At 56.3% G+C, this 69,881-nt stretch overlaps 1 protein-coding gene across 1 annotated transcript; it reads right to left on the bottom strand.

Annotated features, from left to right (window-relative positions):
* Positions 1–2,492: 2,492 nt before the first annotated feature.
* TMEM132E (transmembrane protein 132E) lies at positions 2,493–57,685 on the bottom strand. The gene is made up of 9 exons (XM_049114224.1): positions 56,943–57,685; positions 14,475–15,411; positions 12,704–12,850; positions 12,230–12,422; positions 11,167–11,310; positions 8,710–8,915; positions 6,723–7,011; positions 5,599–5,790; positions 2,493–4,640 (listed from the first exon to the last, which is right to left on the bottom strand). Exons 1-9 carry the CDS (start codon positions 57,007–57,009, stop codon positions 3,585–3,587), a joined length of 3,231 nt encoding a protein of 1,076 aa, XP_048970181.1. The 5' UTR covers positions 57,010–57,685; the 3' UTR covers positions 2,493–3,584.
* Between the last annotated feature and the right edge of the window lie 12,196 nt (positions 57,686–69,881).

The raw sequence follows: 69,881 nt of genomic DNA on the forward strand, positions 1-69,881 counted from the left end.
CAGACTCCAGGAGTCCTTACCAACCCGTCTTAGGAAGTATCATCGCTTCAAGTGAGAATTTCTTTCCTCTGGCCCATTTGTTGTATTTTCAGGATTCTCAGTTTGGCTCCAAAACCTCTCCTTCTCCCAAAGCCTTTCCTTAAAGGGAGCATCGTGTCTGGCACTTAGTAGGCACCTGTCAAGATTGTTGAAGACAGGCAAGGAGGCGCAGGCAGGGCTGGTGTGGGTGGAGCAGGGGGTGGGCAGGGAGCTGAGCACCAGGGCTGGGACAGGTTCGACGTGGTTTCCCTGTCCCTCCAGCTCTGCCTTTGCCAGGCCTGGCTGTCTAAGAAATCTCATTTTGCTAGCAAGCTGATTCATGGGCCTGGTGTCCCGCTGCTCCCTGAGCAGCTCTATGTCAATAACTATTCTTTACAAGGTCCCTCGATTCATTTTCGGGGTTGAAGACAAATTTTTAAAGAGAAGTTCAGTGCCAGGGCCATTCCAGAGGGGCTGTTAACTTAATGTCCTGCCTCGTTCCCTCCAAGCCTGCTCCCTCTTGAACTGCACAAGGGTCAGGACTTGCCATTTCTAGCAATTGCTTCTGAGTTCTCGCATTTAGACAGGGGGTGAGGAATGAAGAGAAAGGGGCACTGTTACAGGACAGGGTGGCAGGCACAGCAGAGTTTGCCATGTAACTTTGGGCCAACTGTCCCCTTCTCCCGGTCCTCGTTTCCCTGTGTGTGAAAGCATGGATGCTGACAGACACCATGTTGATAGCTTCCACTTTGTTTCCTGGAATGGCCTGGTCTCTGAGGTTCATTTGGGAAGGAGGTCTCGGTGTCGAGCAGTGGCTGGTGTCCTCTCCCCGCCCTCCATCCCCATGCGGGACAAGGTCATTGGCAATTCCACACCTGAATGCCACTGTGTCCACTCAGCTCTGTTCCCCTTGGCCCTGGTCCCCCTGCTGCAGCATCCTCCTAACTGGGTCCCTGGCCTCCCCAAATCTTCCTTTCATCACCTGGTCAGAGGGAAACAATCTGAACCTCAAGTCTGAGCCTGATCCCCCAGTCCATGCTGAGCCCACTACACTGCCTCTGACCTTTGCAACTTTGCATGTGTGTTTTGGGTCTCCCTTACCACTGGGAACTCATATTCCAGAAATATGTGCATAGAGAAACAGAAAGAACATGTGCAGAGACATGTCAGCAAAAGAAACTGGGGTTTCTTTCCATGGGGTATGCAGTATGCAGCCTCTAGGCCTTTACATGCACTGGCTTCCCTTCTTTGAATAACTCTAGGCCCTGTCCTCAGCACACACAGTTTGAGAATGTCTCCTCCCTCCTCCTCTGTGTTCCACCAACCCATGGTAAAGCTATCATATATGCCATCAATCATTATAGACAACCATGGACAGCTGGCATGTCCATCTTCCCAGCAGGGCTGGGGCTCCTAGAGGACAGGTCCCTGGTTTTGCCTCCATGCTGCCCAGGAGGTCCCAGTGCCCAGTAGGAGCTTAATGTGTTAAATAAACAAATGGATCCTGAACATTAAGGCCTGAGATACTTCATTTTCTGAGAACCTCCACGAGCGGGGTCTGTGCTAGGAGCTTTGGTCCTCATGACCACCCTATGGCTACCACAATCCATTAAGCAGATGATTACGGAGGCTGGCTTCCTTCCGTGGTGGGTGACAGCATGTTGAGGTGGGCGCCACTGCAGCCCTAGTCCTGTCCTTGGTTCCTTGTGGGACAGATGCTGGGGGCTGTAGTCACCTGTCTGGGGCACTGGAGGAGGCAGCCTTGGCTGGGCTCTTGCTCTGGCCAGGCCTCCTGTCTCTGCTACCCCCACTCCTACCCCCACCAGGGCTGTTGCCCATCCTGGGGAGTGGTGACCCAGGGCCATGGGAAGCCATGGGCATACACACAGGTCAGATGTGCCCTCACAGCCTATGGGTGAGCCCTTGGCCTGTTGAGAGAGAGAGAGGCCCACTCAATGGCCTTTGCTCTCTCCTGCCTGGCTCTCGGACAGAGAGACCCCCAGGCTTTCCTCTATGGAGAAGGGAGGCCTCCTTGAGACCTGGTGACAGTGACAGTGACGGGGAGTAACCTGCTCTGGGAGGTGGAGTGAAGGTGGAGAAGGAATCCAGGGTGAGCTCAGGTATGCACAGCAACGCTTTTTCACCCCTTTCTTTATCCTTCGGTGCCCTCTCACCCCCTGCAAGCCTTTTCTCTGGAGGCCCTGAGGCTTGGCCCACCCTCCCGAGCCAATCATGGCAACTCCTAGAAGAGGTAGATCTTTGTGAGGTCACATTTCCGGGTCAGCGAATCCGTCCTCTCCTGATGCGGGTGGCCCCTCAGCACCAGAGGGTCCAAAGGGATGTGGATGTTAGAGGAGCAGCAGGCCTGCAGCCTGGTTCAGCCGTGTTGTGATCTCATGTCATTTAGTGTGCCCACAGTGTGCATGAGCGTGCGCGTGCACGCACAAGGACGAGACACAGAGCCAGGCACCATGTACTTTCTGTTCTCTGGGGGCGGCTGCTCCGGCCCCATCTGGTCACCCCCATTTATTTAAGAAAATCTGACACAGTGGTGGGTAGAACCCAAGAGAGAAGTGGGCTGTGGGCTGGGAGCGGTAGGGGAGATGCCCGGCTCCCTGCTGTCTTTGCCCATCCCCAGGTCCTCCACAGCATCCCCTGGTGCCCTCTCCCCCCTCCCACCAGATTCTGCTCCCTGGGGGGGATGGGTGGCTGCCCCTGCAGAGAGGAAGGAGTGGTCAGCAGAGCAGGAGGGGCCTCTAAGGCGCGTAGTGTTGTCCTCACTGTGGGCTCAGCAGGGGGATGGGGTCTCCCTGGGCCGCCCAGACCACAGTGTTGGGGCTTGGCTTGCTAGGGGCCAGCCCAGGGCTCCTCCCCATTTAGGCCCTTGCCCACAGCCCATGGGGACAGAGGAGGGAGTCCTGAGATCTCAGGAAGGTGCCTGCCTAGGCCCAAACAAGACCTCTCTGTAGGGCCAGCTCCCAGGTCCTGGGACGGGACTGGGGGGCACCTGGAAGCCAGCAGATGCTACAAGTGTCTCCTCATCCCCCAATATTTTGTCCACAGCAAGATCCTCAGCAGGGTAGGCAGCCGCCGCCTCCCCACCCTGAAGGACAGAAATCCCTGAATAGTGGTTTGAGAAAAGTCTTTGTGCAGCTTGTGACACAAGACCCCCCCAGAAGCTCCCCCACACAGGGGGAAGACAGGGGACATGGGGGGCAGGGGCACAGTGTGGGCCCCCCTCACCCCAAGCTTGGCCTCCACGCCTCACTTTTGGGGCCGGGGGTCATCTAAGATTGGAGGAGGTTCAGAAAGGGTAGAACAAGGCCTGGGATCGCTTTCGTCCTAGCAAGCTCCTGAGGAAGGAGCCGTCCGCCTTCGGGGGCAGCATCGGGTACGGGGTGAGGTGGCAGGAAGGACCGCGTGGGGTAGGCGGCCACGGCCACCCAGCACAGAGCGAAGCTGCAGGGGCAGGGAGTACAAAATCCACTTCAGCCGGCCTGCATCAGTGTGAGCGGGGGTCCCAGCTGTGTCCCACACACAGCCCACCCCCCGGGGGGACGGCGCCTCTATGCCATCTCTTTGATTCTGCGCATATAATTGTGCAGGTCCGGGGGCGCAGTGGGCCGCGTGCTGCCTGCCACATCTGGGCAGCCCCAACCCAGGTCCTCTTCGTCCTCCTCATCGTCTTCCCCGGCAGGCACCGAGTCATAGGCCAGCTCCTCCGTGGGCAGCGTGGTGAAGGTGGTAAACTTGACCCGCTTGCGCTTGGAGGTGGGTGAGCTGGCAGGGTCCTCGGCCTGGTCCCGGGCCGAGCCGCCCGAGGAGCCGTCGCCCCGCCCGTGCACCTGGCTCTGCACGCTGGTCTGTGAGCTGCCGCTGCTGTGGTGGTCGCCGTGGCAGCAGGCGGGCACCGTCTCCAGCGGGTTGCCAGCGGGCGGCGACAGCTCCCCCTGCACCCGCAGCGGCTGCCCGTTGCCCAGGAACACCCAGTGGTGAGAGTGGTCCATGCTGGTCTGGCCCTCGGGCGGGATGCGCTTGTGCCGGTAGCGCAGCACGAAAACGATGCAGTTGATGAGGAAGACGAGGATAGCGAGGCAGAAGACGCCCAGCAGCGCGTACATGCCGATCTCCAGGTCCGTCAGCCCGCGGGGCATCTGCAGGAAGCCGGTGGGCAGCGGCAGGAAGTCTTCCGTGGGCGGCACCGCGGGGCTGGCGGTGCCCGGGCCTGGGGCCTCGGCTGCAGGCACCCCAGTGCCGGGTGGGCCGGCGCCCCGGGCCTCGTCCTCGCCCCCGCCGGGGCCCGGCTGGCTGGGCCCCGGGTAGTCATAAGTGGGGTCCTCCTCATCCCGCCCAAAGTGCACCCGCAGGCCCACGGGCGTCGTGGCCAGCACGCTCTTGCGCTTGGTTTTCTGGCAGGTCTCGGCGATGGTGAGCTCTGCGCGAAGCAGTTCCCCGGCCCCCTCGGCCTCCGCCACCACCAGCGGAAAGGCCCGGTCCTGGGTCACCGTGGCCACCCGCTCGTCCAGGCTGCTCACCAGCAGCCCGTAGTCCCGGGGGCTGTAGAGGGAGAGTGGGGCTGTGGTGCCATCGCTGTAGGAGAGCCAGAGGCTCAGGAGGGCTTCCTGGAGGAGGAGGAGGAGAAGGGGACAGGGGTTAGAGAGCTACTCCTGGCTGGCTTCACTGCTACATGCTGCGCAGATGCCAAGCTCTGTGAGGACAGACGCTGCGATAATCTGGCCCCCTGCTGAATTCCTAGCACTGGAACCTTGCCCAGCAGGTGGCAGGTGCTTAGAGACAGCTGTGGGAGCAGGAAGTCCTCCTCTGGAGGCTGGGGCAGGGTAAGGGGCACATTATGGCCTCATACTGCACCTTGCAGGTCCCTGTCTCCCCTTGATGAGCTGAAACGTATATCCTGCCTTACGGCCTACCTCGAGTCCGTTTTGCTGCAGGAGTAACCCCATTATCTCCATGCCTGACCTGGGGATCATCCTCATTAAACATGTGGAGGTTGAGGAGAACCCATACCCCATCCAAGCCTTCTCCTCCGTTAAAACATTCTGAGAATTGCCCTCCCTGCAGATGAGGAAGCAGGGCCCCGAGAGGAGGGACTGGCCTGGGATCATGGAGCAAGTTAGGGGCAGGGGATTCTTGGGTCAGTGCTCGACACCTGCCTTCTTGCTCCCTGTGCTCCTGCCCGTCACCTCTCCACCGCTGTCCTGTAGCCTGTGTCCCGTTGTGTCGGGGGTGGGGGGAAGGCTGTAGTTGGGGCTCCAGAGATGGGTGAGGGTAATTCCTGGGCGGGGGGGTGGGCAGAGATGGTGATGGGCTTTCTGAGAATCCAGAAGGGGGAACCCTCAGCAGGAACATCTCGGGGTGGCAGATGCAAGGAGCGAGACCTTGGCCAGCCTCCCTGTGCAGATGGCAGGGGAATGGGGTGGGCCAGGTGTGAAGGGCACCACGGTAGATGGATCTCCCATTAAAGCCCTAATCTAGGGGCCTCATGGCAGAGGGACAAGCTCGAGTCCCCTTCTTCCTTCCACACCCCAAGCCCCCAGGTTGGCAAGCTGGGCATCTGGTTACCTGCTTGAGGAAGCTGAGGGTCTGTTGGGCAGCTGTGGTGGCCAGGATGGTGTGGCTGCTCCCTGGGCTGGGCCGCAGGGAGAGGGCCAGGCTGGCTACCACCTGGGCCTGCAGCTGTGTGATGCTGACTTTCTCCTCCGTCACCGTTAGCAGCGTTTCCCCGAGCACAGACTCCGTCAGTGGAGACACCACCTGAGGCAGAGTGGGACAGAGGTGGGCAAAGGCCAGGAGGGCAGCACTGCCAGGATTCCCAGCCAAGGAGGAGTCCGAGTGCTGCTGGAAAAGACACCTGGAACCGGGGGGAAGTGGGGGCAGGCTGGGAGGCAGGACTCTCGGGCTCTGCCTTAGGGCTGTACCTGGAAACCAGGATCCAGAGGCCAGGTGAGTTTCAGGGGCTCACGAGAGCCAGGCAGGAACACGGATGAGAGAGGTGGGCAGATTTTAAGGTACACAGTAGCCCCACATAGTGATAAATAGCAACGGATGTTTGGCCTCAACGTCAGAGACACAAAAGGGAGTGGTGGGGTCGTGGCAGAGGAGAACTCGTCCTCATGCAGGGAGGGCACCAGTATTGACTCCAGCCAATGATTGCCGCGTGGGACTGTGGGCCCAGTGTTGCCAGATGCATGTTTTGCAAAACGAGAAATCTAGATTTTTTTTTAAAACTGAGACAGCTCCCCATGTTTCAATGTCGGATCAGTTGCTTTACAGATAAACACATCTGCAGGTAGATCCTAGCCAACCGTCACACAATTGACAATCTCTTAGGGGATGATTTCAACCCAGTTGTAGAGAAGGAGGGTCAGAGTTGAGTTCCTAGGTGCCCGGATTCCCTCTCCTGCCCCCTCTCCTCACCCACGCGTGCTCTCAGGGACGCGCCCTGAGCCATACAGAGGTGGTAAAGGTTGACAGGGTTTGCCTGTTCACCAAGGGGAAGTGGAAGGTGATCACCTCTGATGTCGGGATTTCAGGAAGGGAGAGGGTGGGGGAGGAGGAAGAGTGTGTTGTTTTGGGGGCCTGCTGGGGTTGACCCAGGAGGCTGAGGCCCTAGGAATCCTGTCCCAGGAACGTTCCTGTTCTCTGCCCACAGGTAACCAAGGCTACTGGCAGGGTCCCGTGCCTACCTTGAAGGGGGTGGTGCCGGGCTCCAGGCCCGCCAGCGTGCTGCTGTCCACCATGCGTGCCACTCGGGGGTCACCCACCCGCATAAAGTCGCTGACCAGGTCGGTGACCTCCACCAGCCAGTCCGGGCCCAGCATGGTGACCACCTGGTCGGTGCCCTCGGACGATGTCGTGTGGAACTGGGTGAAGACCTGTAGGGTGGCATGCTGGTACTGCAGGGTGCAGCCGCGGCTCATGCTCTGGCGTCGCTCCTCTTCCTCCTCATCCTCATCCTCGCTCTCCCGGGCCGACCTGGGGTGGGAGGTGGAGTGGAGTGGGGGAGGCGGGGGTGGTCAGGACTCCTCACCTGCCTCTGAACTGCACAAGTCACTGTCTGCCCCGTGCCCCGCTGGCTCCTTCCCTGCTCCCTGAGAGCCTCCCCCCTGCCCCACTCCTTCTGTCTCTGCCAAGCTTGGAGCCAGGAGGCCCCAGTCCTCACTTTCCTAGGAAGGTATTTTCTGGACCCTCCCTCTCGGCCTCTGCGGGACTCCACCCAGGCCTGGGAATAGGTGGTGCTGAAGGCTGGCAGGGGCTCTTTTTCAGTGCTAAGCCTGCGCGCGGCCTTGTTTTGGGCTCTAAACTGGAGCAAAGGCGCTCCCTGTTACGGAGGGCCAGAACGCTTGGTGGCCTGGGTTCCTCCTGCTTATCGCAAAACCTCAGTGGAGAGAGGTAAACTGAGGCAAGCACTGGTAAGCGCAGGGGAGCCAGGACTTGATGACTTGGGAAATTTGGCCTATCCAGACTGCCAAAGATGCTAAAACTAGGAGATCCACAGTCAGGAAAGCATGCTCTAGAGAGAGAGTGTGTCAAGGACGTGGCTAGTGCTTTGCTCCTGCTTGTAGAAGGATGGAGCACCCAGAACATCCCTTCACAGAGGGCTCGCAGGTGATGTGTTACCGCATCCTCACAACCACGCTGAGGTAAGTATTAACGTGCCCACTTTGCAGTTGAAGGAACAGGGGCACAGAGAGGCTGTGTAGGTCGTCTAAGGTTGCCCAGCTAGTAAACAGCAGTCAAGATTGAAACCCAGGATGTCTGGCTTCAGAGGTCACTGCGCCCTTGTTACTCAAAGCTGGTCCTCCCCGAGCTAGTCCCAGTGCAGAATCACAGGCCCCCTCCCAGACCCACTGGATCAGAATCTGCACTTTAACAGGCTCCTCAGATGATTCTTATGCACTTTCAAGTCTGAGAGGCTCTGATCTACATGGCCTGGCTGTTCCTAAACTCTATAGAATGGACTGCGCCCAGCTCTCCCTTGGCCGCCTGCTTCTCCTCCGGCCCAGCCCCTCCTCTCTTAGTTGCCCACCTCTCTTCCTCTCTCTGACTTTTCTCTCCAGCAGCAATGAGGGGTGTGTGAAGTACATGCCCCAGAGATGCACAGTCAGGGGTGTAAGGTGCCCCCCAGCCAGGGAGGCTTGTGTGAGTCGCTGTACGCCTGGGCTGATGGGCTCACGAGTGTACCCCTGCTATGCACAGGCCGAGTACATGTGTCTGGGTGTGTGTGCTCCTGCACTGCTGTGTCTGCTCCATCTTGTCTGTGGCCTGGCTACTCTCTCACTCTGTCTCCCCAGCCAATTCCTTTCTACCCATTCTTGAAGACTTGGTCAGGAGTCACCACTTCCAGGAAGCCTGTCTTGGCTTGTCTTGGAGGGGAGGTGGTTCTCTCCTATGTGCCACTTGATCTCCTGCACACACGTGTCCACCATGTCCTGTGGCATGTACAGGACAGTTTCTGCTGGATCCAGAGCTTGGCTGGGTCAGGCACCAGCTACCACACCCACCCATGTCTCAAGCACCCATCAGTGTCTGGCACACAGTAGTTGCTCAATAAAAGTGTGCTGACTGCATAACCGACCTGCAGGTGTATACCTAGGGCCTTATACACATATGCGGACCAGACTATGTGCCAGGGCTGTGTCCACCTGTGAGTATCCTGAGGAAGGGCTGTACCTCCGGTCGGGCAGGATAGGTACCCTCCAGCCCTTCACTTGGCTGAGGCGTGCATCCGAGAGTTCGATGTGCAGGGGCAGCTTGGGGACCCAGACTGTCATTTCCAGAGGGGCATTGAGGATGTCATAGCGGAAGGTGACCCTGGCGTTCATGGACCCACGAGACTCCTTTCCACTCACAAACACGTAGTCGCAGCTGCTGGATACCTGGGGATGGGAAGGGAGGTTGGTTGGCATGTCTTGCCTACAGGGCATCCTGTGGGCTGACAAGGAGGAACAAGGTGGGGGAAGGCACCAAATTTACTTCCTCTGGGAGGTGTCCACTTCGGGTGTCTCTGTTCCCATTATTTCTTCACAGATCATCTCCCAGTGGCTATGAGGGGACGTTTTGCTCCCTGGCAGGGAGCCAGCATGCACCTGCTCTTACCCGAGGCTGCTTCTGGTGTGCCAGACCACATCCCCCAGGCTGGCTCCCCTTCCCAGCGTGACTGCCTATGCTCTGGCATAGGTGTCTTTCGGTAGGGTCCTCTGTAGTACAGAGGGGCACGTCCTGAACCCATGACTCTTCCGTGGCCCATCTGGCCCTGTGGCCCCAGGAAAATAAGCAGCTGCTTCATTTCAGGTGAGGGGACCCTTCTGGCCAGGGGGTGGAGGTGGGGGATGGGGAGAGGAAAAACCAGGACAGACTGGTGGATGGTGGCCACCAGTGGGTGCAGCTTTTATAAATGCCCACTGAGACACCAACTTATGTTCCTAAAGTTTCCTGGGATGGGCACGTGCTTGCTGAACACATCTTGGTGGATACCTGGGCCAGTACTCAGGACAGATGTAAGTGGGTGTATCCGTCAAGTATGTCCAGTATGGACCTGGCACACTCAGGACTGAATCTCGTGTGCAGTGCATTTAGGTGTTCCTGTTGGTACATGCCCATGGGTGCACACCCTCGCATTGGGAGGGTCTAATCACGCAGCTGGCGGGCTTCTGACATTCTGCAGGCTCTGGTAGGGAGCAGGGAGGGTGCCCGGGCTGTGGCTCATCTCTGTTGATCCCCTAGCTGTTCCCAAACTCCTGCTAGTCCCCTTAATCTTCTCAGATGGGGATGGTAGGACGTGGGGCAGCAGCCCTGCCAGAAATGCTCATTTCCCACTTCAGAAGGCAGAGAATTCTATCTGAAGGCTGGCAAATTCCATTCAGAGTGTTGGCAAACTCCATAAAGAACCTGAGTGCATTTCATTGAGAATGGAAACAAATTCTAGTTAGGATCTTTGCAAATTCCCTTTGGTATCTAAGCAGTCGAGACTTTGTTCTGGTCCACTCTGTGGCCGGGATGGGGGGAGCCTGGGGGGCAGAGGCCGGTGCTGGATGAGGGTGTTTGAGAGCAGGTCCATTTTTTTTCCTGTCCCAGCCTGCCAGCCCTGGAAAGCCCCAGGGGCCGATGGGGGTGTGGTACCAAGCCATCTGCTCTGGCTCACGTGGGGGGCATTCTTCCTGGGTGGGGGGTGGATGAGGCGAGGCTCCAGCTCCCAGGACCTGGAGGGATCTGGGGCAGAGTGTGGAGAGAGAGAGAGCGTGCACACTCCAGGCTAGCCCCAGCTAGAGGGAGAAGGACACCCACGGCCCATTCCTCCTGCTCTCCTTCAGGCTGAGCTATTTACAGGCATAGGGAACAGATTCCCTTGTCTGATCATCTGATTTTGGCACCTGCTGGAGGCCGGCCTGATAAACAGCTCACCCACCACACCGACACCAGGGCTGCCACACTCCTGCATCACCACCCACCCCACTACCCAAAGGGGCAATTCTGGAGGCCCTCCTGGGGTGGGGGCAAACTGGGTCATTTGAGTCACACTGATGTCCTGTTTGTTGGGCCATGAGGACCTGGGGCCCAGAGGGGGTCTCTGGGGAGGAGATCTAGGAGGGACCTTCAGGAGTTGGTGGATTTGGGGTGTGTGTGCCCTGAGCAGGTCCTTCCTTATACGATCTTCATGACTGGCCCAATCACATGCTTCTGGGGTTTCCTCTCTGAGTGGAATCTCCTCCATTTGGGCACCAGCAGCTAGGGTCAGAGCATGTCCTTGAGGGGCCCCCTCTCCACCCATGTTGCCTTGCCTGGTGTCTTTCCAGGCAGGGGCTCAATAATCACTTGCTGCATTGGATTGAGCTCAGGCTGTCAACACTGCCTTCTCCCCAGTGCCTGCCTAAGGGTCTCATGTTCCTGCAGGAAGCCCTCCAGGACCAGCAGTACCTGGGGCTTCTCCTCACGCCACCTAGGCTAGCTGCAGGATGCCTGAAGCTTATTCTATCCACCGCCCCCCCCCCACACACACACACAATTTGTTCTCTTCCTGCTTACCACAGGGAGCTGCCTGGGATGCGAATTCCCCTCTGGCTTGGGGTTCCCCCCACCCCTGAAGGTCTGAGGCCTTCTTCCCAGGGTCCCTGTCTCCAGGAAGCCCACCTTGATGATGTCCTCATTGTCAGATTCGCATTCCACCAAGGCAGAGACATCTAGGACGAGGCCAGTCACCTCGATGGCGATGACCTTGACAGGGATGGCCACCGTCCTGCCAGTCAGGATAGCAGTGTTGATAATCTCCGTGTCCTGCAGGGAGGGTGGGGCCCTGCTGAGCTGGGGTGCTGGTGGTCCTCCGCTCTCCCCGGACACAGCAGCCGAGGCCTGGGCTCCTGGCTGCCCTACCCCTCAGGTGAACGGCCTTCCCCCCGGGGACACCTGCACTCATGTGCAGACAGGTGCATCCGCCCAGTTTCACTCATCTCAGATGCTGTGCTTGCTCGGCCTCCTGTAGGCTTCTGCCTCTACCTCAGTCGGCTGCGAGGAAACAGCCCTGCCCCAGTGCCCCATCATCTTCTCTCGACACCTCGCAGGCCCCTCAGCACTCACAGAGTCACATACAGCACATCTGCCTGGCCATTCCAGGTGCCCCTGGCCTGGCCCAAAGTCCCTCTGGCCATGTGAGGTGCCCTGGGATGGTCTCATGTTTGCCTGACATTCCAGGCACCCTGGGGCTGTTCACAGAAGATCATTCCAGCCTTACCACCCCCTGCCCCTAGGCACTCTTCCTAAATCCAGTGCACCTTAGACCAAACTACTCACATTGCCATCGCCACAGCTTTGCCCATGTGATCCCCTGCCTAGAGCACCCTCCTCACCTTCTCTGATTCTATGAGCCCTTCCTTCCAAGCGCATCCTTCAGGATTCAACTGCATGGTCACCTCCTCCAAGAAACTCCTCTGAGTGGCCTTTCCATGGGTGACTTCTCCCATCTCTGTCCTCCTGAGCATCTGCTGTCCTACTCCAGCCCAGGCACAGAGTACCGCCTGCCTCCACACACTCACGCACACACACCTATACCCAAAGGCACACCTGGGTGCAGGAGGCACTCATGCACTTGGGCGCATGCACTGATCCATACACATGCACAGCTGGGCACATGCCTGTCACACACATGCACCTACGACAGACATATGCACCCACTGACCCAGTCGCCTCTCCTGCTCACCATGGCTAGGGGCAGGATGGCTTGTACATCCCGCTGGATGACGGTCAGCTCTGTGACCGCCCGCTCCAGGTCAGGCAGGGCGCTGTGGCCGCGGTAGTCAATGTGCCACATGATCCTCCGCTTGACCGACTGGCTGGTAAAGTTCTCCATCTCAAAGTCCAGCTGCAGGATCTCCAGGGGCCCCTGGCCTTCCCTGCAGGGTCGGGGCAGGACGCAGAGCCCAGGAGGAAGGGCAGGGAGTATCTCAGGAGCCCTGAAATCCCTGGTGGGGACCCCAGCCCTCCTTGGCAGCCTGCCTACTGGGGCCTTTTGAGGCTTCTCCAGCCACCCGAGGTGCCCCAACCTGGACCTCAGAGTCCCCACAATCTGAGCCCCAGCCCTTCTGCCAGCCTGGCCTCCTCCATCATGAAACCCCCCCACCCCTTCTAGTTGCTGTCCTGCAACAAGGTGGACAGAGGTGCCACCTCGGCTTACCAGGGGGGCAGGGGAGTGCCCTGGGCCCAGGCCACATCCACGGTGGCTGTCGAATGCTTTGCCCCGGTCAGCAGCTCCGAGGTCACGTGCCACTGGCCACTCCGTGACTTGGTGCCCAGAAGGGTCACACCCTTCTTGGCCTTCACCCTGGGACAAAATGGGAGGAAGAGGAGGGAGAAGGTCAGCCTAGGGCCCAGTGGTTGCCCGCCTGGCCACCCCCCTGGGCTGAGGCTAAGAGTAGGGGGAACGGGTGAGTGAATCACCCCAAGTTTTAGACCTAGTGCTTGAGATGAACCTGGGGAATCTGGTATCATGTAGCTGAAATCTCTGACCCTTAGTGGAGGCTACACTTGCTTCTACCATATCTCTCTGCCAAGTTTTATCAAAGCTCTACTTGCGTACCTCAATGACAGGGGACTCACTACTGCATACATCCCATTCTATTCTCAGAAAGCCCCTAAGGACCAGAAGCCCCTTTCCTTTTTTTTTTTTTTTCCAGAAGCCCCATTCCTATATTTAGCTGAAATGTCATGGGTTCTGCTGGGGAAGGAGAGAACAGCTGTCCTTCATCTCAATTGTAAGAGTTCTTCAGACAGTAGGAAGGGAGCAGGTGTTCCCTGAGTCCTCTCTTTGTACAGGCCTAAAATCTCTAGTTTCTCCAGTTGTTACTTTTTGCCACAGTTTCAGGTCAGCCCTTGCAACTAGGGTTCAACCCTTGCAAGTAAGACTAGTCCCTCTCCTCTGGACACTGAACACACAGGCACTGCAGCCTATACAACACTTCAGCTGTGCTCTCATCCTGACTAAAGCAGAACGGTGACCACTTCCTTAAGTTTACATGCTCTTCTCCTATTAATGTAGCCCAAGATCTGTGATGACTGATTTAAGTCATATTCACATTCAGATATCAATCATTGAGTCAGGTCTTATCTCTTCCAGGAATATCTGAACTTTAAGGTGGTACACTCAGGAGAGAGGGCAATACTTAACTCAAAGAAATTGGAGGCTAATGGTGATGTTTTGGGTCCTCTGCATAATGCCGGGGGTAAGGGGAATGTTTTGGTGGGGCCTTTGAGACGACTTAAGGCATTTCTGAATTTGTGAACTGTATCCTGTTCAGGGTGTAGACAAGGCTGGGACACCTGAGAATTTTTTTCCTCCCAACTCCAGGATGGGGCAAACGTCCTGACACATGGACAGACTCCTGCTCATCTTTTGGCTCCTAGCCAATGGGCTGCTCTCTGATCTCCATATCTTCTCTTTGATCTGGGTTTCCTCATCTGTGAAATGGGAGAGTTGTGCCAGCTAACGTCTAGGGCCCTTCCATCCCCATTCTGTCATTCTTGATACCTATGCTCATGAAAACTGACCCTTCTCCTTGGCCATTTCTTTTTCTTTTTTTCTCTTTTTAAGATTATTTATTTATTTATTTATTAGAGAGAGAGAGAGAGAGAGAGAGAAACAGGCAGAGGGAGAAGCAGGCCCCATGCAGGGAGCCGGAGGCGGGTCTCCATCCCGGGTCCCCAGGATCAAGCCCTGGGTGGAAGGCGGCGCTAAACCGCTGCGCCAGCCCCCGGGGCTTCCTTGGCCATCTCTGTGAGCTACAGAGGTCGGGCAGAACCTAGTGAGTACGGTGTCTTCCTGAGGTTGCTCAAGTGATGATTAGGAGGCTGGCCAGGCAGGTGTGGGGACACCCCTAGCGGGGCCGTGCTATGCATTTGACCTTGGACAGAAAGGCAGCGCCCTCGACCTCGACCCACAAGCCCCCCACCTGAGTGTGAAATGCTCCACGCTGGGGCCGGGGCCGGAGGGAGAGGAGGAGTTGGGGGCCAGGTAGAGGAGGATGCTGAGCACTTCCCCAGGCTTGAGGGGCCGATCAGGCAAGCGGATCATGAGGTTGCTGTCCAGCCGGTGCTCCTGCAGAGTCCTCCTGGGGGGCGGGCGGAACAGGCTGATGCTCCCGATGCGCAGCAGGGGGTGCTGGGTGGGGCTCTCGGCGCGGGCGCCCGCCCCCGGCCCGGCCCCCCGCCGGCCGCCCCCGCAGCCGCCCGAGGCGTCGGGGGCGTGGAGGGTGTAGTAGAGCTCCGCCTGCTGACTCTCCCCCGCCGCCTCGGGCTCCAGCGCGTCCGGAGGCTTGCGGCGGGCGGCGGGCGGCGCGGCGGGGGCCGGGGGCCCGAACCAGGCCAGGGGCAGCTCGGCCCGCACCAGGCAGGTGGCCAGGCCCCCGGCCAGGCGGCAGGAGCTCTTGACCTCGCGGGCGTCCCGGAAGGCGTGCAGGCGGACACAGGGCAGCCGCTCGGTGACGCCGAAGTCGTCCCAGTCGCGGCCGGCCACGTAGAAGAGCACCTGGGCCACGGGCTGCGAGGCGGGCACGCGGGCGCGGACGATGAAGGCGCGCACCTTCCAGTTGACGGTCAGGCGCTCGGGGATGTCCAGCGTGCTGGACGGCTGCAGCAGCTCCCGGCCCACCACCTGGCTGGTGCTGAACGGCCCCAGGGACACGTTGAGGACGGGCAGCTCCTTGGTCTGGAACACCACGAAGGGCTCGGAGCGCTGCAGGGAGCCGTTGGCGGCGGCGGGCGGCGGGGGCCGCGCGTCCCGCAGGAAGAAGGCCAGCCGGGTGCGCGACAGGCGGTAGCTGACCGGCAGCACCGGGCTGGCCTGCGGCCCCGGGGGGCTGGGGCTGGCCGGGTGCGAGCGGCCCGAGGCTGGGGACAGACAGAGCGAGAGCCCGGCGGGGTCAGCAGGGGCTGTGCTGGAACGGCAGGGCACCCCAGCCCCCGCCCCGCAGAGGGCAACCGCCCCAAGCTCTGCCCCGCGCCCACCGGTGCTGGGGTGCCAACTGCCCTCACCATTGCCTCTTTTGGGTTAGGGTTAGGGTTAGGGTTAGGCGCCCACCGGTGCTGGGGTGGGGGGCAGAGCTGATACCAACGCAAAGCACTGAGGCTCTAAGGAGTCTTACCCCCCCTCCCACCACCACCGCCCTGCACCCTCATCTGTAAAATGAGGATAAAGTGGGGTTTCTGCCTCCAAGTGCGGTCATGAAGATTTACCAAGTAGTGTGCGGAAAGGGCTCAGAGTACACAGACTCGTGCCATTACAGCTTGCTCCGCGAGCATTAGCTTGTTTGATCCTCAGATGGATCCTCCCAGCTAGGCCGGCTGCCATCGCCATGGATTCAATCCATTTTCTATCAATTTCTCTTTTTTTGAGAGCCGATTCCTTACATCTTACAGGTAAAGGCGCAGAGTGCTTAAGCAATTTACCCAAGTCATGTGAGTGACGGGCGGCCAGCAATGAGATTCGAACCCCGGGGCCACCTGACCCTCAAAGCCAAGCCAGTTCCTTCTCCGGCTGCCTCAGATGGTGCAGAGATCTGTACCTATCCCATCCCCCCCCCACACAGCGCTCTGCTCCCTCCCCTCCCTGCACTATGCATACAAAGAATCCCCCCCCCCCAGCGCCCTGCTCCCTCCCCCCTTGCACTATGCATGCAAGGAATTTGACCCACCCCACAGTCTCACAAACCCTTCTTGGGACTGACATCTCTGGTCCCCAGCCCACATCCTTGCAGGACCCTGCCAAATTCTTGCAATTCCACCTCTTGACTCTGTGCTGTGTCCCCAGAACCCTGCCCCAGTTCTGGCCTGGATCCCGTTGCTATGACAACGTCACAGGGCATGACTGGGTCTCCCCTCTCCCCTGAACCACTTCCTTGGCATCCCCTCCCCTCCACAGCAGCAGAGTGATTTGTTTGTCCTGGACGCGAATGGGCCCCTCACCGCCAGCTCACTCCTGTTGGACACTGTCAAGGAGTAGGAGGGACCACGATGTGGGGGTTCAAGGTTTGAGAAACAGTTCTGGATCTTCCTATGGACCCCCCTGTCGCTTCCCTCACCTTGAAAATCAGGATCATAATAATAGTGCTGCTCTGAAAAGGATGTTGCGCTGTCATTGTTCTGTTTTCGAGATTCAAATAAGAAAGCAGACCATAAATTGTGTGACACACTGCCAATGTCTGTTAAGTATTATGAGAGACTCTCCCCCTTCTGCTTACAAAACAAAATTCAAACTCAACCTTGAGCCTGAGTCCTCAGGGTCCTCTAAAATGCGGTTCAGGTTCCCCTTTCCCTAGGACTCCTCCTCCCAAGTCCCTGCTGCCAGCATAACTGGACAACTTCTGGCTTTAGCATTTGCCAACACTACCTTATCTCCCCTCCTTTGCTCATGCTGTGCCCTCTGAGTCAAAGTCTCTCCTAACTACAGGCATCCACATAGGAACCTGCCCCTGAGGTCCAGCTCCAATGCCACCTCCTCTAGGAAGCCCTCTAAGATATGACTCCCCAATTCCCGGGACTTTCCTTCTCTGAGGGGACCTCTCATCCTGTCTTGTCTGGAAGTTAGTTATCTGTGAGGCGGTGCACTGAGCAAGACTTTGACAAATCATGGTTGATTTACACTAGGTGATTTGTGGAGACCTGTGTCCCCAGGAGGAGACTCCTAATAACGCTATGGTGGTTACTTGCAGCTTATGCATATTTATCATTTTATCACCTGATGGTGATGAAACCTTGACAGTTCTACAAACCTTTGCAGCCAATTCCTCTTAAAAGGAATGAACTAAAAATCCCCAGCTCTGGAGACTCCAGGGCTCTGGTGTCTCCATCGTATTTTTAGAAAAATCTGTAGTTAAATTTCCTCATCCAAAAAGAGGCATTTGGCCTGGGGCAGGGCATAGGCCCTTGGGGTCAGTTGTTCTAGAAGGAGTGGCACCTGGTCTTAGGCATCTACTTGGGGGCTCTCTCTGAGTGGCCCTTAGGACCAGCTGGGGAAACTGGCCATGGGGGTGCTGCCCATGCTTTAACCACCAGATGGCTTCTTCCAATTCTCAGGAGAACTCTGTTCCTGGGTCACCTTCCTCACTAGATACTCTGTGTCCTGCAGGGTACGCTGGCTCCCAGTGGTGGGGGACAGATGGACAGCCAAGTCCAAGACGAGGACAGGAAGATATCCAGAGAGATGGGGAGAGCCTTCCTGGCTGGAACTGCTACCTTACAGTTCCCCCTGGAGTCCCTGAGGTTCCCTTGCCATCAGGGAGGAGGAGATGGTGGGGATGCTGGCCCAAGTCATACCATGTTGGAGTCCAGGGTAACAGCTTGAGCCAGAGCAACCCACTGCTTTGGAAGCAGCGGGAAGCAGGCAAACAAAGATTTCAAGATTCTTCTCCCTGTGACACTTGCTTGGCAAGTCACTTCCCACTTTGGATCTTGGTTCCCACATCTAAAATTGAGATGGTGGGGAGCCCCAGTGGCGCATTGGTTTGGCGCCTGCCTTCAGCCCAAGGCATGATCCTGGGGTCCCGGGATCGAGTCCCACGTCGGGCTTCCTGCATGGAGCCTGCTTCTTTCTCTGCCTCTCTCTCTCTCTCTCTCTTTCTCTCTCTCTGAATAAATAAATAAATCTTAAAAAAAATAAAATAAATAAAATTGAGATGGTGACGTTGGCCCCCTCATGGCGATGTCCAGAGCAGTTAAGAGGTCAAGGGGGTGGCAAGTGGGGCGGCGGGTGGCTCTGCATGCTGGTATGTCCAGGGTTTGCGGGCACCAGGCCGACATGGGGAGGGGCCACCATGCTTGTCTCACTGGGGTTACAGAAGGGCAGCTGTTGGAGCTGGAAGTGCTCACTGTCCAGGCCGGGGTGGACAGGGTGGGGCCGCAGAAACCATCACCCCTGGGTCTGCCTTGCTTACCTTCCCCAGGAGATTCCAGAGGCTGCTAAGTGGCACTTAGCTCCCTTTGGCCCTCTCACTGTCCCAACCTCATGGAGGGCCATCTGGACCCCTGGGAGGAGGCACAGCAGGGGCAGGAGCCAGCAGATGGGCAGTAGCCCCAGGGGGGCAGGGAGGACAGGACTGGAGACTGTGTTTGCACGTGCCCCTCTGCCCTCAGTAGATTTTGAATGAATGAGTGGAATTCTGGGAATGAGCTGCCCACCGCTGGCAGGGGTGCCATGTGGGGTATGAGTGCCTCTCCTGCAGTATCCAAGGGGAGACCAAGAGGCTGCTAAGGGGCAGGGTTCCTGGCGCTGAGCAGCAGCCTTGCAGGCAAGGAGTCTGAGTTCCTGAAAGGGGGAGTGACTTATGTTAAGGGAACAGCTTGCTTTCAGAAAGGGAAGCCAAAAGAGACAGTATTAGGGTGCTACAATTTTTATATTTATGTCATCGTGACACACGACACCCCCTCCAGTCACCACCATGAGTCATTTTATCCTCTGGGGCCCCGAGGCCTCCTCTGTGAGGGAGGCAAGTGTTTCTGAGCTTCCGGCACTAACCTCTGTTCTTCTGCTCACTTACTCCGGAGCCTAAAGGAAGTTGCTTGATTTCTCTGGGCCTCAGTTTCTCCCGGGATGTGGGAGAGGCCCTGGAAGTGTTCTGTGGAGGTGGGAGCTGGAGGGGAGGAAGCTGAGACCTGTGGAGTTGTGGGCTGACAGGTCAGGTTTTTAGGGACGCTCTGGGGGAAGGCGTGTGCACACTGTGCATGTGCTAACGTGTATGCTGGCCTGCATCTGGGGATGGAGCAGGACCCGCCCGGCCCTGGGAAGGAGGAGCTGCTGGAAGGTTTCCTGAAGGAGCTCCAGGAAAGAGCTCCTTTCCTGGGTGGATGGGGGAGGGGAAGAACTACACAGATCTGAGGTTAGGCAGGTCCAGGGGTGGAGGAAAGGTGCTGGGTGTCACTGGGGTGGACATGACAGCCAGGACCCCCAACACAGGGGGAGCTGCTCCCCTGGGCTGGTGCATACCTGCCCACCGGGCCCAACACCAGATAGCCCACTGCAGCTCTGCAGATGTGGCTCTGAACCCCAGCCATGCTTCGCCCCTCAACCCGCTCCCCTTGTTTCCACAGAGCACTTGCCCTGCAGGCCCCCCTTCCTGCTCCTGTGTTCTGGCCCAACTCACCCTACAGACCAGGCTTTGCACTGTCTTCCCCTCAGTGGCCTTGGCTCCCCCACCCCCAGCAGAGGCTGGGCTCCCCACCACATACCCAGCCTTGGGCCTCCTGAGGCATTTGGGCCCAGCCCTGCTGCCACCTTCTCATAGGAAGGGCTTCTCCACAGCCTCTCGGGTGCATGATGGGTGTTATGAGTTGAATTGTGACCCCCACCCCGATTCATATGTGAAAAACCTGACCTCAGAATGTGGCTGTGTTTGGAGAGAAAGAGTCTGCAAAGAGGTGATGAGGGTAAGATGAGGTAATTAGGGTGGACCCCAATCCAATACGACTGGTGGCCTTATACTTTTTTTTTTTTTTTAAGATTTTTATTTATTCATGAGAGACACAGAAAGAAAGGCAGAGACACGGGCAGAGGGAGAAGCAGGCTCCATGCAGGGAGCCTGATGCGGGACTAAATCCTGGGACTCTGGGATCATAACCTGAGCCAAAGGCAGACGCTCAACCCCTGAGCCACCAGGTGGCCCTGGTGTCCTTACGCGCAGAGGGGATGAAGACACGGACACACAGAGGGAAGGCCACGGGAAGCCTCAGGGAGAAGGCAACCATCTGTAAGGCAAGGAGAGAGACCGCAGCAGACAGGAGAAACCCACCCTGCCGACACTCTCGCCTTGGACTTCTAGCCTTCAGAACTGAGAAGCAAGTGTCTGTTGCTTCAGCCCTCCAGCCTGTGGTGCTTTGTGAGGGTAGCCCAAGCAGACTAACGTGGGGGATTGGCTATTTGTGCTGCTCACGGCCTCAGTTTCCCCAATCAAGAGTGGAGACACGGTACCAGGGGAAGGAGGTGGACTGAGATGGTGTGGGTTTTGTGTACAGGGATGATGATGGCGGCTGAGGCCCTCCCAGCCCCTTCCTGATGCTACACCCAGCATGTGACCCTTCCCGGCTGAGCTGAGCCAGCTCCTTCCCACAACCCCAGAAGGCACACCCCGCTCTTTACAGTGTGGTAACTAAGAATGGGGTGTCTGTGGATGCTCCAGCCTGCACTCCCAGCATCCTGGAATCCTCCCACCCCAGCCTCCCTGGGCACTGAATCTGCCCAGCTCCTCGGGGAGCATCGACCCGGGCCACTTCGGGGTTATGCTCAGCTGAGAGGTGGTGGCCCTTCATCCTTCCTTTCTTGTTCCAGAAAGAGACCGTGACATGAACAAAGGCTTCACTGGCTCTGGACCCACTAGCACCCAAGAAAAGACTTGCACAAGGCATGGGTGTGGGGTCCACTCATCCTTCCATGCCCAGCCCTGGCACTGCCTCCTCCTGAAGCACTGACCTCATGCCTCTCACCACAGCCACCTGGGTGGTGCTTTGCTGCTTCTTTGCTCCATCCAGCTTTGGATCTGACGGATCTGGAGCTTGGCCCTGGTGTCAGCATGACATGCAAATTGCTATTGAACTGTTTCATTAGTCACTTCTGTGAATGCCCCCCACAGGCAGGATGCTGACCCCCGTGCCCCTTCATCTGTGCGGAGATCTCTCAGGCCACTCCCAACACCAGCAGGCACATACTGGTTTCTGCTTTTGCCTTTCCATCTGGGCTGGGATATGGGCAGACGCTGGGTTTGGTCAGTCAGCTTTGCACACGTAAGGGGTGGCACACAGGAGGTGCTTCATGAATCTCAATTCTACCATCTTCTAAGGCTTGGGCACCTGCATGGGGACAGTGGCTGGACAGAGGCCCTCCCGTTTCATCTCAGGCTGGCTGTTCGGGTCTGGGAGCACAGTGGGGACCTCTCTGGCCACCCCCACAAAACCTTCCACTTTCTCTCCAGGCACACAGGCCAGCCCCGGCCCCCTCCCCGGCAAACCTATTGAAAATATAAATTAATCTCCATGGAGGCTACAGCCAGGCAGGCTGGGGATGGGGGTGCCTCTGGCCATCTCCCTGCTTCTAATCAAGATCAGATGCCTCCTGCTTCTACCTCTAATTGTCCCAAAATTAAAACTAATCGCTGGCAAATCAGAAAAAAAAGATTGTCATTAGCTTTGGTGAGTTTGAGACTGAGGGACACAGCAGAGTGTGCCAGCAGGGCCCGAGGGTGCTGGGCCGTGCTGGGAGCGGGCTTGGTTACTCACCTGTTTGTGTGTGTATGTGTGTGTGTGTGTGTGTGTGTGTGCAAGTGCCACACCAGATGTCAGCGTTCGGGGATCCTTTAGCATTTGCTCCTGAGCCTGCCAGAATGTAAGAATCAGGAGGAGCAAACAAGAGTAAAGAGACTCTAAGGGTGGACCCAGGCTTAACACAATCGAAATTTCCAGGGGAGAGACCTGATGATCTGTATGTTTATAGAGCATCCCCGACACTGTTATCACAGTTTGGAAAACACAGTGCTAAAGCACGAAAAGTTGGGAGACACTGAAGGTTGTGACTGGTGTGATATAGTTTGGCAATGCTGACAGTGGATGATGACACACCCAGAGTCTAGAATAGTGCCTGGCACATACAAGTGCCAAATTGGTGAATGGATGAAGGAATGAATGAGAGGCAGCAATAGACATGGTTGCTGCAGGTGGCAAGTGTCCTATGGTCTGCATGTCCACTATCAAGAGGCCAGGGAGGGGCTTTGCACAGTGACCCCCACCCCACCCCCAGGTCAAACCTCTAGGCCCATAGCAGAGGTGGGCCTTTGGGGAAAACATCTCTGGCCCAGGAGAGCTCTAGGACAGGAAGAGGGCTCTGGTCAGGAGGAGGGGTGCCCGGATTTCAGTCCTGCTCTTCCTTGGCTAATGGGTAGATCTTACTGGGGCAAGCATGCCATGTCTCAGGCCCCATTTCCCCATCAGCAAAACCGGGAATCATCAACCAATATACCAGATACCATGGAGCGGGGTGCCAAAGTGGGAAAAACTTGTCTTAAGGAGGGTTTTTTTGTTTTTGTGTTTCATTATTTTTTTAAAAGATGCTATTTTTTTTTTATTCATGAGAGACACAGAGAGAGGCAGAGACACAGGTAGAGGGAGAAGCAGGCTTCCTGCAGGGAGCCTGAAGCAGGACTCGATTCCAGGACCCTGGGATCATGCCCTGAGCCAAAGGCAGACACTCAACCACCGAGCCAGTCAGGTGCCCCTGTTTTTGTGTTTTAAATTAATGATATCAGTATTAGCAAGGGTTTTAAGAAATGGGGCATCTGCATACTCACTGTCAGAGGGTACATTAGACAATTTTCTAGAAAGCACATGAACTTGCCACTGTTCATGCTCCTTGCCCCAGGATCTCCCTTTTAGAAATCTCATGCATACACATCAGCTCAAAGATTTATGTAAGAAGATATTCACTGTGATGTTATGTTTATTAGCAAAAAATTAGAAACACCTAAATGTACAAAAGCAGGGTATGGTTAAATAAAAGCAAATGCATAAGAAGGGATGTGTGTAACCATTACAGATCTAGTTTTCAAAAAAAAATTTACTCAGATGGGAAAATGCTCACAAGATAGTTTGAATTAAACAAAGAAGGATATAAAACTCGCTGTATGGTATGATACCAATTTTACATAAAGAGATGTAGACACTGGGAGGAAAGACATCAAAATGCTAATGGTAGTTATATCTGGGGGGTGGGGATTATGGGTGATTGTTATTTCTTACTTTATGCTTTGATGTATTTTCCAGTTGTCTGCAATGAACATGTATTGCTTGTAAAATTAGAAAGAAAACAATAAATGTCATTAAAAACGAAGGAAAGTATTTGAAACTATTCCAAGATTTTTTAAAGGAAATTGGGGGAAAAAAGAAAAAGAAAAGGAAGAAAGAACCTTTTGTGTGGTTGGGGAGCCACACAGACTCATGCTCAAATCTCAGCTTTGACACTTCCTAGCTGTGTGACCTTCGGCAAGTTACTTAACCTCTCTGGGCCTCCATTTCCACACCTGTTAAATGAGGGTAATAGAGCCTATTTCATAATGTTGTCATGACTAAATAAGCAAATTGCTCATGCAGAGTCAGTGCTCAGTGTTCATTCATTTATTCATTTAACACTTATTGGTTATTTTATTCTGAGGAGAGAAGTGCTGACCTGCTTTTCTTTAGCCCTTGATGCATTGTTTAGCTCACAGCAGGTCCTCTGTCAGGCCCTGTTAAGTTAAAAAGGACAAGTACAGAGATGATAGGTGCACGGAGCAGTGTCCCAGGAAGCTCAAAAGTGGCACGAGGCTAGCAGGAGTACCAGTTTGGGGGGGCTCTGGAAGCCAGCCGAGGCAGATCTGCCAGTGGCCTGCTGTGTGACCTCGGGCAGTTTCCTCCCTTCTCTGGGGCTCATCAGGCAGAAGCCCATAGCCCCTGCCCTGCCTGCCACATGGCTGACCTAGGGGTGGGCAGGAGCCATGTGCGCAGGGAGTCTGGTGGGTTCTGGACCAGGTAAGGGTCAGCTGGGTAAAGGGGAGGTGACAGCTGGGCCTGGTGGGCCCCAAACACTGCCCTCCCCTATCTGCTAGGACAGGGCCTCCTCGTACCAGCAAAGATGCTGGGCCCAGGGAGCCCGCAGGGGATTAAACCCAGTCCCCAGGCCCACCCGGCTCTGCTCATCAAGCCCAGCGCCTAGTGCAGAAATGCTGCTGTCTTTCTCCGAGTTCACCAGGATGCCACATAGGCTGGTCCATAGAGCTGTGTCCCCACCCAGGGCAGGGCTGCGGTAAATCACCCCTTGGAGGAGGAGCCCAGTGGACGAAGGGGTGCCTCCCTGAGGTCTGGGGCCTGAGATGTCCGCCCCCACCCTGAGCCGCACTGCCTCTCCTTCTCCCCTTTCTAAGCCCCTTCAAGGCAGCTCTGTCAGGGAGGGGCTGTCTCCCTATCAGCCTGGCTCCTGTGTCCCCCACACTGAGGACCCCCGAGTGGCTGTAGCCCTGGCTGCGCCCTGAGAAGCAGGAGCTCCAGGGCGAGGACCTACGGCCGGTGAATACAGAAGAACTAACTGCTCGGCATGGGCAGGGGTGGGGGGAGGCAATCAAAGCCTCCAGCAGCGCCTAGCCCCCAGGTGGCTCCTGCTCACCTCCTTGGGGGCTGTAATCCTGGGGGGCAGCTTCCCTGTACTGTCACACCCCCTGCCACATCTGGCTGGAACACGCTGGGGGGAGGGGTCAGCGGGAGAGACACCCATCCCCCACTCTGCCTCAATATCCCCCCTGTCTGCTCACTGCCGTCGGCCAGGTCGCTTCCTGCGTCTACCCAGGAACTCCCCGATCTTAGCTGCAGGGATGGCAGAGTCCATCCCCCAAAACTGAGGGTCAGGAAGGCTCCCTTCAGATGGGCTCTGTCTGCCATTTTGTGTGAGCTTGGGCAAGCAGCTTAGCATACCTCTACCTCAGTTTCCCAGACTGTCCCAGGGGGTGAGAGCAGCCCCTCTTTCACCGTGTCACTCTGAAAAGGAAATGCACGTGTTGTAAGATGATCTATAAAGCCCTCAACCATGCCTGGCACACAGTCAGCCTCTTTAAATGTCAGCTTTTGTTTGATGGTTACAGTCCTTATCACAGAAGGGAACCCACACAGCCTCCTGAGTCAGGGCCCTGGATCCCCTGAACCCCAGCCACCGGCTGCCCTCCTCACTGTGTACGGACCTTCCGTTGCTTTGACTGCTGGTGACTTGCCTGCTATATCCCTGGTACACAGCACAAAGCCATGAACAAATGAATGACTGGGGACTGAGGGTCCTGGGCAGTCAGGCCTGCTGATGCATGCGTGTGCACACATGCATACACACATATGCACACATACACACATATGCACACACACAGGCTCTGTACCAGTCCTCCCCCTGCAGGCACCCTGCTCTACCCCTATCCTCAGACAACTATCCCAACTCCTTTTGCTCCCTCAGCCTAAAATCCTTCCCTCCACCGGCTGTGACCCCTTATCTTCAAGAATAAGAGAGGAAATCAGAGCAATGCAGGTGGAGGGATGGAGGGGAGGAGGAACTATGGATGAATGAGGGAAAGGACCAAGCTCAGCTATGTAGGGGGCTTGGAGTGCTTCCCCAGGGGGCTTAGAGAAGGGTCAGCACACCTGAACTCCCAAGGAGCTACCACCAGGACGGCCCTGCATGCTGGTCCCTGAAGCCCAGGAAGAGAAGATCGGCTCAGGACACAGCAAGGCAGGTGGGAGACCCACTGGAACCGGAGCTCTTGTTTCCCGGCTCCCTGCTGGTCCCAGGGGTGCCTTCCTGCCAGTCCCGGAGCCTGGAAGCCAGAGGGAAGTGACTCCAGGGAGGGTTTCCTGGTCCTAAGACTGGTTGGGCCAGGATGGTTTCCTTCCCCTCTGGCCTCTGCTCTCTCTGTGGGATGCTGTAAATCACATGGCCCCCTTTGCCCACCCCCCTGCAGAGCCTCAGTGCCCATGGAGAGAGGGAGGGGGAGAAGGGATAGCTCTGGAGGGGGTGAGATAGACCTCCTGGGGGCAAAAGCTCCGAGAGGTGCAAGAGTCAGGATGGTGACCCGGGGCTGGAGAAGCCCGAGCACAGAGGTGGGCTTTCTGGGCTGGGGGAGTCCGGGAGAGGAGGGGTTATTGGCTTCAGGGACAGAAGCCCCGTCCCTTCCAGAATGCACACTGACCCTGGCCCCCCTCCCAGCGCCTGCTCTGTGAGCCTGCCCTCATGAGCTGTGAGTATGTGTCTGTTCGTCCGCCTGTATCTATGAACTCAGGACAGGGACCAGAGGCTCAGACAGGCTGGTGAGGACAAGGAGGCCTTGTGTGTTCAGGCAAGCATCCCTCACCCCTGGGGAACAGCTCTTTTATTGATTTCTGAAAATCTGGAGGGGACCCCAGCCTCACCTCTGCCCCCTGCCACAACTGTCAGGGCGAGGGCAAACTCGGTCTGCCCAGCTGTAATGGGCCTGATGTGAGGTCCCCTTTGTGGTAGAAAGGGTGAGGACAGGGCCTCCAGGGTGGAGGAGGAGGCGTGGGGGGGTCATATGTGGCCAGGTCTGCAGTCTGCCAGTGGCTGTGGAGTTCAGAACAAAAGGAAACTGCTGGAATAGCCACTGTTCCCGGCTGCCCCTACCCACCTGGGGCCACATGAGGCAGAGGGCTCCTTTCTCCGCCAGCCCAAGGGGGGCCCCGACCATCACCCCCCAGAACCCCAAGCCCACAATCCTCCAAACACCCCCGTTTCTGGGATTTCAGGAAGACCCAAGTGCGCAGGGGGTGTGGGGAATAGGGCAATGGAGTCCCAGTGCTGTGCTCATGGGAGGGGGCTTCTGGAGACCCGGCCTGGGGCAGGGAAGAGGGGAAGGCTGCTACGAACAGGCGCCCCCAGGAAAGCAGGCCTGGGGGAGGTGGGCCCCCCATGAGGTCTACACTAGAACTGCCCCTGCCCAGGACCTGGAAACCCAGGCTGGCCTACCTGCCTAGGGCTCTGGTTCCAGGTCCCAGGAGGGCTGGGAAGGGAGAGGGCGGAAATGAGGCCTGGAGGAGGGTGCTGGGGTGGGGGCATGGTGGTTGGGAAAAGGAGAGAGAAAGCTAGAGTCAGGAGGAAAGAGGGGAGGTACAGAAAGGAGCCGGAGAGAAGGAAACCAGGAGATAGAGGGAGGGAGAGGGGGGCAAGGGAGGAACCCCTCAGCCTGTAGGGTGCCAGGTGGGATGGAGGAAGGGGGTCAGGAGGTGGGCAGAGGGCAGGGGTGGGGCACACGGTGCGCCTGGCCTGGGAGCTGCAGCAGGAACCGTGGGGGAGGGGCTGCTCTCCGAGTTACACTAAATGACTAATGTGCATTATCCTAATTATAGCGGAGCAAGCTGAGCCTTCCCACTGGCACAGCCGCCTGCATCTCCTAATAAACAATTAGCCGCAAACAACAGAAAAAGAAAGAGAGAGAGAGAATTTGTGTGTGTGTGTGTGTGTGTGTGTGTGTGTGTGTGTCTCCAGCATGCATCTGCCTGTGGTGGGTGGAGTGGGTTTGGAGCTGGGCCGTGGGAGGGGAAGCTCAGGGGGACAGCTGGGGAACCCCAGCACCCTTGCAGCCCCCTCCATCCCAGGCTGGGAGTCCGGGCTGCAGCGCACAGAAGGGCTGCAAAGGGCAGGGCATGGCCATGGGGGTCCCGGTTCATATTGAGAGGCTGCTTATGGAGTGTGGCCACTAGGCTGAGTGTGTCACTCCTGTCCCAAGAAATCCAGGAAATAACATCCCTACTTCTGACAATGAAGAAAGCACAAGGTGGAGAGGCTAAGAGGCTTGCCCAGGGCCCCATAGCTGGGGTTGGGCCCCATCAGGCCTCTCTGCCCTGGGAGCTCTCTGCCTCTCATCAGGGCTCACCTCCTGGAAGCAGTGGAATCTGGAATTTGAGAACCTGTATTGACAGATCGAGCTGCGTTCCCAGAGCTGCTCTGGTGCTGGGCGCCCTTTTGAACCCAGGACTTTGCAGCTCGTCCGCGGTGCAGTTGTTTCGTGAACTGTCTCCCACGTTCTGACAGCAGTTCTGAGAGGTGGGCCTTCCTCCAATCCTGTTTTAACTGAGGCCTAGGGACTGGAAGGTATTTGTTCATGGTCCCAGAGGTTTCATGGCAGAGCAGGGTTTGGAAGTTGGACTCCTGATCCCTGGGATGGATCGGCGGGGTAGGAGGTCTGTGGGGGCTGCACAGCTGGGCAATGGGAGCCAAAGCCCCATCCAGGGAGTTTCCAGTTGGGGAGGAGAGAGCCACCCACTGAGGTGCAGAGCACATTCCAAGCCGGTCTGGGCATGTGGACCTGCAGGAGGAGCCCAAGATGGTCCTAAGGTTTTGAGCCTTGGCTTGTGTTTCCCTGACTCAGGTCTAAGCTGTCTGGTGCCCTTGCTAGAATGCTAGAGAGTCCTCTGTGGCCACCGGCTTGGGGCCTCAGAACTGAGTGGTTAGGGAGGGAGGCCCCTTCCTGAGCTGGCCCCTGGGCTGGAATATGTATGTGCACTGGAGTCGGGGCACACTTGGGGACCAGGGCATTTGCCTACCTGCTACCAGTAGCTTGGGCCTCAATTCACCACCTGCAGGATGAGTAGCGTGACCAAACTGTCTTGGTGTGCCTGGGACTGCCAGGGGTTTCACGCTGACAGCCCCTCGGTCCTGGGGAAACTGACACAGCTGACCACCTTAAGAAGGAGGCTAACCATCCCTCCTCTCTCTGCCCCACAGGGTTGTGACAGAAAGAAGAGAAGAGCTACCAAGTGTGTGCAGGGTGACTGCGGGGCCTGGACCAGTTTCCTGGGGGTGGGGCGGGATGGAGTGGAGAGTGGGATCCCTGGATGATGGGATCTGCCTACCAGCAGGGGACAGATCAAGCCACTTAATCCTTGGGCCTCAACTCCCTCACTCATGAAATGGGGCCAATCAAACCCACCTATATCTGGGTGTTGGAAGAGTAGATATGGGAATCCATCCTCAGTGCTCTCACAGACCCTGCGCCCCACAGGCCCCTGTGGAGCCCTCCTGATTTGCTCTGGCCCACCTTAACTGTCCCTTGAAGCCTAGGCCCTCTTGTACCTGGTTCTCTTGGCACCACACTGGCTGACTGATGGGTAGTGGTCTAGCTGACGCTCCATGGGCATTTCTAATCCAGGACTGGTCAGGGGTCTTCCAGACCCTCTGATTGAAACTACCCATTTTACCGGTAAGAAGGTTGAGGTTCAGAGAGACAAAAACCCTGCCCAAGGTCTCACAGCTCCCGCCTCCCCCACGTACCACGCTGTCTCACTGCAGCCCAATCCTCTTCCCCGTGGGATGCTTTCTTTCCTGCTCCCCGGCCAACATCCCCAGGAGTGTTTCATTCCCACAGTGCCCAGCGTTGTGTGTCCCTACCTGCTCTTGAGTCATCTCCCACTCCCCACCTCACACACTCGGGTCTGGAAGACTCCAGACATGCTCTCTGTCTCTGTGGCTTTGCAATGCTGTTCCCCCTGCCTACAGTGCTGTTCCCTGCGTACTCTGTTCGGTAGGTGTTGCTTGTCCTTTGACTTCTCCCAAGTGTCACCCCTTCTTCTTCTTTTTTTTTTTTTTTTTTTTTTTTTTTTTTAGTGTTACCTCTTCTATGATGCCCTCCTTGACCACCCCAAGGCTGTGTTAGGCACTTCTGAACTGCTTGCATCCATTGTTCTGCATTCTTCTCTGTACAGCGACTGTTGTCTTACAGGTTTTGCTTTCTCTTAGACTGAAGCCTTGCTGAGGACAGGGACTGGGCCTTATACTTTGCAGCAAGGCTGCCCATACAACAGTACTCAATAAAGATATTCAGCACATAAATATTTACCCAGTCCCTCTCTGCTCAAGACCCTGTTGGGAATTGCCAGGGAGACAGAGATAAAGAAGACAGTTTCTGCCCGTAAGGAATTTGCTAGCTAACAGGGAGACCAGACAGGTACATAAATAACTATGCTAAAAGGTAGGAAGTGCTGCAAGGCTCAGGAGGAGCCAGATGCCCTGGGAGAAGGAGGAGGGATGAGTGGCAGAGCATCGAAGAACGGAGTGTGATAGGACCTGGGAGTGGGAGGGCTTCCAGGCGGAGTGAGCAGGGTGGCAAATGGGGCCAGGGATTAAGGCAGCTCTGGGCTGAGTGACATGTAATAGGGAGCCACTGGGGTGGCAGTGGTGGGGGGTGGCGAAGGGCTTCAGGTACCAGATGGAGGAGTCTGGGGACTTTATCTCAGGGTTTCTGGTTTTTCTTTTTCTTTTTTAAAGACTTTATTTATTTATTCATGAGAGACACAGAGAGAGGCAGAGACATAGGCAGAGGGAGAAAGAGGCTTCCTGCAGGAAGCCTGATGTGGGACTTGATCCCAGGACCCTGGGATCATGACCTGAGCCAAAGGCAGACACTCAACCGCCGAGCCACCCAGGCGCCCTCCCAGGGGTTTTCTAACTGTGTTCCCTGGAGCCCTGAGGCTCTGCATACAGGTCCCAGCCCTACAAGGCCCAGGGCAGCACATGGTGGGTGATGCTATAGGAGTCCTCAGCAACTTTTGTAGTCAAGGATTGTCACATAGGCTTTCACATGAATAGCAGTCTTATTTACAAGTTTGCTCATCATGCTGCCAGGGATGGGAAGCCACTAGGGTTCTGGAGCAGGGCAGTGAGGCCATGAGATGGTGTCTGGCCTTATCTCCCGGCCCCTTCCCATATACCCTGCTCCCAACATACACTCAAGACAGCAGGATCAAAGCAGGGGACCTGGATGAAGCCACTGCTCTGAGGGGCTGATACGGGGCATGAGAAGCAAGTGTTATCATTGCCAAGAGTTCCCTGAGCTGATGTTATTGCAACAGCCTGGGCTCTGGACATCCTGAGGTGAAGGAGCCAGACCCCCGCAGGCCCCTGCCCTAGACCCCAGCTCACCCGACGGCCCCCTCTGCTCACAAGTGCATTCTTCCTCCTTCTCTCCCGTTGGGTCCCTGTCTCTGGTCCACTGGACGCCAGCCTGGTCTGCTCTGTCTCACGGGCACCTGCTGGGAGGGCAAGAGGACCGAGCACCAGGCCCTCCCCGGACATCCCCACACTGCACACCTGGAATGTGCTCTCCCCCCGCCTCCTTTAGAAAGCCTGCATGGACTGCTGTAGGGCAAGACTGGTCAAGGAGTTCCTATCTCTGGTGCCAAGGAGCCTGAGTTGAGAGTGGCTGTGACTCTGAGTCCACACTCAGGGAAAGAAGAGAGCCCTAAGTGCTGAGTAATGTCTGCTGTGAGGGCCGGATGGGGACACAGTAGCTCCTGACACCATCTTTAGTGTCCTTACCCTCCTGACCCCAAACTCCGAGATGGGGGGTTATTCAACTAGACATGTTTGCAGTTCTCTACAGCCCTCAGATTCCAGAAGAGGGCACACAGGAGCAGATGACATCTCTTCAATGTGAAGGCCACCTGCTTCCCTATCTCTGTTCCACCTTTTCTTTGGTCCTAATGCCCCCAGGTGGTTCTTGGGGCGCAATGACTCCAGTCCTCATTTCTGAGAGGAAGCGACAAGAAGGCAGATAACAGACTCACATTCTCTATGGTCCTTTGCTCACTCTAGCTTGGGGGCGACTATAAAGTCCTGCTCTGAAGGTCATAGTTTTAACTTGCTAAGTGCAGATGTGCTAACTGCTGACTCCATCTTGGGGCACGCGATTAACGACAATGATGATGACAGTGCCATTCACGGAGCCCCTCTATGTGCCAAGTGCATTATGCACCCTTCCTTCCGTTCTCCCAAAAGAGCATGTATCCATTATCCCAGGGTTATGCAGAAGGACGCTACAGCCCAGCCATGCCCAAGGTCTAATAGATGATGATAGATGATGACAGCTAATAGATGATGACTCCAGAATTCAAACCCAGGTCTGTCTAGCACCAAAGCATCTCAAGATGTCCTGGGAAAAATGATCCATCTGTTGCTCCAGGAAGATTAGGACACCTCCCAAGGAAAACCGTGATTCCCCCACTTGAACACTTGTCACCATGTCCCCTCATCTTCAGTCCTCTGTGGTCTGCGGCCCCTTAGGCATGAGGACAGACTCTCATCTCATCTCTGTATCCTCAGGCCTCAGCCGACATGTAAGTTTTCCCCTAAACATTGCACTAAGATCCATGAATAGAATTTGGAGGAAGACAGACTTGGAACTAAAAATGAGTTGGTAATTCCTTGGGGTCAGAGCTGTCCAGCAATGGAAGGGACTGCCTTGTGGGAGTAGGGAGTGAGCTCCCCATCTCTAGAAGGATCCCAGCCACTTGAGGCTGACGATTTCCATCAGTGATACTGCACAGGGGCTTCTGCGCTGGCAGAGCATTGGCCTGGAGGACTTTCCAACCAGGAGATTCTGTGAGGCTACCCTTCTTAAGAACTGCTGTCTATTGTGTAAAGTGGAGGAAGAAAAGAAGGAGGAAGGGAAAGGAGGAGAGAGGGAAGTAGGAGACGCAGAGTGGGGAGAGGGGCCCCTGTGCTGTCCTTCGGGCAGGGTAGGGGCAGCCAGGGAGGGCAGGTGGGATTGTAGATGGAGAAGCTCAAGCAGCCATGTCTCTGCTCATTAGGGGAGGTCGTGGTATTGGGGTGGCACACTGCCCCCAACCCCAGATGGTTCAGTTGCTCCCTCTCTCCAGGGAGCACAAGCACAAGCTTGTGAGGCGGGATGAGGCTGGGTCCCAGGACTCTCTGGGTACATCCTATCCCGTCCCTGGGGTTTGCTAGCTAAGAGTTTCTAGGCCTGTGATCTCTGGCACCCTTTCTGGCCCTGAGTCCAGCTCACTTTCTCCTTGGGTGGGAGACAGAATTATGGGTCTCAGTTCTTCACTGCTCTGCAGCCAAGACACATAGCTGCACCCCACCATGGCTTGTGTGTGTGGGGTATACTTCCCCACCTCCTGATTTGGAGCTTGGCCACGGGACTTGTAATGAGATTCTAGTGAATGAAACACACAGAGGCTTGAAATGTGCTTGCACAATTGGGCCTTTTCACCAGGAGAAGAATAAGCCTCAAGTAGCACCTGGTCCAAAGAGGATGTAAGAAACATGGACCAACCAGGGCCCAAACTGCAGCTTGGGGTCCAGCCAGCCAAGCCCAGTGTTGAACAGCCTGGCAGATGCACGAGAAAGACATACCTTGATGCAGATGGGGGTAGTCTGTTACACGGCATTATGGTGGTAGCTGACTAATACGTGGAATCTTGGTGCTGATGAGGGGCTTTGAAAAGTCATCTCAGCCTTAGTCTGCCAGTTGACAATCCCACAGCTTATTGGAGGCACAGTTCCCTGCCTGTCTGCAGCCCAGGTGGGACAGTAGGACAGGGTCAGGCTGCTCTGATGCTGGGGTGTATTTGGAGCAGGCTGGCACCTCATCCAGCCTGGCTCTGGATGACAAGGGAAGGGCCTCCATAGGGGCCTGCCTAAAGGGGCAGCCCCTCCTGTCCCATGTAGCCACGGAGATGGGGGTGCCAAGCACACCTGACCTCCTTATTCCAAAAAGAGATACCTTTGCTGGGCCCAGGTATGAAGAGCCACGTGGTTCTGGAGCTGGGCTGAGCCTCACTCATCATATGGTTCATGCTCTGAGGGCCCCAATTGCCCGTGTGACAGGCAGGGACAAGGGACCTGAGTCTGCTCACTTAGGACTTCATGGCTGATTACATACGGAAATGCAAGCAGCTCTTTAGGCAGCAGAGGATGGGCACATCCCTCTCAGCGCTGCCCACACATGAATGGCCCCTCCAAGCTTGCCCCATTATTCTGGGCAGTTCTGGGCAGCAAGGTTGCAGGCAGTGGGGGTCTGCTCAAGGTTGGACTCAGAGAAACCTGGCTAGGAATCCCAGCCCCGCTTCTCTTCAGCTGTGTGACCTTGAGCGAGCGCTCAACCTCACTGAGCCTCAGCCACCTGTCCATTAAAGTGCTGACAACAGTAATTGATGCTTCATGGGGCTGCCATGAGGATGGGAGGATACGATACAAGCTCTGTGTGGTGCCCAGTGCCCGGCACAGATACATGCTCAGTAATAAATGCTTGCAATTGCTATTAATAATAAATCACTCTCATTAGACTTAGGACTTTATCTTCCCGAAAATGCATTTGTTCCTTTATTCAGCCCTTCAAAGGTTTTCTACATGCCAGGTGCAGCAGAGAGAGGTCACAGTTGGACTCGAGGGGGACAGACCCACAGGTAGCTAATTCAGCTGCTGAGGGCGTACAGGGCAGGGAATAATGGAGTCCACCTGGGAGACTCAGGAGGACCCCTTGACTGGGGAGCAGGATCTTGCCAGGAAGAGCCAGGGCCGGGTGGGTCAGCATGGCAACATGAGACATTAGGGGCATGGTGAGTTCATGCCATCTGGGTGGGGAACCCTCTGAGAGTATGTGTTCAGGGAGAGAGGGCACAGAGGTGGGTGATGGCACAGCAGAATGGGCAAGGCCACATCAGGGCCTCGGATGCCACTGTGAGAAGTTTGGGGGGATTCCATCCCATACACTGACAACGGGCAAGGGAAGCTAGTAAAGGCAAGGGAGCAGTGGTGACATGGTTAGATTTTCATTTTAAAAACAGCCCCAAATGAATGAGACCAATATAAAATTAGTGAAAGGGAATAAAGGGAAAGGAGAGAAAATGAGTGAAAATATCAGTGAGGGTGACAAACCATGAGAGACACCTAACTCTGGGAAACGAATAAGGGGTAGTGGAAGGGGAGGTGGGTGGGGGGTTGGGGTGACTGGGTGACGGGCACTGAGGGGGGCACTTGGCGGGATGAGCACTGGGCGTTATGCTATATGTTGGCAAATTGAACTCCAATAAAAACATAATAATAAAATATATAAATAAAATAAAATAAATAAAAACAGCTCCCCTCCCCCCCGGGGCACCTGAGTGGCTCAGAGTTGAGCCTCTGCCTGTGGCTCAGGTTGTGATCCCAGGGTTCTGGGATTGAGTCCTGCATCAGCTCCTGTCGGGAGCCTGCTTCTCCCTCTGCCTATGTCTCTGTCACTCTCTGTGTGTCTCTCATAAATAAATAAAATCTTTAAAAAAATAAAAATAAAAACAGCCCCCCTGGACACAAGATGCAGTTGCAGTGGTCTGGGGGACAGATGCAGGGCCCGAGTGGGGTGATGACAGAGAGGAAGCAAAGGACCCTGCCTGAGAAGCCACTGTGAAGCCCAGTGACCACAAGGGCCCATCTGTCTGAGCCTGGTCCCACCTCCACACCCTGCTTGCTGTGTGGCCTTGGGCAAATTACCACCCTCTCTGGGTCTGCTTCCTTGTCTGCAAAGCAGAGACAGTACTGGTACCCACCAGGGTTATTGGGAGGACTCAGTGAGTTAATATGTGCAAACCTCTTAGAAAAATGCCAGGTAATGGGTACGTACCAACAGGTATGAATGCTGCTGCTGTCACTTTAAAGCAGTACTGTCAACCAGACCTGAGGCAGAGTGGGGGAGGGAGGGGGCAGGAGAGGGAAAGGTCTAGATGGTGGGCAGTTTGCCACTTTGGCCCCTGGGTGGAGGGAGGGCCGCTCCACTGTGTGAGGCAGGGCTCAGGTGGGTGATGGGGCTGGGTGGGTGACCTCGGTGAGGAAGCTGTGCGCTATCCAGAGCAGACGTGGATGCGTGGCTGGGTCTGGCACCCAGAGCTCCGAGCATGATGGAGACGGCCGAGGGAGACGGCTGCCCACTGGGGCACACGGCTGAGAGTGATGGGCATCGAGAGGAGCTGCAAGGAGGCTGAGAAGGCAGGTGGCAGTGGTGGTGGTATGGGGACACCCCAGGGAAAGAGCTGGCTAGAGGGGTACAGGACCACAGATCACACCCAGGGAAGGAATGGCCCCTGAGGGCTCCCTCTAAGGTCCAGGCCAAAGTCCTCTCAGTAGCACCACCGATCCTGTCCTGTGTGTCCCCCGTCGAATGGATGCCTGGGCAGGAGCAGGCACAGCCCACACCCTCCCTTCCCATGGTACCTGGCACGACCAGGAAAGCAACACTTGGCTAAGCCTGGGAGTCATCGGCTGGCTTCCATGGGGCACATCTGCATAGTGCGCTGGCCAGTGAGCCGTCTCCTCCTTTGTGACCTCTCCGGGCCTCAGTCTCTCTACAGTAATGATAGGAAGGGGCTAAGCTGGCCCCTCCATGGGCCCCTTCCAGCCCCGACAGCCTCTGCCCCAAGGCTCCAGGTGGTCTGTGCGTCTGCCACTTTAGGCTCCTGCCGGAAGATCCCTGATACCGCAATACAGACTGAGGAATCTGAGGTTGCTCACATCTGAGACAGGACACTGGCTTATCCTCAAAGAGAATGAGCCAGGAGAGGATGCCTGGGAGGTGAGGGTCCCCTGCATCTGTCACTATTCTGCACCCTGACCCTCACCCATCCACTTCCTGCCAGCCAAGATGCAGCCACAGAGATGACTTGATATAAGAGCTTAGCACCAAGATACTACCTCTGGGCCTCGCACAGGCCAGCTGGTCTACCTCCATCCCATGTAAGCCAGGCCTAGGCCAGGGGACAGGTCTCACGGGAAGACGTCCTCCAAGGCCATGCCACCTGGCGGCCATGCCACATGGCAACCCTGCACAGCTGGCTCTGGTGTTTTGCACTGCACTTCTGGAAAGCTCTTCTCTGCTCTCTGCAGATGGTTCGCTGACTTCGGCCCACTTGGACCTGCTTCCCCATCCTCTGCCCTTGGTGTCAGTGATTCTGGTCACAAGACAGGTAAAGAAACCCATCTAGCAGGGTCTCCAAGGGAAGCTCAACTGATTCCATGGTGGACACTGCCTCTGTTTGCTGCCTACCTCCAGGTTCTCTTCCCCTGCCCACCTCCTCTGGAAACCACTGCCCTGGGCAATGCCCTTCCTCTGCCCTGAGTGTTAGGTCCAGACTGAGTCCATAGGGAGGAAATCTGAGCTGTAGTTGTTTTCAGGGGACACTGTGAAGCTCTGGATCTTCTTCCCTGCCAGCCCACCAGTGTGGCCAAGTGTCCCACCTGCTCTCACCTCTACAGAATGGAGGCAGAGAGGGAGGGCTCCATTTTCCAGGCATGGAAGAGAGAAGGGCCCCTTCCCCTCCACCCCTTCTAGGGTGACCTGTCAAATGTGAGAGCTGTAGGGCCCTAGCCCAACTTCATCTTCAGGTCCAGCAATGCTGGAGTTGGGTAAACTAAGACCCAGAGGACCAAAGGGGCTTGTCTCAGCTCATTCAACTCAGGGTAGAGGGAGCTGCATGCGGGAGCAGCTGGGGACCTGGCCTCTGACCCTGTGCTCACCTAAAATGCTGCTGCTCCCACCTGTCTTTTGAGTGATGCCAGGTCCAGATACTCACTGGGCCCAGCTTCCAGAAGATGGCCGTTGTCTCCTTGGCTGGGCGGCCAAGCAGAGGCAGCTGGCTTTTCTTTGGAGACACTGATTTTTGTCCCTGCCTCCCTTCTTGGTGGAAGCTGGAGCCTGATAGAGTCGGGAAGTAGTTTCCAAACTGGGTTCCTTGAAACCTCTCAGGGGGCCATGGCAGCAGGGCTCCCGGGGGCCTCAAGAGCACAGACTGAGCACCTTCAGGAGACCACAGAGCCCGAATGGTGTGCGGAGAGGAGCACCAGACCAGGCTCCGAATGCCAGGCGCAGGTCCTTCTATTCTGCTGACTCGGAGCCATCTCTTCCCTGGAGGACCCCTAATTGCCCATCTGTGGAGCAGGGATGAACCCTGCCTGACCTGCCTCAAGGGGCAATTGCAGGGGTGACAGCTGCGGAAGCCCTCGGGAAGTGCGATGGGAGGGGTCACAAGGTTCAGGAATGTCCCTGAGCCAGGGGGCTCTGGGAGGGGGGTGGGGGAGAGGCCACAGAGGCCAAAGCACTGCCTCCTCCTTGCCTCCACACTCTTTCCTCTCTTGGGAGCCCCAGAGAGACCGCGGCCATTACAGAGAAGGGACTTCAAGTCGACAAAGACAAATTGGCTTAATTGACCCAAATTAGCAGCAGGGAGGGCCCCGATAGCCCAGCTGCTGGTACATTTAATCACTGTCACCCTGTGTGGTCAGAGACAGCCCCCCACCCCCAAGGCCATCGGGTCACCTCCCCTGTGAATGGTCGCCTCTCTGGAGTGCCCTGCCAGCAGGAAGGAGGGCTGGGACCGTGGGGACAAAGGAGCCTTCGGCCAGAGGCCAGAGCACCCTGCAGGGCCAAGCCCGGCTTCAGGACAGCCAGCCTGGTCTGGGGTTGGGGGCGGCCTCGGGAGCTGGGGGTCTCTCAAGCCCTCCATTCTGAGATCTGTGGCTGCCCTTTGGAGAGAGAGGGATACCCCGGGGCTGACTGGCCAGCAGGTAGACAACGGTCATTCGCCCCCGGAGATATTGCCTGACCCTGTGGTTTAGAAGCTCAGGGGAGGGAGGGCGCTGGCCAGGCCTCGGGACCAGCCTCTGCTTCTCTGGCAGCTTTCCACTGCATTCCTTAAGGATGCCAGCGTGATGGTCAAGTCGGGGTCTCCTGCAAACCTCTAGCAGCCTGTCAGCCAGAGCCCTCCTTGGTCTCTGGTGACCCTCTTCCCAGGACTCTGGTCAGCTGTTCCTGCCCAAGTCCTGTGTCATGAGGAGGCAGTAAGGACACTCCTCCTCACCCCAGCCCCCTCTGCTTTCTGCCTGCTTCCTGGTGGGGACCGTCCCTTCTCTCTCCTACAGCAAACACTGCACTCCGAGCTGGGCCTGGGCTGGAGCTCCAGGTCATGGGGTCCTGTGACCTCATGGCTTCCCTCTTGCAGCTCCCTGTGTCCAGCTGCACCTTTTTTCCTGCTTGGAATCTTTGATCTGCTTGAGCTGTCCTTGCACACCCTGCGGAGGCCGTGTGTGCAAAGGCCCCGAACATCTGTATCCTTCACAGTTGCATCGCAGGCCCCAGCTTTGCCCTGGCCTCTCTAACCCTTGCCCCTCTGCCTGCCCTGGACGCCTCAGACCCTTCTCTGGCTTTTCTTCTCAACCACCTCTCGGGCCCTCCTCCCTCTGACTCCTCTCGGCCAGCTCCATAAATGCACCACTGAGTTCAATCTGGGGAACTCGTATCACATCTCAGTACAGGTCCCAAGGTTGGGGTCCACGCTAGGTTCACTGGGAGCAGAACATTCTCTTTCTCTCTCTCTCTCCCTGTGTCTCTCCCTCTCCCCCTCCCCCCCCACAGAGTCCAATTTATACATGGGCTACTTAACAAAAGTCCACTGGAAATTGGGTATCAGAACCTGGAAATGCATTTCAATGCCTTCCTCCATAGAGCCAGTGTCATCAATAGCAGTTACATTCCCAGGCTAGTCCACCAAATGGATTTCGCTGATAATGTGTTCAATAAATATTTATTGGGCACCTCCTGTGTGTATCATGAAACTGAACAGCAGTTCTAAGAGCGGCCCCTTGAGCTCTGGGCCCTGGAACAGAGAAAATGAGAAGACAAAAAAACCAAGACAAAGTTTCTCCTCAAATCACTTAAAAATGGGATAGGCCCATGGTTAACACCTTCTCTACCCTCTTCCTCCATCCCAGGGCCTCCAAATCCCTGTCCCCACGGGCCCCACCATGGTGGCATCTCCCCTGGGCTCATCCTGGTTCTAGGAAGCTTTATAAGATGCAGGTTTCTAGGCCTCTCCCCAGCCACCCAGGTCAGCAGGTCCCGGCGGGTCCTAGGAGGAGACGCCTGCCCTACTGCCAGCCCTCCGCCCTCGTTCTACTAGTGACTCAAGATTCACCCGGGAACCCATGCCACACCCCAGGGTAGCGGCTTCAGAATCATTAGGGCTGGGACCCAAGGCATGAGCAATTTTTAAAAAAACTCCCGAGTGTGTAGCCGAGATTTAGAACTGCTGCCTGAGTTGTTCTACTTCTCAGCCCCCCTTTCCCCACACCTGAATCCACAGACACCGTAACTCACACCTGCTCCCTCTTGCTTCTCACTCCCGTTTCTTCTCAGAACCCAAGTCCCTGCCTTGACGGTGACACTTACTTCCATACACCTGGGGTCAGACCAAGCAAGTGTCTGTGGGACCTGGGACGAGGAGTCCACATACTGGGTCGATCACGTTTGGCTGAATGGAATACCAGAGACTGGGGGCCGGAGGTTGTGCTTGGGTAGAGGGGGGCCGGACTGGATTACCCTGAATCTCTCCAGGCTGGGGGAGGGGGGTCAAGAATCCTGTGAGTCACCCTTCTGCAGCCCCTGGAAACCCTGCACCATGGGGCTGGTCCCACAGGCTCAGGCCGAGTGCCGGTTCAGCTCACATCCCCAAGTTGGTGGAAGGTGATTTCACATTTGTAACAATTACTCACTTAATTGGATTCCAATTAAATTGGAGAGGAAGCGGAGGGCTGTGTCTGTGTTTATTCTCCTCCTTCCTCCTTCTGCGCCTCAAAGAGAGTGCAGGGAGGGTGACAAACGGGCTTTATCCCATCTGGAACAATCCGCCTCCTGTCAGGGGCGGGCAGGGCTGCCCTGGGGCTGGCCCCACCTGCCCCCTTCTGAGCAGCTCTCATGCCTGCATTTCTAATCAGAGGCTGGACTCATTTAAGGTCCTAGGGGGTGCTGGGTGCCCAGGCAGGAGTCAAGTTTTCTCATGGGTTTCACCTCCTTTGGCGAGGGGTGGGGGGTGCGGTGGCTGGGTGTGGACTCAGGGTAGCGGGGATAGAGAGGTGGAGGGACTGCCTCCAATGAAGCAGCACTATCCAGGCAGAGTGGATGGGGCCTCAGAGATGGATTAAGTGCACCCAGGGCTTGCCAGCTGGGCTCACTGGGTGTCTCCAGGGCTGCCCCAGGGTGACAGGGGATGAGGGGAGGGCAGGTGAGCCCTCAGGGAGATACCTCTACTCTCCATTTAACCAGTAGCTCTGCTTTGACTTGGAGCATATATTAACTGTATTACCTACAATGTTGCATATGCAATTTATGTCCTATATACAATATATGATGTGTTTCCCTGGCCAGAAAAAAATTACTAGTTGAGTGCAGTTCTGTCACATATTAGAAACTGAGGCCCAGAAGGGGGAAGAGTCTTGTTCAAGTCCATGCCACCATCTTAGGGCCTCATTTATTAGGATCAAGGTCTCATGGCCCTGATCTCAGCCTCCTGTAGCCAGGAGATGGTGTGGGGTGGGGGCCTCGGGGAGAGGTTATGGAGGGAAGGATGGGCCAGGCTCAGGTCTCTGTGGAAGCACCTCCCTCCGGCGTCTGCTCCCCAAGAGAGGCCCTTCTCTGGTCCACCACACTGCAGAGGCCAGGCGGTCATGATGGTGACCAGGGGCTGAGGCTGGGCTCGTGTCCACGAGGGACACTAGCCCAGCTGGCCCTCTGACTGGACACCCTACTCTCCAGACCCCGATCACAGGAGCACCTCAAAGGGGCAAAATCTGCACAAAGATACCTATCTAGTCAGTGTCTGGTGCACAGGAGGTATTTAGGAAAGCTTTGTACAATGAATGAATGAATGGATGAATGTGTGCTTGATTGAGTCATGGAAATGGAGCCCACTCTAGGAATCAGGGCCCAAGTTTCTAATGTTGGGTGAAGGAAACGAGGCTCTAGAAAGAACCGGTTGCCAAAACAAGGAAGGTTAGCCCTGGCCAAAGAGAAACCCGGGCTTGATGGGGCAGGCACAGTCTCTCCTGGGAAAGCTGCTCATCCGATGAGAGAGGCACTGACTTCTCTGGGGAGCTCTAGACTGATGAGGGAGGCACAGTGCCTCCCGCCCCCGCCCCGGGAGAGTCCCCAGCCTGGTGGGGGTGGGGGTAGAGGTGAGAGAAGGAAGAATGTCCTGTCCTGGGGAGCTCCCTGTCTGATGGGGGATGCACCTAACGTGGGCAGCTTCCTGCCTGAGGGAGGAGGTGAGGCTGGGCCTATGAGGCAGTGCCCCCCACTTCTTGGGTTAAGGAGCCAAGGCCCTGTGTGTGGGTGCAGCGGGGGAAGGAGCTGGGAGCTGCAACCAGGCAGGATGAGAGCCATCCACATTCTGGTCAGGCAGCCACTCGCTGAGTTATTATTATTTCTTTTTTTTGAGCTACTTAGAGCAATTTACAGAAATCATTTAGGGGCCGTTTAGGGAGAAGAGAAAAGATGAAGACTTTTAAAGGCAGGGCCCAGGGATGGTTTTATGCAGATCAGCTTCGCAGGGCTGCCAAGGAGAATCTGGATTCGGAGGGGTGTGGGGAAGGAGAAGGGGCTTACAGGGTTCTGCTCTGACGTATCTCCCGGGGGGTCCCAAGGCAGCAGCCAGGGACCCAGGAAAAGGATGGGTGGGGAGCATATGTTGGGCAGAGGGCAGAGGCACATGAGGAAGGAAGCCAGCTCCAGGGGATGAGCCAGTCACTCTGTGCCTTGGTTTCCCCTTTTATAACTGGGGCATCTGCATGGGTGAGTTGCCCTCTCTGGGACCAAGCTGAATGAGCATGACACTTCCTCTATGATACTGGGGTGAGAGGAGGGGCCTTTGGACCTGGAGCCAAGACTCAGGAGATAGGGCTCAGTGGGGAGTGGCAGACAGAGGCAGACTTCTCTTTCTGTGACCTGGGCCAGTCTCTTATCTCTGATCCCCTCCTCATCCATATGATGGGGATCTGGATCGCCAATGTCACAGGCTGGGCTTACCTGTGACAAGGTGATAAAGTGTGTGCGGCAAACTTCAGGGGTGACCTTTGAATACCCGCTTCTCCTATCTACCCCCCAGGCAGAAGAAATTGCTCTTTGAGCTCTTCAAGGGCTTGAACAGGGACTAAATGACCTATGCCGGGCCGGGATCAGAGGCCTGAACCGGATGCCTGGGGAATGCAGGGCACGTGTGCGTGTATCCATGTGTGGGCATGTGATGTGGCAGGGGGAGAAGGAGGTGGAGGGAGTGGAGGGACAAATAAGAAAACGGGTCACACGTTTAGCAGAGCCTTTCCCACAGTTCACATTTCATGCTGTTTGTGATGTGATTATTGGAGATGGAATCTGGTTACTCTGTGTAAACACCACGCCTGCTGAGACATATCCCCCAGATGCAGCTGCTGGGGAAGCCGGAGGTGGCAGGGGTACCCTGCATAACACCCTTGCACAAAACCTCTAAAGACACGGTGACAAGGCCATGGCGCTGGGCATCAGGAACGGGGTCTGAGGGGTGGCCTCGGCGTGCCTGATAGCTGTGTGAGCTAGGCTAAGATCGGTCCCCTTCTGGACCTTGGGGCTCCTATCTTTCAAATAGAGATGGTTCAAGGATGAGAGGGGCCTGAACTCCCATCTAGCTCCCCTGACCCAAGGTTCTCTGACTTTACTGTCTCACTTCACTGAGCGGCTTCTCTGTACCACAGTGCAGACAGGATTTTAGAGGGCACCAGCTTTCAGCAGATTCTACAAGCTCTGACGGAGTGCCAGCTGCGGGTAGGGCCCTTTGCAAGGAGATTCACGCTGCCTGCCTTCCCTCCAGCCAGTCTTTCAATAGTGAGGGCAATAATGTCTGTCTGCTCGGCATCCCGACCAGTGCCTTCATGCAACACTAGCTCGTAGAGCCCTCGGGATCTCAGACGTAGGTAGTGTTTGTAAGGAGGCTCCCTCCCCTATCTGCTGTGCTCCCTGCAGGAGCTGGGTGGGCATGGCTCTGGACAGGATGGCCACCCTTGTGGCTACTGGGGCTCAACTCACCAGTTCTCATAGATTTTGGCAGTGATTGTTGCAAAATGACAGGAAGCCACAGCTGTGCCCCCCCAAGTCCAGGTGAGGCCAGTTACTTGCCCCTCTTCCCCCTGCCCTCCTGCACTCAGCCACCCCTGGCACCAATTCCACAGCAAGGAAAGCATTTGCCTCCTTGTCCCACATCAGCCGGGGAATGCATCTTCACTGCTGCATGACCACCATTTGTCACGGCCCTTGTCACTGGCCTACTCCGCAGAGTAGGTATTCAAAGCCCTGTGCTGAACAAAAGTATAGTTACCGTTTCCTGAGCACTTGCCACAAGCCAGGTGCTGCCTGCTTAAAGCACATTGTGTGCATTAATTTGTTTATTCATTACAACAACCTATGAGACAGGTACTTATTCCCATTTCATAGATGTGGAGACTGAGCCACAGAGCAGTGAAATAATTTTCCCAAGACCACAAAGTTAGAATATGGCAGATGAGTGTGAGAAGGAAAGATGGAAGGAAGGAAAAAGGAAGGAAGGAAGGAAGAAGGAAGGAAGGAAGGAAGGAAGGAAGGAAGGAAGGGAGGGAGGAAGGGAGGAAGAAATTTTTCTTTGGTCTCTGTGCCTCATTTAACTCCCAAATCTCTGGTCCCAGTGGCTCCCGAGGGAGTAAGGTGAGAGGAGGGACAAGGAACCACCTTTTTATTCTTTCATTCACACATGTGTACTGAGCATCCCCTGTGTGCTGGGCACGGATCCAGGTGCTGGGAATATGGCAGTGAACAAGACAGCTGGGGCCCGGCTCTCAGGAGCTTCCATCCTAAGGTGGGGGTGTGGGGGGAGGTGTCAGTCTCTGAACCAGAAGACACATAACTACACAACATGGCAGGTGAAGGGAGACAGTGAGCGGCAGAGTGAAGTGTGGGCAGGGCTAGTCTGGCTAGGGGATGGGCCAGGGCGGGTCACTCTGTGACATCCATTTGAGTGGAGGCCTGAAGGGGGTGGGGGCACACGTTGTGCTTATTTGAGGGAAGAGGCCAGGTGGGGGCAGCAGGGGCTGAGTTGCTGAGGCTCGGTGTCTGGCATGTGTGAGGGCAGCAGGGAAATAGGGTGGCGGGGGCCAGGCAGCTGAGAAGGAAGATTTGGTCAGGAAGAGGGACAGATCCGTGCCCGCCATATAAGCCACTGTAAGGACTCTGGCTTTCACTCTCAGTAGAGTGGAGGGTTCTGAGCAAAAGAATGACTTGATCTGATGTGTGGTTTACAGGATCTCAGGAAGGAAGGAAAGTGGCCTCTGGGAGGCGGCTGGGAGCCCCAGTATGGATGGGTTATCTTGGCCAGCATGCATCACGCCAGCATGCTGGGGAGGAGCTAAGGAGGCTCCAAGTGGGCAGGGAATCTCCAAGGACCGCATTTGAGAGGCCAGTGGCCTAGCACACCAGTCCCAGGGCCCCAAAGGAACCTCCCGGGGGAGAATTTGGTAGCACCCTTGGGGAGCATCTAGCCCTTCACTGTCCAAGATAGCAGCCAGTCTCTAGGCTTCACTACTGAGCAACTGAAATGGGGCTAGCTGGAACATGCAATGAGCTTCTCTAAGAGTTAAACACAGGGGATTTTGCAGATTTAATACAGAATTTAAAAAACAAAACAAAACAAAACAATGTAAAATAGTTCCTTACTAATTTTTATGCTGGTTACATGTTGAAACGATAACCTTTTATATATATATTGGTTAAAATATATTAAAATGCATTTTCACCTGTTTCTTTTTCCTTTTCTCGCGCAATAACTAGGAAAATTAACTTACATAGGTGGCTCCGCAGCCTATCTCCATCGGGCAGCCCTGATCTGGTACAGCGGCCCTGACTTTAGAGACCCAGATACAGACCTCCAGTGGGAGGAAGGCTGTGTCTGAGGCAGGTAGCTGGCTGAGAGAGCCCAGAGGCCGAGGAAGGGCTTGCTGGGAGGCTGGGGAGACAAGGGCCCTGTGGGCGGGGCGGGTCATCTGAGGTGACCCCTAGGGGCTCACGATAAATAAGAAATGGTTATACTGACCTGAACAGAGTTCCCACCGTTCATGCTAGCATGACCTCAGGTACCCTGCCCCCAACTCCCCTACAGGACAGGTTTGCCTTTCTTCCTACTGTCTGCAGATGAAGACTCCGAGACCCAAAAGAGGGAGAGGAGGCAGCTCTGGCACCAGGGTCTGCGTGTGCTTTGGGCTGTAGGATGCACCAGAGCAAGTGTTTCAGGAACACCCTGGGTTCTATAACCCCAGACCTGATTTTTGGCAGTGGTTTTTGCATTGCAGAAGTGCCCTTCTACAATGCAAATATCCACAAGCCATGGCCTCACCAGCCTGATATGACCCAGGACCCAGGAATGCCTCCCCTGCCCCAGGGTGGGGGAGAGGCGCTGCGAATGGGGGCCAGCCGAAGCCTGCGGCTGCTTCCCTGGTTAGGGAAGGGATGAAGAATGGAGGGAGGGCGAGGGGCTGGCTGCTGGCCACTGCTGTGTTTAAAACAGCAGCACGTTGCTAGGAGGCATTGAGGGTAAGAAAAATAAGACCCCAAACAAAACAAAACAAAAAAACCCCCAACCTCCAGAAAACAGATCTCCGGGAAGTCTTTGGCACAGTCTTAACCGCCCTTCCCAGCAATGAGGCCTGGCTCTAGGCAAGAGAGGAAGGAGACAAACCAAGCCTATCGCATTTACTGAGCCCTCCGGCAGGCCCACAACTTTTGTTCTGGGCACTTCCACCCTTGCACCCTTGTAGAAGCCCAGCTGCAGAGAGGTGACACAATTACTCCCATTCTGTAGATGGAGAAGCTGAGACCCAAGGGGACAGGCAGGCAAATGCTTCTGGGTTACTCAGCCTCGCCGTAGCAGGGCTGAGATTCAAACCTACATTTGTGTGACTCGAAAAACCTATCACCATTCTCTGACCTGACATGGCTTCTTCTGAGGCTTTCCTGGAGTCCAAGCTCTGGCAGTGACCCCTGGGATCCGGCCCCTTGGCCGCAGCTGCCAGCTGAGCTGGGAAATGAGGAGGGAGACCGGGCGTTTGTTGAAAATGCTGAGGGAGATCTTGTGTCTCTCACTTCTCCTACCAGGCCACTTTCCCCAAGACTCTGACACTCCTGGACCCCCAGGGGGTCAGAAATGGCTGTGGGCCATAGGCAAGTCCCTTTTGCTTTTCAGGCCTTAGCTGCTAAGATAATCAAGACAGCTCCAAACACTGAGCCTTGGGCTGCAGGCTCTGGACCTCTCATCCAGAGGTCCAGAACCGAGGAGTAGAAAGAGGTCCGGCCAGGGCAAGTGGCAGAGCCAGCACTCAGATCTATCTCTCTGGTTCTAACGGTGGGCTCTTTGCCATATGGTGGTACGTCTTATGATGGCTGGCAATCACTTCCCATCCCAGGAGTCCCACTCAACAGCGCCCTTCAGCATTGCTCCTATCTGCAAACCGCCCCCAAACAAGTCATTACTGAGAACCTGGCTTTGATCATGTCACTCCCTCACTCCAGAACACTCAATAGCTCTCCAGTGCTCCATGGAATATAGGGGCAAAGCTATAAGGGGTCTCAAAAGAGCATCCAGGTAAAGAACTACCAACCATATGCCCGGCATTTAGCCCCCTCTCCTGCTACTCCTTCCCAGGCAGCCTTGGCTCTCCCTTGGTGGAATGACTTTGTAGGCCAACAGCCATTTTTGCTCTGCGTTTCTGTCTTCCCCAGGGTATCAGACACACAGTAGATAGTGACTGATTAGTCTTCAGAGGCAGAATTCTCAAACCTTGTTAAGGCCTCTCGAAATGGTACCTCCTCTGTGAAGCCTCTCCTGATCTCTCGAATAGTTGTGAGATTTCTCCTTCCACAACCTCTTTGTCCCTCCTCTCTCTCTCTCTCGCTTTGTCCCTCCTGACACACCTATGACTACATTGTATCAGAGTCTGTGTGGACATGGCTCATCTGCCCAGGCCATCACCTTAGAAGCTCCTCTTGGGACAGGCACCATATTTTCTTCATTTTTACATTTAACATGATGCCTGGCATGTACTACTAACATTAATAACAATGACAGTGACAGCCATGATTTGGGGCACTTAATATGTATCAGGCACTATTCTCCATATCTGACATGAAACATGGACTCATTTATGTAGTCATAACAACCCGTAAGTTGGGTACTTTCATAATCATTTGCAGATTAGTAAACCAAGGCACAGAGTCACACAGGAAGTGACAAAGCCAGGCTGATTGGTTTTAGAGTCAAGTGCAGGGAAGAAGTGAGGGTACAGGAGGAGAGCTATGGGCATCAGGACTAAAATAAAACAGAGGACAGCCTACTCCTGCCTCCACGGGAAAGATTCCTGGTGCCCAGCACAGGGCATGACACATAGTAGGTGCTCAGCTAATAGAAGTGATTCTTGAGGCAATCAGATAATTCAATAGGTGCTCAGACATAGGCTTGTGGTCAGTGGGGGCTGCTGCAGGGCCTGAGTGGGGAGCCCAGCCCCCTGCACCATGCCAGGTCCCCCATTTCTCATCCCACTACCTCCCCCAGCTCCAGCCTCTCTTCTCCAGCATCTCAGACCTCTCATGCACGGGGCAGGCGGCTGGCAGTTTTTCTCCTGCAGAGAACAGCCACAGAAAATTGAGATCATTTCTCTGCTGTGTTGGCAGCTGAGAAAATGGTAATTTTTCCTATTTTCAATCCAAGAATTCCTTCCTATTGAACAAAGGCCCCATACCACCTCTCTTGCTCCCGGAGGGACCCGGCTAGGGAGGGTGTGGTTTGCCCCCAGGGCAGGTCACCTCCCTGCCCCAGAGATGTGGCTGCAGTGGTCACAGGGTGGTAGGCGCGGTGGTAGATGGAGGGAGGCCACCAACTGAGCAGACATAAAACAGGGACAGCAGAGAGGTCAAAGCAACAGGTGATGTGGAGTTACTACGGGGCACTCAGGCATCCAGGGAAATTAGATTTTGCTTCCCTGAACACAGAGCCTGCACACATCCGAGCTGTCACACTTCCCAAATCAGAGTGGTGTAAGATCACTGTCCACACAAGGGCCTATGATCCCCCTTGCCCCCAGAGTGGATTTTTCATAAAGGGAGATGATTAGTTAAAAATCAGAATATATGAAATAAACCGGAGCTAGCTGAGCATCCCAAATGCCCCAGCTGAGACGAAGGCACTGGCGTCTGGCTTCTGCCACCGAGGCGATGGTGGGGGTTTGAGCAAGAAGAGGCCGCAGAAACACCCCTTGCTGCAGCCCCATTTTACAGACAAGAGGTCCAAGCCCATCGGAAGAGGCCTGGGCAGCCACACGGCTCCTTTGGCGGGGCAGGTCTGGACATCAGCTTGGCCAGTCCCTGGATGGTCCCTGCTGCAGCTGGCTCCCTGCACACCCTGGTCCTGCCGCCGGATGGGGAGGCTGCGGGGCAGCAGGGAAGGCAGCCACAGCCAGGATTATGAGAGTCAATTGGCCAAAGGGAGCCAGACATTGGTCCCCTCCCTGCTACTCTGGGTGGCGGTGGGAGGGGGCAGTCCCTGACCTTGCAGGGTCTGGAGTTCTGCAAGCCTGCAGCTGCGGATCAGCTCAGGTCACTCCTGCTCCAAACCCTGCTACGGCTCCCCCTTGCCCTGAGCCTACATGTCTTACAAGAGCCGCCCTCTCCCCCACCCATTTACCCCAACTCTCCTCATCTCACAGTGTCCAGCCCCTCTGGCCTCCTCACCATCTCTGAATGGTCAAGCCCACTCCTGCCCTAGGCCTGCCCTCTATAATATTCGCATACAGGTGCTTCCTCACCTCCTTCGAGCATGCTTAATGACACTTTAGGATACCAGCATTCATTCTGTACTACGCAACCCCTCCCGGCACACACACGAATTCCCAATTCCCCTTACCCTACCTTTCTTATTTTCCTTAGCCCTTTCTGCCTTCTAACATATTATATAATTCACTTGTTTAATATGCTATCTGCCCTCCTCCCCGCCTTCCACAAGAATACAAGCTCAATGAGTGCAGAGATTTTTGTTATATTCCCTGATAAAGATAAATGACTAGAACAGTACCGGGACCACAGTAAGCACCAACTGAATACTCACTGACTGACAGGGAAGGTGTCTATGTGCACAAGTAAACGCACAAGAGTACCTTCACTGACTTATCTGACAAATCATTAAGTGCCTGTTTTGTTCTAGATATCCCAGTAGACTGCGGGAACACAGCAGCAGGAAGAGGCCAGGTCCACTCAGGCTTACGGCCAGCAGGGAGGCCATGCAGTGCAGGTACACACAAGGCAAATCGGTGATGAGTTGCAGAAGGCGGTGGGTCTTTGTCCACCTGAGAATCAGGGTGGGCTTCCCAGAGGAGGGCTGGTTACACTCTGGCCTGAAGGCTGGGCAGGAGATAGATATGGAAAGTTGTTCCGGTCAGAGGCCGCAGCACGTACGGAGGCTCTGACGTGGAAAAGAGCACTATTCCTTCAAGGGACTGAAAGAAGCCTAGACAACAAGGGGGAGAGGGGCTCAAGATGAGGGGGACTCACTTGCGCGTCTGCCTGTCCATGTCTGTGCTTATTCCCTGTATTTGAGAGACAGAGAGGGATGGCAAGAAGCCTTCCGTATTCAGGGTGGGAAAATGACCTCAGGAGCTGGTGTGGTGAGGACTCCGTGGGGCCTCAGTTTCGCCCTCTGTAAAATGGGGATCACGATAGCTGCCTGTGCCCAGCGGCTACTGTGGAGGTCAAATGAGATGGTGGACCTGAACTCCAAAGAAGCATGGGAGCTCTCAAGCGTGTCCAGGTGTGCCCGTGCCTGTGTGGTTGCTCACGCACGCGTGTGCCCATGCCGCGAGCTTCCAGCAACACCGTTCTCCTGCCGTGACAAGTCTGCTGCATCATCTGTACCAAGCCACCAAAAATACACTCGCTTCTGGCCCAGAGCCATGCTCTCCAACAGCCCTGGGGGCGGCGGGGAGCAGAGGAGGAGGCCTGCGAGGTGGGGCCCTCCACTTCTGGGCCGATGTGGCCATCTTGTTGCCCAGTGTCAGACTGTCACCACACAAGGGGACAAAAGACATCTGAGGGCTGGGGCTGTGCCTCCTTTATCAGACGGGCCTCTCTGGCATGAGACTGTGTTCCCTTGTACTAGGCACTCCTGGGGTGGGGTGGGGGCAGAAAGCATCTTCCCTCCTCTCCTTTTCTCCCTCAAACAGGGAGGTTGTCACTCAGTGTGGCCGTGACTCCTTCTGGGCAAGGGTTGGCCCCCTCTGGGGCCAAGCCCCTGGGCAGGGGTTTAGAGTTCAGGGTGTCCTGGTTGCCAGGAGCCTGCCCTGTAGGGGCTGATGCCATTCAGACCTGGATTCTTGGATGAAGACGCCTTTGAAAACCTCAACTGTTGTGAGTGTCATCCTGTTTATCAGGTGACCCTGGGCACCTCACTCTCCTGGCTCTGAGGGCCCTGAGGATCCTGCCCCGGCATCCTGCCCCCTGTGTCTGGGGTGGAAAGAATGGGAAAAGTCCTCCAAAAGAAGAGAGCAGCCAGTTGCCCATCCTCACAAGCCAAAACAGTGTGGGCAAGAATGCAAGAGGAGAATGCAGGAAGGACTCAAGGGTGATAAAAAGCAGAACTTTCCAAAGGCAAATAATCCTCTAGATAACTTAGGCAAAAAGGGATTTTCTTCCATGACCTTTTCTACCTATTCCTTGCCCTGAATCATTCACTCTTGCATTCACTCACGCTTGCAACTAGCCTTGGGCACCACACAATTGCTTCTATCATCCACTTTATCCTGCTGGACTGTGCACCAGCCCGTAGGGCCTGGGGTGGACGTGTGTGCGTGGGGAGCTGAGGCAGGAGGGGCTGAAAGGGGCAAATGGGACAGAGGAAGGAGAAAATGATGTCTGGCCTCTCTGCCTGTGTCCCTGGTAGGGCTGGTCCCCTCCCTGTTACAGCACTGGCTTCCCCTGCCTCAGTGCCTCTCTCCTCGGGGTGGGCTGGTCTTCTCCCAGAGATGGGTGCAGTAGCTAGCACAGTGCTGGTGCTTCCTGCTATGTTGCCCCATTCTTGGGGATGGCTGGAGTAGGCAGGGCTGACCCAATTGATGGTCAGGAGGCCCACTTTTCATGTAAGAAGACAGAAAAGGAAAATAGAAAGAAATGAATTCATTTTCTTAAAACAAAACCACCACAACTGGTTCATTAATCTCTTATTAAAATTCTGTGCTGAATACTGGCAAGGAAGAAGTAAGGAGGATCCTGGGGAGGGGATGGGGAGAAAGAAACGGATACCCTCGTTAGCATCTGCTGTGGCATCATCCGAGGGAAGCCCCACATGGAGCCGAGAAGCATAAGAGACAAAACGGCAGGCTTGTCCATCACAAGAGACAAGACAAAGGGAAGGGGATATGACGGGCACCGTCCCCTCATCCATAGAGGAGGAAAAAACTCAGGGAGGGAGATGGCTTTACTGTGGTTGCACAGCAAGTAGACAGCAAAGTTAGGATTTGAACCCGTCTCCTGTTTCCTGGCGACTCTGGTTTCAAACTGCCTTGAATTTTAGAATCTGGGCCTTTTTCTAGTCTCAACTGGACTTGGAGCTCATGAAAGGGAGCTGAAGGCCCGGAACCCCTCCACTCTCCCTTGTAGTGCTTGGCGAGGCTTATTAACGCCACTGGTGATTGGTTCTCTTGACTGGTTGGAACTCGAGGCTGGCTTGAGGCCAGAAGTGCATCTTTGGACAAAGCCCTGGAGACGGGATAACAGAGGTAGGCAGGATCTCTGCTGAGTGGCCTGGAGCCAACCACCAATCCGGGAATCCCCTCTGGGCTCTGGTGCTGGTTCTGATTCTAGAACAACTGGCAGGGTGACCTTGGCCAATCCCCTTCCCTCTCTGAGAGTCCATGTCCTCATCTGCATGAAGGCTGGAGTAGAGGCTCTGTGTGGTTCTTTCAGTTTCAAGGTTGTGGATGACCATCACCATGTGTAGGGCTGCAAAGCCTGCCTTCCCCCACTGCCATGCAGCCCCCTTCCCCTGCCCCAGGTGGGTGGGCAGACCCTGGTGGTTGGAGTTGGTGCCTCTAAGGGTCTCAGTTTCTGCAGGCTCATGAGCCCTCACTGTCAATCTCAGGCCTGGGAGCCATCCATTCCAGACAAGCCCCCAGCGAGGGTCTCGGAAATGGCTCAGGTCCTCCCCTCATCTTCCACCGTGGCCTTACCTCCTACAGCCACGCACTGAGTTATCCTCAGGATTCTAATAAAGCTCATCTTCTGCCACCAAGTTTATAACACATCCCCACCTACTGGTCTCAAACATAACAAGGCTGTGTTGTGGTGTAGGGCTCCATGTGGCCAGGATGAAGATGGGTGTGTGTGTTTGCAGGGGGGAGGTCAGAGCATCACTGCTCATTCCCAGCAGTGAGGGAACGTCCCAAGGGTCAGTGCTGAGTTTGTTCTGCTGTGTCCCTCCTGCCTCCCCAAAGGAGCCCAGAGCTTGGGCCATCCTGTGGGGTGGGGAGAGCATGGACCCAACCCACCAGGGAAACTCAAGTTTGCCAGGCTGATGACCAAAAGGTGAGGACACAGGCGTTTGAGGTCGTGTAATCAGAGTGCCATGGGACATTGCGTTTATATCCTGTGGGGCAGGGTTGTACTGTGTCACTTCAGATATGCATATCCTGTGTGTGCCCCTCAAGAGGGCGTGGCATGGCTCTGCCCCATTCCTTTGCTGTCTTCCTGGTATCCATGCCTATCCTCTCCTGGTCCCAGCTTCTCCCCCACACCCCAGAGCTCTCTTGTCAATATCCACTGGGAGGGCCCCACAATAGAGCTGTCCTCCCACCTCATTCATTTCTTCAGAGCACCTACTATGTCTGGAGAATGTGGCAAAAATGAAGAACACATGGCACCTGCTCTAAATGCAAGTATGCGGAGACGAGGAGGGGCGTACTCAGAAATATGCCCACACACCCCCTCTGCACACACACACTGTTGGCCTATGAGGAGTGCCAGAGATGCAGCATGAAGAGCCACGGCTGCTCTGGAAAGAGTACTTGCTTCTGTTGCAGGGTGGGGGCTGCTGGTGGGAAGCCAAGGGGCAACAGAGGCAGACTCCCTGGAAGAGATGAGGTTAGGATTGGGTTTTGATGGCTAGATATGGATTTCTGGAGGCTGGTATTCTAGAGGGAGGGGCTGGTGGGTACAAAAGCAGAGGGGCAGGGAGGTGAGCCAGGTGATACTTTCTAAGATGCATGGGGGACGAAGGGCGGGCAGTGCCACCAAGGTGATGACGTGGATTGAGATAAAATCATATAAGAGTTTTGATTCTTGGGCCAAAGAAGGGCTCCTTGATCCTATAGGCAGTGGAGAGCCAGTGATGAAGGTTACCGAGTAGGAGGCTGTGACATTATCAGCTCTGCCACAGATTTAACCAGCACCCTGCCCCCCTAAACTCCTAGTCAAACTAAAAATGGAGCAGAAAGCCTCCCCAAAGACCAGATGCGGGAAAGTGGCCTTCTCAGAAGCCTGGAGATGAGAGAGGTGTCTAGGCTGCCACCCCACCAGGCTAAGCTGGGCCCTGAAAGGTAGTGGGGCTCTTTTCACACATGGTATCTGCCCAGAGGTCCTGGCACAAAGTGAGAAGGGGAGGGAGGGGGGCACACTGCTTGTGGAAGATGGGAAACATGAGGGAGGCAGCCCAAGGTCACCCTGCCCGATGGCGCCAGAGTCAGACAGCAACCCAGGCTATTTGGCTCCCAGTCTGGCTGTGTTGGCAATAGCCTGCCAGGCATCCAAAACTACAACTCCCTCTCCCCAATCCCAGCATCTTTGAAGGGCTCAGAAATCCCAACCAAGAATTGGTTTGAAGTGAGACTAAATCCGTATATCCTTTTGTGTATAGAGGAATGGTTTGGGTGGGTGGGTGTCAGGCAGCCTGAAGGAGGAAAGTCCAGGGAAGATGGCTTTTTTTTTTTTTTTTTTTGAGGGGGAGGAACTTCTAGGATTCTGGCCTTATCCATCTTGGGATGGGGGGGGGGGTGTCTCTAAGCTTTGAGCATCTGCTGGTACCCTTCCTTGAGGATTGGGAGATTGAGGCATGGGATGGGGGCTCCAGGAAGGAGTTTGGAAAGGGATCCGGGTAATCAGGAGGGGAAAATGTGGGCTCAGTGGAGGACTCCCAGGCCACCCCTGCAAATAGCTTCTTTCAGCCGGCCAGCTAGCCCTGGGTCCTGTGTGTACAGGAACCATGCTAAGCCCACGGTTCTGCCTCCACCCCTCCAGAACTAACAGGGTACAGAGAAGACACGGACATCTAAGGAAAAATGAAGCAGATTGCTAACCCTCTAGAGGAGCAGCGCCAGGACAGCTAGGCCCTACTGGGGCTGGATGTGAGGAAGCAGGCAGGATTCTGGGTGGTGAGGAAAGAGAAAGGATCTTTAACAGCAGGCTGAGGGGTCAGGATGCTGGGCAGTGGACAGTGGGCTGCCCCAAGGTGGGGCCATGGCTGGGTTTTAGGAAGGGAACTCAGGCAACAAGACACAAGGCGCAGAGGGGGGCAGAACCACGCCCAGAGCGAGGCCTGGGCTCAGTTTCGTCCTGCTAGGCGGCCAGACTCCAAGCTCACTGGGGCCGGGTCACAGGCGAACCCCGGCAGCTCCCGGTCGCAGACAAGCAGAGCCCACGGCCCCACCTGCTCCCGGGCCTCAGCCTGGCACACGGAGCCCAGATCTCTGGTTCCCAGCTGCATTACCCCTGCTCCCCATCATCCCCGCCCTGCCCATTCTTCCGATAAAGCACTGAGGTTGGCAGTGTCTGGTGAATTGAACTCAAAACAGCTCCGGACCGGAGTCACCCCCCCAAGCCGGGAAGGACCGATCCACTCTGGAGGGAGGTCGGTCGGTTCCCCACCCCCTCCTAACCCCAGGACCCCGGATTCCCGGAGCCGATTCCTTTCCTTATTCTTCCACCCTTGAGAACGCGCCTTGGTGAGGATGTGAGGCAGCTGGTTTGAGGCGGTGGGCGCGCTCAAGGGGAGCCTGGGCCGGCTCCTCAGGACTGGGCAGATGTGGGGGAAAGCTGAGCACGACATATCGAGGGTCTTCCGTCCACGCGGAGAGCCTACTGCCCTCTCCATCTGAGTCCCTCTCCAGCCTGTCCAGCCTCACCCCTCAGTACGGAGCAACAAAGCCCTCCCCGAACCCCCCTCCCCGCCGCCGTTTAGGGGAACTGTGTCCCAGGTCTGCCGGTTTCAGGTTGGGTGGGGGCAGAGGGCCTCTCTCCCCCATCCTCCTCCTCCACCCCAGGTCTCTCCCTCCCCACTCGGTCCGCGCCCCTCGCCTCCTGGAGCGCCTCCCGCTTGCAGAGGGCCCGCTGCAGCCTCCTCCCGTCGGATCGGAGTTGTCACTCTGGGGGGGGGGGGGGCGTTCAGAGACCCTCGGTCCCCCGCCCGCGTCCCCGCCGTCCCGCTGCCAAAGCGCGCCAAGCCCGGCCCCTCCCTCCCCCACCCCCTTTACCGCGGAGCCCGGGGCGAGCCTGGGGAGCAGACGCAACAGATTGCAGAACGCGAGAGCGCGGGGCCCGCTCCCTCCGCGCGCCGCCCGCTCCCGCCGCCCGGCCTGCGCCCGTGGCCCAGACCCCCGCCCTCCGGGCTCGGCTCAGCCGGCCATTGAGATGCAGCTCACAGGACGGCGGGAGGCGGGCAGCGAGCCGCCGCGGCCCCCCGGCCCCCCGGCAGTCCACTTCCCTTCCCGAGGACCGCCGCAGGAAGCGAGGCTCCGGGCGGCGCGGCCCCGCACCGGCCTGCGCACCCGGGGCGGAGGAGACCCGGTCCCCGCGGACCCGAACCGGCCCGGGTCCCGCCGGCTGCGGGGGTGGGAGTGGGAAAGGGCGGCCCGGGCACGATCGAGCCGATCCCTTGGATCCCCCATAGATTTCCGTGGGCGGACACGCCCCCAGACTCGGGTTTGGACCCTTCCTCCTAACCAGGGAAGGACTGGAGTACCCCCCCCTCCCCTCCCTTTTCCTGGTCCGGGCTCGGTCCCCAGGGCGGGGCTCGCAGCCTCCGCTCCCGCCAGAGGACTGGGGGTGCTGGAGGTAACTCGGCTGTAGCCCGAGATGCCGGGCTGCGAGTCCGGGGGTGGGGGCTCGCCTTTCGCCCGTCTCTCGGTGCCCCCTCCAGCGGCGCCCGCCGCATCCTCACTCCCCAGTCCGCGCCGCGACACTTACCGTGGGCGAGCAGCGCCGAGAGGCAGAGCAGGGCGGCGCCGCCGCGGCCCGACATCCTGGGGGCCATGGCTGAGGAGGGAGCGGGAAGGGGCCGAGGGGGCAACAGTCGTCGACGACTTGGCCCCGGCCCGGGCTCGGTCACATCCAGCTCGGGGTGGCCGTGGCGCCCGAGGGTCTCCGCCGGAGCTCTGGGGGGCAGGGAGCGCAATTCGGGGACACTTTGAGGGGAGGGGGCGTCCCAGGCGCCGCCGGCTACACCCTCGGAGCTGGTAGGGGCGCAGCTCCGGGCGGGAGGAGCCTCCACCTCCCCGGGCTGGTGCCCCCTGCAGGATCTGCGCGGCGAGGGGGGAGCCGCACGTGCGGTCCCGGAGCCCAGTGGCCACCGGCGTCTCGGGGACCGCCTAGAGCCGAGAGCTGGATCCCGCAGCCCCGAGGCCCAGCTCGAGTCCGAACTCGCTCGAGGGTGCAGATTTCCGACGCAAGCCCCAGCTCCTTCGGTGTCGGTGGCAACCCCACATAGACAGCAGCACGGCTTCCTTCCTCCAAGCGCCCTGCAGCAGCCCCAGCATAAAAATCCCAGGTTAGGTGCAAATGAATGATTTCTTTCGCAAAGAAAGAGAAAATCCAGGCAACTTTAATCCATCCGGAGCAGGAAAAGTTTCCGTGCAGCGCTGAGACCGGCGACGCGGGTCGCCACCACCCCAGGCGACGCCGGGACAGAATGCCCGAGGCGGGCGGGCGGCCGGCGGCTCGTCCCCTCGCAGAGCTCGCGGCTCGGCTCCAGCGCGCTCTCTCCAGTCTCGACCAGGGCCCGGGCTCCGCGCAGGCTGGCTCGGCGCCGCCGGCCGGGGCAGCGGCTCCGCGGCTGGGGCGAGGGGGGTGCGGCCGGAGCCCGCTGCCCCGTGCAGACCGGGCTCGCAGGAGCGGGGCAGGGGACAACCGGCGCCAGCGCCCGACGCGCGCCCTCCCTGCTCCGGCAGCCTCCGCCAGCCTCCCGGCCGCCCGCCGCAGTCGGATGGCGAGGGGCTCGGGCGGTCGGCGGCGGCTCCGGGCCGCCCCCTCGCCGCCCGGGGTCTCGCAGTCTCAGCAGGGGGGCGCGCGGCTCCGCCTCGCTCCTCGCCTTCCCGGGGGGGCTGCACAAACCTTGAACTTTTCCGGGGTTCAGAGTCTCCGACGTCTCCTTCGCCCCGCCGCCCCCGCCCGGCCCCCGGACGCCCGCTCGCTGGCCGCCGTGGCGCGGCTGGGCATCGGCTCGCCGGTCCCGGAGTCAGTTTGGGGGAGCCGAGCGCCTCGCCAGCCGGGCTGCGGGCGGCGAGACCCGGGCGCCACGCCAGGGGCCGGGGCACCGGGCGCCCGCGCAGCCCGCGGCCGGGGAGGCGGCAGCTGGTGCCTAGGGGGCCGAGCGGAGAGGAGGTGCCGGCAGGGGGGCCGGCTCCCCATGGACGTGTGTGGGGGGAGAAGGATCAAGGAGCGAGAGGCGAGAGGCGAGAGGCGGTGGGGGAGCCGCGGTTGCCGAAGCCGCCGCCGCCGCCGCCGCCGCCGCCGCCGCTGCCTCCTCGGCGATCGCGCCGGCTGCTCCGCCGTGAATGACTCGAGAGACACACTCGCGCCCGCCCTCCTCCCCCGTCCGGGACGCAGCGCCCACCCCGGCCGCAGCGGGCGCCGAGCCAGAGTCCCCGTGGTCACGTGGGCCCGGAGCGCGCGGCCCACGACTCGCGCGCCTCGGAGACCCCCCCACGCCGCCCCCCGTCCACGTGTCCATTCCGCATTCCCAGCCTGGGGGCGCGCGCGGCTCCTGGATGAGACGCGGGCCGCGGCCGACCTCGCGATTCCGTTCGCCTCTCTCCTAGGTTTTATTTTCCTCCGGGTCGTAGGCCAGCCCCGGGGCCCGAGCGGGGCCGGCCGGCTGCGGCGGCTGCATTTCCCCGCGTGGACAGCACCGCAGCCGCCACGGCCCCTCTCAGAGGCCGCACGCTCCTCGCCAGGCGCCGAGGCGCTCCACGGCCGCTCCCCGGAGGCGCGGGTAGGGGACACCCTACCCCACCCCCAGTCTGCGCGGGGCTCTCCGGGGCGCCGGGTGGGCACCGGCCGGGCCGCCGCGCCCAGCCCCTCCGCCGCGCGGGGAGCTCGCGGGCGCAGCTCGGTCCGGGATGGACCCCGGGCGCAGCTGGGGAAATCCCGTCCGCCGCTGGGTGGGGGCGGAGAGGAGGGGACGTGCCTTCCTACAGGTTGTTTTGCAGGCCTTTACAGAGACGGGGGGGTGGGGGTGGGGTGGGGGAGGGGAACTGCCCCTCTGGCACCCTCGCCCGGGCACCTGCTCACGGGGGGGGGGGGGGGGGGCGTTCTTTACCGCCGTCAGGCCGGTTCCTGTGGAGCGCAACCCAGATCAGACCCGACAAGTCAACCGTCAACCGTCAGCCAGGCGTGCCATCAGGGCAGTGATTTTATAGCATCCTGGGGTATCGCGCCCCAGCCCCCGGGGGCCGCATCTAATCCCACTCAACTCGGGAGGGACAGACAGGGTCTTCAGTCCTGTGGACACAGCTCTTATGGGGCTGGGGGGGAAGTGGCTACAGATCTTGGGGGTCACTCCTCCGTACTTCTGCTCTCAACCAGTCTGAGAGTGTGGGGTGAGGTAGGTCAGAGCAAGGCCAGCTGGGGTGCTCAGCCTCTGTCCCCCCAGGCACCTGACTCTGCCCTAGACTCCTTGACCCTGTGAGTTTCCTGTTCGTCCAGGAAAGTGACATTTTCTTTTTGGAAGATCGGCTTGGACCCTTTCCTGAGAGCCGCCTTCCTCCCTGGCTGCCGGCTCTTGCTGCCTCAGCTTAGCACTGGGGCCTGCGGAGAGCCGCGCTCGCCCCTCCCCCACCGCCACATCTGTCTGGAGCTCTGAGGTGCAGCTAGGGAGGGCTGGCCCGGCTCTGGGAGGCCCTCGGGATGGAAGGTGCTGGATTCATCAAGGAAGATGATTCTCATTAGGCCCCTAATGCCTGATGGCAATTAATGTCACCCAAGGGCTTATTAACCATCCCACTGAGAGGCAAGCCAGCAATCCGAGCTGTGTGTGTGGGAGAAAGAGGGATAGAAGCCACCTTCTGAGACAAGAGGGCTCCAGGAAGAGGAGGAAGGAAGCAGGAAGGACTTCCATCCCTTCCCACCCCACCCCCTAACTCGAAGGGGCACAGGGCCTGTACATCATAAGTCTAGAGGAGAGACACAAGTTTGCTTTTCTGAGCTGAGGACCCACTGCCCCCAGTGATGTGCACCAAGCTGTCCTCCACAGGTGGTCATGGCTGGCATGGATCAGCAGTTTCAGGCCACTCTCCCGACCTTCTCTGGAAACTGAACAGAGTTCAGTTCTGGTTCTTCTCTCTACCCTCCTCTCCACCCCCCTCCTCAGCTCTTAGAAGAAGGGAAAATAAGCCTACACACACACACACACACACCTGTGTCCTTTCACAGCACCTTGGTGAATGTCTCCAACATCACAGACACTACTCACAACAGGGAGCACGGTAGACCTAGCCCATCCCCGTGGAACTTACATTCTAGAGGGGAAGACAAATGTTAAACTGACATGGATTACCACTGTGAGAAGTAATAGGGCAGCATGCATTTTTGCTCCTCTTATGTATGGAGGAGACTGAGGCCCAGGGTCAGAAAAAGTAGAGGGCAGCCTGCTGTGCAATTTCAGTCCCAGGTTCTCCTGCCACCCCCTACGTGGATCTAGCCTTCATGGACCAGAAGCTGCCTGCCCGGGCCACATGTCTGATTATCCTCTGTTGCTCCAAATGCCAGATCGGTCTCCTGGCCCTAGGGAAGCAAAGGGCTGCTGACAGCCCACCTAGGGGGTCAAGTGCCCAAATTACTCCAACCCCAGTGCCCCATGGGCCTGTAACTCTTGATGATGCCAGTTCTAGGACTCGGGAAGGAAGTGGTTGGCATGAAGTAGACATAGCCAGCTGCCCCAACTATTCCAACCCCGTATGTCATTTACCTGGAAAGGGACTCATATCTTTCCACAGTCCTAAACACCCCCACAGGCCGACCTGACCTCACCCATGAGGCCTACTCATGGAGCCCAACTCATGGAACCTGGGGAGGAGGTCAGAGGAGCAAACCCAAGGGGATCCCAGCCTGGAGAAAGGGCCTGGCATATACTTACTCTTTTGTCCCAAATCTTACTCATTCGGGTGATGGCATCTCCTTTCTGCTGTTCCCATTTTGTTCGGGGCCAAGTATCTTTCCAGCCAGAGGACTGGCAATGGTTGGGGGTTTCCTAGAACCCCAGCTCCTGGATGGTGCCTAGAAAAGCCCCAGTCTCCTGCCACGCAGCCAGAAAGCAAGCTGGGCTCTGTGTTAGGTCCCTGTGCTCTGCATGGGAGTCTATGAAGGACCCAGGCTGAAACTGGCATCTGCTTCCTCCACTGTTCCACCTGCCACCATGGCGGACCTGATGACATCTGCCCTGTCAGCATGTCCCAGTTTTTCAGGATGCCTGCCAACTGGAGAAGATAGGACAGGCCAATATGGGGCTTCACTAAGGGGGGACTCACCATTTGTGGGGAGTTCCTGGGATTCCCCTAGAATCCTGCTGGCACGGGGATCAGTGATGTCCTAAGCTAGGCCTCTCATTTTACAGCTGCAAAAACAGAGGTCATTCAGTTCATTCATTTTCTTATATTAATTAATTAATTTAGTCATCTTATTAAATACTGTGACTTTTTTTTTTTTTTTGAGCTCTAATTATGTGTGAAGCATTGTGCTAGGTCCTGGAACACATAGGTTGGATAAGAGAGACCAGAGCCAGATGGGGAAGTTCAAGAGCTTAGTTCTACAAACCCATACTGAGTGCCTGGTCATATTAATAGCTAACATTTACTGAGTGTTTCTGATATATCAGGCATCATGCTGGGTATTTTGCATACATTATCTGGGTGCTCACTACAGCCCTGTTAAGTAGATGCTATTATTATTGCTATTTTCCAGAGGAGGAACTTGAGGCTCAGAGAAGGTAAGTGTCTTGCCTAGGCTCACACAGCAAAGAAATAGCTGAGCCCCAATTCGGTATGTAACCCACTTAACCACTCTTACTGTGAGGTGTAAGTTCTCACGCTTCCATATAACAGTGGTATTGCCTCTGGCTGGAGAAGTCTTGGTCAGTGGGGGCACCAGGCACAAACAGGCCATTCAGTGCTGGGAGGGCAATGCTGTGGAGGCCAGCTCAGGGGCTCTGGGGGCACTGGAGCCTCTGATGAGAGGGCAGTGTTCTCTCCACAGCACCATGCTATTGCTAATTCCCCAGTTTGAATCCTCTGCCCCAGTCAGGCCAGGCCAGCCAGGATCACCACCAGGGATGTCCTCCGCCTTGCAGGCTTATTCTCCCCCACACACACCTTGGCTGGCACTGTGCCCCTGCCTCATTACCACTCTTCTTCACCACTTAAAATCCTGCCCATCTTAACATGTCCACTCAGGGACTTCTAATATGAAGTCCTCCTAGATTCAGAGTGATATGGTTGCATGGCTTCATGAGCAAAAAGGAACACACAGACGGTATGGAATCAGTCGAGGTCCAAATCCTAGCTGTATTACCCTCTGCTCCGTTTCTCTCTGTGTCCTGAGCAACCAGTCATTACTACACAGTTAATCCACTCCCCCACCCCGGGATGTGGTCATGTTCTCGATTAGGATTATGATTAGAATCCACTGCCTTCCTATTTTATAGATAAGAAACCCGAGGCCCAGAGAGAGATAGCCACTGGCCCAAGGTCACACAGCCAGTTCTTGATAGATAGAAATATAATCCCATGCAAGGTTAGGCCTGGCTCCCTGCCCCCACGGTATGGCCATCACCAAAGTTTTACCACCTGTCTCAGTCCCGCTGTGGCCTTGGGAACCAGTCTTCTCTTTGATGGAGAGAATGAAGCTCCCCAGGTCATTATTTTGGGGGTTCAGCCCTGATTCGGTTCAGCTCAGGCCTTGGATTCAGTCTAGTAACTGCATTTACATACTCTTTCACTCATTCCGGCTCACTTTAGATACCTATTCCTCTCTGAAGCCTTCCCCGACGCTGCACACACTCGTCCTTATTCTGTGCCCCTAGAGGGTCTTGTCATGAATCTAAGCAGGCATGGCATTGTGTCGATGTGCTCTGTCCTCCTATAAAAGGGAGACCCAGGAAGGCAGGCACCATGTATCTGTTGTCCTCATTATATGCCCCTGGAGTGGCATCTGTTGGGCACACAGTTAGTGGCTATTGAATAAATGAATTATTGACTACCTACTATGTGTCTGGAGCTAAGCTAGCTGAATAAAATGGTCTCTAGAGAGAGAGAGAGAGAGAGCGAGCTGAATAAAATGAGCTCAGAGAACTCACCATTGTTGGAAAAGCTAAGTGGGCAGACATAGGGATTATGAAGCAGGGTAGCTGGGAGTGTTTCCAGAGAGGAAAGGACAGGCTCTGTGGGGGCTGGAATGAAGGGCCTCTAGCTCAGCCTAGGTCTTGGGTGTTGCAGGAAAAGGGAGAGGGCTTCCTGGAGGAGGTGAGCTTTGAGCTGCTCTGAAGAAAGAACTGCTGAAGTGTGTCAGGAAAGTGGGGGAGGGGAGACAGGAGAGAAGGCTGCTGCAGGAAGAGAGTGCAGCTTTCCTAAGGGCCTGGAACCAGGAGGTGGGGGTATGGGGAGGATAGAGTGTGATGGGGATACAACAGGGCTAGAGCCTTGGGAGCTGGAGTGGCACTGGAGAGGGAGGCTGGAGAGGCAAGAGGACACACAAAGGCATATGCCTGTGATGACACACACTCCCATGTTATTATATTCAGTTACACACAACTTCACATGTACACGGGCAAAGACCCGGAGATACTGATATAGCATCTGAACAGTGCATCCGTGTGCACAGCCCCACACAAGCAAAAGACACTGAGATGCTGATAAAGCATCTGAACAGTGCATCCGTGTGCACAGTCCCACACAAGCATGCACACACATCCCAACTCTGCAAAATGAGTTGCCCCCTGAACCATCTGTTTACAGAAGCATCTAGCTGCATTTCCCTAGAGCACTCCACCCTTGGTTCCTCGTCAGGCAGCACACTCCTCCAACCCCCACCCTCTGCCAGCCCTGACTCTAGCTGTCCTCCTCCCCTTCCTCCCTCGGGCACACACTGACAGTAAGCTGGGACCACCCCTGGGCACCCGGCCAAGGGAGGATTTGGACTCTGGCCATGTGGGCTGGGCTCTGCTCTCCCATCTTTTCCTCCCTACCCCCCACACAGCTTCACTTAATTCCAAAGGCAAAGCTCTGATCAAATGCGAAGCAGAGAAATAGCCAGAACCAGGGAGAGAGAGAGAAAGAGAGAGAGAGAGAGAGAGAGAGAAATTCAGTGAGCAAGCATACTGTCTTTGCCACGGCCCAGCAGCTGAATGGCAGTAAACTCTTGGTTTTCCTACAACTTACTCAACTTCTCTTTTGTTGGCCAACTCGGCTGCCAGGTACAGGTGGAAGAGGAAGAGCCAGGGGCCCGGCTTCTCTGCAGACCCTCCCAAACCGCTGTGATGCCACAGAGTCATTGAGCCAGCTCTGCCAGGCTCCTGGGCTTGGCAGTGCCCAGGACTCCTGCTCTGGGTGGAGGATGCCAGGCTGGACTGCTGGGGACTGCTGAGATGGGAAGCCAGGTCTGCCAAGGACCAGCGAGGAGGCTCCAACACCTTAGGCTTGTACGGCTGTTCCAGATGACCTGGGAAGTCGGTGAGCCTTACAAGTGGGGACAGGAGACCCAGAGCCGTGGGCAACCCACCTGACTTCTCCCACAAGGAACTCGAGGATCCAAACTGAAGTTCTCCTTCCCAGTCCCTTAGGATGGGAATCCTTGGTTTAGTTTCCCACCCCACCCCCAAATCTTATTCTCAGCTTCCTTCTGTCCCATTCTTGCTAGAAGGCCAGCTACTGGTGCCTCCACCGCCTTCAGGATTAATTCCAAATTTCCCAGACTTGCTTTTAGCGCTCGACACACACCCGCACCTCACCTTTAGCCACTCTCCCCTCTAATATTAGCTGTATGCTTCTCTGCCTTGGGGCACTTTGCCTGCTCTTCTCCCGGCTTGGAATACTATTTCCTCCTTCCCCACCTCCTCATGGTGCCTTTCCTGCAAAGACCTTACTCCTCACTCCAGGTGGAATCAATCACTGTCTGCCCTGTAGTTAGGATTCACCTGATCTCTTAGCTTCCCCTATTGGCTCATAAAATCCTTAAGGACAAAGATTACGTCTTATTCATCTGTAAGTCGCCCACAACACCAAGCATAGTTCCATATGTGCGTTTAATGTTCGATAAATGTTTCGTGAACAAGCGAATGAATGAATACATGAAGGGCAGAGGGGTAATGGCTCAGGAGCTTCCTACCCATCACCTCTTTGAATTCTCGCAATGATTCTGAGCGGTACGTAAATCTCATCTCCATTGGGTGATGAGGAAGCTGAGGCCCAGAGAGGCAAAGTAACTCGTTCACAATTACACAGCTTAGAAAGTGGAGGAGCCGAGGCTCAATTCCAAGTCTGTCTACTCCTGTGTTCTTTTCATCTGCTCAGAGCACATCGATTATAAATGTCCTCTGAGGCTGATCTCCCCAGGGCTTCTGGTGCTTACCTCAAAATCCATCAGCATGGGGCCTCGAAGAGAGTTTGGGGTGACTACAGTGTCTTCTTTGCTTGGACACCTCCTTCCCTCCTTGGGCTAAGTGAAAGCATCCGTGTTTCCAGCTCACCACTGGTCTTTCAGATCAGATGCTCCTGGGGCAGCTACCAGGGGCTGTCTAGTGGATGGTTAGGAACCTAATTCCGGGAGCCACACTGCCTGGGTTCAAATCCCAGCTCTGCTGTCCACTAGCTGTGTGACCTTGGGCTACTTACTTAACCTCTCTGTGCTCAGTTCCCCATCCCTAAAATGAGGATCTTGATAATACCTACCTTGCAGTGTTACAAAGCCCTTTGGAGCAGTGACTGGCTCGAGGTAAACCGCGTATTTGCTATCACTACTATCCACACCATGTTCCTCCTCTGAGATGCAGGCCCCAGAGGGCTTGCCTTCTCCCTTTCCCTTCTGAGAAGAGTGGTCTCTGTTTTTCCCTGTGTGTTCTTGACGGCCCCTCTAAACTCTCTAGGCCTCCTCTGTGAGATAAGGAAGCAAAATTGGTCAGGGAGGACGGCTCCAAGGAAAGCCAAATCAAAGTGACTTTTGTGGTGACAAATGCTTAATAATAACTTTACAAATCCAGTCGAATTACTATGAATAACAACCTCTTTTTTTTTTCTTGTATGGATACAGCTCCTATCTCCCAGAGAGCACACAGCTACAACCCTGAAATCCACCCAAAAGAATCATTACCGGGAAAACAAGCTAAAAATAACCCCAAAGGAAGCGGTGCCAGCTCAGAAGCAGTTCTTTGGGGGTGGGGGGCTGTCCATGGGACTGTTCTGTTGCCTCTGGGGTAGTAGAGTAGAATTCTCAAATCTGGAATTGTTTTGGGAGGTAGGGCCTATGTCCCTGTCGCCATAGGCCCCTAGGTCATCTTCAGTGATGATCTAGGCCTCTGGCCGCCTGCCATCTTTGGGTGACCCAAGGCAGGGGGGAGGGGGGCTGTGGCATGTTGGAGCCCTGCTTCTGCTTCCCACTGCTGGCTTGGTTACTACCTCGTGGGACCTGGCTTCCCTTTTCCCTTCAAGGGCCGGGGTCCCTGAGCGGGTGAGGCTGACTCTCTCCCCTATCCTGTGAGTCCGTCTGACCCAGATGCAGCTGCGCACCACTGAGGGGCTCCCTGTGCCAGACAGCCTCACTGCTTTCTCCTCAAAGCAGATCCCATTTTTCCAGGTAAAAAAAAAGAGACTCAGAGAGGCTGAGTCACTGGTTCAAGGACGCACAGAAAGGAAAGCACAGAGTTGCAATCTGAACTCAGGCAGGTCTGCCTAATGCCAAAGATGAGAAACGTTCCTTTAGGAAGCCCTGAGCTGAGGACTCTTCTTCTCCAGGGCCCGCGCGGTGGGGGTTCAGGGGGGCACTCAGAATGTGGCAGAGATCATGTCTGCCATTCAGATGGCATTTCCCAAGGCAGGTGCTTGGTCTCTGCTCTGCCATCAGGAGGGAGCTGTGTTCCCCTTTAGGCCTGGGGAGTCCCCTAGGCAGGGGCCGTGGCTCTCAGGGCTTCCCGGTAGGTAAAGGTAGGGCTATGTCTCCCTTTCTAGGAAGAGGGTTCCCAAGGCCAGGACTCCGAGCTCAGTCTGGCACTTCCTCAGAAAAGACGGTCTCCTGTCAACCTGGAAGGGGCCTTGGCACGGGCCTCTCAGCTTGAGAGCTGCGTCCAGGAAGGGCTAAAGTTGACCCATCGGGCAACTCCCTTCAGACCTTCTCCCTTTCCCCTTGCTTGCCACTTCCTTGAGATTCCAGAGTTCTTGGCTGACTGGTGATTTCCCAGCTAATGAGAAGGGCAGAGGCATAAACATGGGGCTCCCCTTGGTGGGGGCCCGGGAGTGTTCTCCTCCTCCCAGGGAGATGGATGCTCGTCCCTGGGAAGGCTGACGGCTTCTCTTCCTCAGAGTGCTGCAGTCCTCTTGATTGAAATGTGTCCCTGTGGTGATGAGGCCGGCTCTGGGCATAGGGGCTGCTGGTCCCCCCGCCTGGCCTGCGGGCTCCGTCCGTCTGGGGAAGATAGATGACGTTATTCCAAGCCGAGATGATGCAACCAAGGTCAGAGTGAAGTGTTTAATTGGAATGTCAGGGGCCGGGGCCTGGCTCTGCCGGGGTGATTGATTCCCTGGCCGTGCTTGTCAGAGGCACAGTCGTGGCAGGGGGAGGAGGTGTGGGCAGCGTGTGAGTGACCCTGGGGAGGCCAGGGGGGTGGGGGGCTGCCAGCCCCAGCCGCTCTGCAGTGAGGGCAACCAGTGCACCTCTGCATCCAGCAGAGGCTATGTCTCCTGCAAAAGAGAAACTGAGGCACGAGGAGAGAGGGTGATATAATGGGAAGGATTACTGGATGAGAATGCTGGAGCTCCAAACTTCAGCCTTCAATTCAGGCTGAAACCTCTGTCTCCCTTCCTTTCTCAATCCTTCCTAGTTTCCTGATGGGTCCTGAGCCCTCCCTGTGCTAAGAGAAGGGCCAAGGAAGAGGGTGTGGTTTTCTCCGGACACAGACGGAACACACCCATCCTACAGCCTCCCCTGCCAAGGACTGGCAGAGTGGCAACAGAGTTTAGAAGCCATTGACCCATTGATATCTGTACCAGCGGGAAAATCTTTCGTGGTTTCCAGAGATTAAGTAGTCACTGCCGCGTGGCAGAAACTGAAGCAGAAGGCGGGGCTTGGGGCCACCCCATGAGCAGTCTTCTTACAGGCAGGCCATGGTGGTTCCGTCCCAGGTCCCAGGAGTCGAGGAAGAGCCTTGGGTGGGGAGCAGGGAGCTCCTTTGTCCTGCCTCCTGTCTTAGAAAGCTGACTGCAGGGCAGTGCTGGATGGAAGGAGGCCAAGGCTGAGTGGCTCACTCTCCTTGCCTGGGTGTAGCAGTGAGTCCAGAGGAAGAACTGACTGGGGAGGTAGCCAGGGAAGAGGAGCTGAGGCTACAGAGGGAGAGGTGACATTTGGGCTTGGGATAGAGTGGCGTCTGCAGAGGAGAGGCTGGAGGAAATGGGAAGGCTGAAGGTCTGGAGCCTAGACCTGCAGTTAGGGGAAGTTGGGATTGTAGGCCCAGGGGCAGAGAGGGGAGAGAAGTCCCTGGGTGTGAGGTGGAGGGCGGCTGCTATCTCAGAAGCATATCCACTGGTTTATATCTCAGTCACAGAAGGCTGGATCCAGGGCGTTACATTTTGTTACTGTACATTTTGTTTGATCACTACGGTCACCATCACATATCACAGTGGTCATCTTCACCACAGCTTGCATCACCACCATCACCATCATCACCATCACTCAATCAACACTCTCACCATCATCATTATCATCATCATCACCACCATCATCACTGATATCATCACTATCACCATCACCACCATCACCATCATCACCATCACCACCACCACCATCATTTACAACCACAATCATCATTACCACCGCTACCATCACCATCCCACCACTATCATAGCTGTCATCATCACCATCATCACCATCATTACCACCACCACCACCACCACCATGATCACTGCCATCATCACCACCATCACCAGGGTTTTCATTATCACCAATCATCAACCTTGTCCATATCCTGCCTTCCATTACTGCTTGATGCTTTACAGTTTATTCCAAAGCACTTCCATATCCTTGCTCTAATGAGAAATTAATCAAAGGCTTGTGAAGTGGGCCGGGTTGCTCTGATTATCTCCTCCATTTCACTGCAGAGGAGACTGAGGCTGTGACGGTAAGTGACATGACCAAGGTTGGACAGCATGCTCACAGACCAGCTGTTGCTAGAACTGAGTTTTTGTCCACTGGCCCAAACTCTTCTTACTCCACCTTGCTGCTGTGGGGTCACCATTACCTTCTCTCTCCTGCACATCCTGCTCCTACTTGGTTTCAGCCTGAACTGGCTGTGAAGACTCTGGCTTAGGTGGATACCTACGGGTATGCCCCTTCGCCCTATTGGGCCCCAATTCCCTCCGCCCTATTGGGCCCCAATTCCCTCATTTCCACAAGTACATTTTGGGTCTGATAAAGTCTAAAGCCTCTTTCTACCTGTTAGTCAGTGATGGTGCCACAGAATAAGAGAAAGAGATAGAAAAAGACAGTGACCTGGAGACATAGACACACATAGACCAAGATGGCCAGAGAGACCTAGGCAGACCCAGCTTGGAGACTCATTAAGATCCAGGAAGATATAGGAATAGAGACAGAGACAGGAAGCAGGACAGGGACTGGGGACACAGCAGAGGAGATCCAGGAAGCCAGAGCCTGGGA

Source organism: Canis lupus, chromosome 9 (genome assembly GCF_003254725.2).
Source record: "Canis lupus dingo isolate Sandy chromosome 9, ASM325472v2, whole genome shotgun sequence".
Classification (NCBI taxonomy): domain Eukaryota; kingdom Metazoa; phylum Chordata; class Mammalia; order Carnivora; family Canidae; genus Canis; species Canis lupus.

What these genes read in the sequence shown, in the direction of transcription:
- TMEM132E (XM_049114224.1), bottom strand. Translation starts at nt 57,009, where the DNA reads ATGGCCCCCAGGATGTCGGGCCGCGGCGGCGCCGCCCTGCTCTGCCTC. An exon ending in GTGGAGCATTTCACACTCAG is followed by an intron (nt 12,851 to 14,474) that starts GTGGGGGGCTTG and finishes ATTTTGTCCCAG; the next exon opens with GGTGAAGGCCAAGAAGGGTG. An exon ending in CCATCCTGCCCCTAGCCATG is followed by an intron (nt 11,311 to 12,229) that starts GTGAGCAGGAGA and finishes CCCTCCCTGCAG; the next exon opens with GACACGGAGATTATCAACAC.